The sequence below is a fragment of the Leptosomus discolor genome, chromosome 7 (genome assembly GCF_034619465.1).
Source record: "Leptosomus discolor isolate bLepDis1 chromosome 7, bLepDis1.hap2, whole genome shotgun sequence".
NCBI classification, from domain to species: Eukaryota; Metazoa; Chordata; class Aves; order Leptosomiformes; family Leptosomidae; genus Leptosomus; species Leptosomus discolor.
In genome coordinates, this window is record NC_141397.1 from 25,569,306 (window position 1) to 25,630,253 (window position 60,948).

The window sequence follows — 60,948 nt, forward strand, 5'->3', positions numbered from 1 at the left end:
CGCCTGGGTTTTATCATCTCTGGCTCTGCTACTCTCTTTACTGAGGACTTTGGGCTCTGCTTACCTCTGTCTTGGTGAAAGAAGGGGTTCGTACTGCTCTCATCCACCTGCAAAACTGTCCTGATGAGGGGAAAAATTGGTCAAAGTAGCTAAACCTCATCAGATATAGCAATAGACTAACCCCTTGTCTGACTCTTCCTACTCACAGAGTGCATGCTTTGAACAGGAACAACAGCCAGCAAATGATCTACTCCAGCCTGCTCTGTCCCACTTTTTGCCTTAGAGCACAGATAAAATGAGAGCATTTTCTTTCTAGGCAGGTCAGCTTAAAATCCTCTAAGAGCCCCAGAAGGATATACTGAGTCAGGGCCGACTGCACATCCTGACTTCAGCTGCAGGGAAAGCTTGTTAACACCACTCTGCAAAATGCCCCAGCCTGCATTAAAGGGGCAAAGGCAAATGTGTTTATATCCTGAAACCAGAAAGATGAGCAGAGACAGCTTTTTGTGGTCAGAGAAGATACCAGGCACCTCAGAGATAAGGTCTCCATTCTGCAGCAGCCCATGCAAACGCACACCATGTTTTGTCTGGGCTACTGATGAGTTAAAAAGTAGATAGTGTCTCGTGGAAGGATCTCTCTCAGTCACAGGAAGTTTTCATTGCTTTCCATCAGCTTTCAGATTAGGTCCTTAATTACTATTAACTTAGGTTGGGGGTTGCAAAGCAACTAAGCAGCAAAAAGGCTGGCAAATATCTGAACTGCTCGTTCACTCTGCCAAACACCGTGTTTAGGCTCAGTTCAGGTTTGGGGTGCACATGCAGGTTCTCACCTACTTAATCTAGAGAAAGCAGGTTGTCTGCTTTTTGGCTTTGTTCTGTATCTCATAGAATCACACGTATCAGTAATTCCTTCTCCAGGTCCATGTACACTTTTTATGGGGTTTTATTAGAAAAGAGAGTTAGTCAGCAAGTTATTTGTGTTCCCCAAGAAGCGTTGTTAACAGAATGTTAACTGTCTGCAGCAGTGTGATTCTATGATTAAAGTGCACCCCAGAAGGCTGCACAAGCAGATCACACATTGTGAACCCCACAGTGGAAGGAGAGCAAGACCTTGGGGAGAGGAGGAAATGGAGGAGGACTCTGCACAGCTGTGCTTCTAGAGCTGGAGGAAAACATCCGCTTTGCCATTGATTAGGATCTCAGATGTCATTTTACCTAAGAAAGAAGAGGACCTGTGCATTTCCCTCTGCAATGGAAAAAAAAACTGTAGAGAACAAAGCACAAAGAGGTCCCGTCACGGGAGAGGCCACAGGTCCAAGGCAGAACGATGAAATGTCAAGACTAAGGAGGTTCCTTATCCCCTGCACCTTCCTTCACAGCTCTGAACAGACACTATGAGAAACCATCATTAGGAAGGGCCATATCACATCTCCGAAACACCTCAGTGCCATAAGTTTTCTGCAGGATAAAGATAGCCTTGGTGTACAGTTATCTGGACCACAATAGCTGGATGATTTTTGTTAGGTTTCTTTGTAAAGTTACTAAGGAAGATTATCATCATTTCAGGCATTGAATTCAATGAAAGATTCACTCAAGCACAGACACAAATCTAAGCAGCTCCAAGTAAAATAGATAACTTAGAAGGCCTGACCTGTACCACAGTAATTAAAGAGTTTGAGGCATATTAGTAGATGTGGTGCTTAGTGACATGGTTTAGTGGTGGACTTGGCAGTGCTAGGTTAACGGTTGGATCCAATGATCTTAAAGGTTTTCAACCTGAATAATTTTATGATTCTATGACAGATATTCATGGAACATACAATCCCTTAAGGACAGCCTGATGTTTATTGAACTAGTGTCTTAATAGCTTTATCAATACTGGGTCTGTTTAATGGGTATATTTCATGATTTCTCCAGAGCAGAAACATTAAACTTCAGTGCAAGGACCCATGGATACTCTCAGAAAACAATTTTGTGTGGCAAGCTGACACAGATCAGATGTACTCATTCTATGCCATCTGAATTTGAAAGGAAATTTGGGGTCTATGCTCCTCATTTTGTTTTCTTCCATATTCCCAAGAAGTTGAAAGCTTGGTGCGTTTTCCGGCAGGGCTTCCTCAACCCAGAGCAGGAAGAGTGTCCTGCACTCTGTTTAAAAATTAAAATGCACACAAGCATACCTGCACAGACAATGTGTAAACACTAATTTCTCTCTTAAAAATACACCAGGAGAGAGAAATTGTAAGAACAGCATTGGTGCCTAGGGACCTGATTGTTCCTTCAGGGTTCAGTAACACCAGTGTGCCTGAGCACAGGGTTTTGTAAGCAAGCCATCTAACTCACAGGTCCTTGCTGCACCAAGTATCGATGCAAGGACAGTTAACCCACTAACTGGGCAACATCACAAGGAATCAGTGCCTGCTGGGATGTGGGCCAAGCCTCCCTGTGTCCATGAGCCATTGTTTTGCCACCGAAACATGAGCAGTTTCTGCGAGCTGTTGCTTGCAGCGAGGCCGCTCCTTCCTCAGCTCCAGGCATAGGACAATGTGCACGGACACTACATCGCTATGCTAACCCCAAACCAGCAACAGCACTTTGGCCAGGCTGAGATGTTTGTCTTCTGAGGGGAACATAGAAACATAGAATGTATTGGATTGGAAGGGACCTCTAAAGGTCACTTGTCCAACCCCCCCCACACACACACACAGAAAAAAAGCAGGGACATCTCTAACTAGGTCGGGTTGTTCAGAGCCCCATCAAGCCTGACCTTGAATGTCTCCAGGGATGGGGCTTCCACCACCTCTCTGGGCAGCCTGTTCCAGTGATCCACCACCCTCGTACTAAAGAACTTTTTCCTAGTGTCCAACCTAAATCTACCCTTTTCTAGCTTAAAACTATTACCCCTCGTCCTATCACTACAAACCCTTCTAAACAGTTCTTCCCCTGCCTTCTTACAGGCCCCTTTCAGGTACTGGAAGGTCGCTGTAAGGTCCCCCTGGAGCCTTCTCTTCTCCAGCAACAACCTCAAATCTCTCAGCCTGTCCTCAAGGAGAGGTGCTCCAGCCCACTGGTCTTCTTTGTGGCCCTTCTCTGCTGTAGGATCCCACGTGTAGGATGGACGGATGGTCCTCCAGCTGAGACCAGAAAATCTGAAACTGCACACTCTGTTCATACACTGAAGAGCTCACAGCACTTTCCACTCAAGGTGCCTTTTGCTGCAAGGGTCCTTAGAAAAAACACAGTGTGCTGCTTTTTCAGTAGCACCTCGGGAACCTGAGTCCCAGTTTCACAAAGTAATGAAATTTGGCATGTCTAAGCCACTCAGGTGCTTTAAAATACTCCATCAACAGATTTTTTTTTCACTTCAAATTCCAGGAAGAAGCAGAAATTACAGCAACATGGGGTTACCTGCAACTGAGTAACAAGGGATGATGTGAGAGGGATGCAGGAGTCACCAGTGCTTACAAGTAAAGACCTGAGACATTCATGCTGAGAGGGTGCTCGTCCCCAAATTCATCTTGGCAGAAGGAAATTAACAATGACAAAGTTTGCCTAAGACAAAAATCAGATCGATTAAACACGAAAATTTGCAGCAGTGGGGAGAAAAGTGGTAACAGCAGCAGGCAAACTCCAGTCTGCTGCCAGGTTAGAAGGGTCAGTTATAAGAGGGATTTAGTCATCTATAGGTATTAATCTTGGCAGAAGGAAATTAACAATGACAAAGTTTGCCTAAGACAAAAATCAGATCGATTAAACAGAAATGGGTGGGAAATTCCCAAGAGACCCGAGGAAAGGCATCAGCTTGGAAACAAATGTGGCACATGAAAATTTGCAGCAGTGGGGAGAAAGGTGGTAACAGCAGCAGGCAAACTCCCGTCTGCTGCCAGGTTAGAAGGGTCAGTTATAAGAGAGATTTAGTCATTTATAGGCATTAATTAACATCTTGTGAGTATCTAAACAGTGGTTTATCTGTTATATGGCTAATACTGATGCTGAATATATGGTTCACCAATTTCTGGTTTATTAGATGCCCATAACAAATAAACAAAGTGCTTTGATCCTTTGATTTAAACCATGCAAGTTGAGAAATTTTTCCCTGCGACACACAAGAAATCTTACTGACTGCAGGGGAGAGTATAAGGGGAGGATCAGGCTTATGTGTCCAAATCGCAAATCCTTCACTCATCTCTGAAAACACGACTCACCCAGCAGTAATGGTCTCCATCATCTGGAATTTTAGAGCACCATTTCAGTGTTTCATGGAGTGCTTTGAGATAAAAGATGCCATACAAAAATATTTTGTGTTTAACACTTCGGCAGGTGTGACATTCCACCTCATAAAGGATAATCAGAGATATATATGGGATTACACATTACAATTTTGTCTTATGAATCAACCCCAACAGAGCTTAAGTGCTTATCCAGCAATCAGATAGAGCAAAACCAGAAACTACCCAGAGAATTTTTTTTGTTGTTGTATTTGATTCCCTTTCAAACCCATTTTGTTTTATTATTTTAAGAGCTGAAAGAAGTCAGATTAGCTATTTAAACTCAGGTGCCTTTTCAAATGGGAACAGATAAACTCAGAGCTCAACATTTAAAGCCTACATAAACCTTAGGGGTTTCTGTAGCTTCAAGCAGAACCGTATTGCCATTTATGCTCCAGTCAAAGCAAGACAGATGCAGTCCCAAACCCAAATATGTCTGGTTAAGAAAGGCTGTTATAAGCCAGGCATTTTCTGAACTTGTGCAATCAGCTGATTCTCTAACAGAGACTACTTGGCAGCCTTTTCTTTTTCCCCACAACAGCTATATATATACAGATTAAAGGACCCAATCCCGAAGATTTTTTTTTTTGTGAACTTGTGAGTATGGCTGATCTCAACCCTCATAATTATGTGTTGAGATTTTTTTCCTTCAGTAAATTTCTGACACCCAGTTTGTTTGTTTGTTTGTTTTCCCAGCGGATTTATAAAACTAATATTAAAAAAAAGGCCAGGAAGAAAGACATTTGTACACATAGGCCAGTGTATCAACTGAGTGTCAACCAAGATTTGAAATATGATGGGAATCAGTAAGATTTGGGGTTTTTTTCTATGTAGGAAATAAACTGCAGGAGAAACCTAGCTCAAAGCAGTGCCTGTAACACAGAGAGAGGGAGAGACATTGAGGAAGCAGAGTCATCTCCGGTTTGTCTTCTGAAGCTTCTCTGTACTCTTCAAGGATGTAACTGGGCTCCAGGTAACGGACCACAGAAAAATTTGTTTATTCCCAAGTTCTTTTATTAGGCCAAGGAAAATTTTATAATCCCTAAAGCTCCTCAGTCTTGGATGCAGTTGCTTATAAAAAGCGTTTCTCCAAAAGGCTTCCCTCCAAAATATATTCCTTGTATGCAACTCAGGGCTGCATATGGTCTATAAAGCAGGCTATCAAATCCACCTTTCAGTGGTGAACAAAAGGAGCAGACTACCTACCCGGTTACAGATGCTGTATGCACACAGATGCTCAACGAACTTCCTTTTTTTATACAAAATCAAAAACCTGTCCCTTGTCACTGCAACCTTAGCCCTGTCCACGGGACATGCCTGACACCCGGCAGCTACTAACAAAATTTCAGGTGCTGCAGTGACCTACTTCTAAATAAAATCTGCACAGCAGGCCTAGGAAATTCACCTTCTTAATTTTCTTGTCCTGAACATCCAGACCGGGTAGCAACTGCCTGTAACACATACACAGATATTTTCTCCATGGTTTCATAGAGCTCTGGCCACTTTCACCTCAAGGTGTGCAAAGCAAATTACGTTTTATATACATCTTTTTTTTTTTTTCACTAAGATTTGCGCGTGAACATCTTTCAAAAGCGTCAGCAGAACATCATTTCTCATTAAAGCTATGTTCTAGACAGGAAATTTCTTTTAAAGCAAACTACTTACCAACAACTCAAATCAGCCCATTTAGTTTCCAGGCCACCAAATCAGAGATGCACGGAAAGAGCAAGCAGTATATGCGGAACTGTTTACAACCCAAACAACTTTCATCTGCCGTGGGGCCAGCAGCACTCTCATTTTAGTACTTCAAGTTCCTGGGAATAAGACAAATATTTAAAATTAAATATTTCAGATGCAATTGAACAGCACATTAAATCTCAAGAACTGAAAAATCTTGATCTACTAGAAGAGGGTCTACTAGATTCCATAACCTATTTTGTTCCAAGCATGATCACTTGAATTCCATGTGATTTTAAAATCTAAAAATGCTAAAGATATATGTTGCTAAAAGAGATTTGAAAAAAAAAAAAAAGAGCAGAGAGAAGTACAGAACATATCTTGTCTCGCTCTGGTACCATTTTAAGTATTCAAAACATTAAAAAAAAAAATCTGCAGAGGGTCTCCATCATATCTGGACTTTTTATCAGCAAATTCAGTTTGCCTGAGCTTTGGAAGATGACAGAGACACCTCTGGTGAAAGAACAATGTACTGCAAGCAGACATACCACACCTCCTTCTTGGTATCTTCCTTCTTTTCCGTCTTTTCCTTCTTTGCATACTAATAGGCTCTTTAGTGAACATCATACTCTTTTCTTCTTCCCCATCAATTTTATCTCAGCATCACGGTTGGGAAAAACACATCCAGGTCCTGCAGCTGACAGGAGGTAGAGGCCCTCTGCATCTTTGGGACACTGAGAAGGCTGTGGACCCTGACCAATGTTTTGTGCTTAAATAACAGAGGGAAACACCCTCAGAGGACCTGCTCCTCTCTGTCCTGCCTGTTTAGTAGTACAGCCCTAGAGGAGGGTCAGTCTAAGAAAAGGAATGAATTTTCACCTGTCACAAAAATTTCCATTCATTTCAACACACTCGAAATCAGATCCATACACATTTTCAAAGTGCTTTACACTTTATCTTCTATATTTTTTGAGTCTTAAAGAAAGAACAATGTAAGAGGAAGTCAGACCCGGTGGAGGAAAACAAAACTATTGTGACAAGCAATAGACACCACAGAAGCCAAAGATGGTGTATGGAAGCTTTTTTTTTTTTTTTTCTAAAATGAGAAGCCTTTCTGCATCTTACTGAGCTTCGGCTCAGTTTGGTTGCTTGCAGAGGTGGGTGCATTATACACTAACAGTAAAAATGGTTGACACAGAGTGCAAGTTATCTGTAAATCTGTTCTCCATGAGGGATCCCTACACATGCACCCTTAGTAAATAGGATGCTATGGTAGTATCAGGTGAGTTGACTGTATATTGGTGCTCAAAGAGCTCATGTACCCTGACTCAACTCTAAGAACAGATTCCTTGTCATAACAGCCTTCCTTACCAGAATGCTTTTTATACAATGGAAGGCTAATTCAAAAAGCCTAGCAAAACAAATGCACTCCACTGAGCTCAGTGATGGCCCTTTCTTCCATAGGCTCAAACCCCAGATTCAAGTGTGCACCCCCCACAGTCGGTGCGGGACAGGAACCTGCAGTCAGTGGCTCAGCGCTGCCTCGCTGCAGCCAAGTGTCGCAGCAGCAGCGGGATGGCTTAAATCCATGACTTGAGAGATCGAGTCTCAAAACTTGGGCTAAAAAAAAAACAGCAGAATACCTGGCATTGCCCAAAGAATCAGGAACTAGAAGTGGCTGCAATTGTTTTACTGGCCATTGCACGGGAAATATAAATAGCTGATGCTGCCCGAGTACAGCCTGAAAATAAAGGAAGAAGTAAATTTTGCTGTCAGATACTGGTTGTTCATCAGTTAAGAGTGATGATGAGCCGTTAAAGGATGACTGCACATAGACACTCCAGTATTTCATTCTAGTGTCCATTCATTTTTAACATAACCCACTACAACTGTAGCACCAGTGGTCAATGTTTTCTATATCGGGGCAGCTGCTTCCAGGCAGTAATTTGGAAAGGCCAGTGCTGTTACAGCACCTGCGCTGTGCCCAAATTGGAAGCTAGTGACCACGTACTGGGCTTCTGTCTCCTGCGGCGGGAAAGAATTGCTCAGCAGCACCTCAAAGGCCTTTCCTCTGCCAGGTGCCTCATCTTCTCATGGCAATGCTGGAGGCTGTGGGGTGAAGCTGAGTGGAGGAACTTGAAAAAGCAGAGTGCAATAAAAATTGGGTATTTGCTTCTAGCAGAAGGAAGGTACCAGAAAAAAAAAAAAAAAAACTGGGGGAAAGGGAGGTTGCTGAGATTCCATGTCCTCCACTGAGACTCTGCCTGGCCATAAACCCTCCCTTTCAGCTGTCTCCTCCCTAACCCAGCAGTTTCAGCTGCTTGGAAATGGCTGGTTCAGGACCACAATCTCCAAACTCTGGCAGCAGGAGTCAGCCTTAGCACAGCACAGGGACAAAGCTCCTTGGCTCTGATTCAGAGGAAAGAAAGCAGCCCACAGAGCTTAGTAAGATACAGAAGAAAATAACATGTTTTATCTCCAGCATCTCCATCCACCCTCAATCTATTTATCAGTCAGGGACACGACTTACAAGACTGTCCCCTGTTAGCATCTGTCTGGATCCCTGTTGGTATCTGATGGTGTCAGATGGCACATTGCTGACAACTCTCCTGCTCATCTTGGCAACAGGCACAAATCTTAGTGTTTATCTGCAAAACAGAGAAGCTGAACAGGAGGTGAGGGCAAAACAGTGACCAAAAGAGCCAACCCTTCAAATCATAAGAAACACGAGGTGTTGTTCACTGCTGAAAGGAGTTTGCTACAGGCATGGTTTGCACTAGTGAAAAAAAAGAGGTGTTAAGTTTCCCAACAGGCAAACCTCGAGGAATGTTGGTGGGAGAAGGCAAGAAGACTGCCTTTGCAAACACATTCAAGGTGCCAGCCCTTCTCTCACAGAGGTAGCCAAGGGGTCTAACTGGGCGCTGGCACACGCTACTGGGATGGCTGGGACATCCCTGATGGGACGTCCCCACTGGGATGGGTGCTGGGTAAACTCCCCTGGGGAAGCCCCTTGGGGCCAGCAACACAAGACAGGCTTGTCAGGGAAGCAGGGAGAGGGAAGACATCTCCTCAACATTTTTCCTTGGGGAGATTCAGAACAGAAATATCAAATTTCCACACACGCTGCACACAGCAGCTGTGGTGAGTGTCCCAAAAGCTATGCCGAAGCACCCAGTCACCCAGTCCCCTCTTGTGCTGAGGTAGGGACATCACCAAAACTGACCATACTCCCAGCCAAGGGGGTGTCAAGAAGTTTCCCATTTTAAAACTGTTTTTTTTTTCCCTTCTGGAGACGCTGTAAGAAAATTTTTATATTTAAAATGCTTTTTCTGAACTCATTTCAAAGTCAGGGGACTTTTGTGCATCCTAGAGAGAAGCAGCTGTCGTGTCAAAGTTCATTTGTGAATTATTGCTGCAGCCAAACCAAAACCTTTACGCGGAGCCGATTCCCGTGCAGGGACCAGCACCCTGCAGTGCCCGAGTGCCCCATTTCCGTGCCAAGAGCACCACCCGGTGGCCTCCTCGGCGAAGGCTCTCTCCCTCAGAAACCCTAATCAAACCAAAATATTTGAAGGGGAAGAAAAAATCAGAAGCCTAGGGTTGTGCAAAGAGCCGTTATGGATAACCTGGGTAAACCCCCTGTGTATTTACTGTATGAAACCCAGCCACTGAGCAACGAACAAAATCTCGTATTATAGACATCTTGTGGAAGGAGGGAAGGGTCACAGGGTGGGTTCTGCTGGGACCAGTTGAACGTGCAGGGCTGCAGAGGCTTTTACTCATGGCAGACACTTGCCTCCTCCTCCGGCACCTCACCTCCCAGGAGAGCAGCCCTGCTCCTTGCGGGGGCCAAGTACCGTCATCCCGAAGGTGCCGCACTGCACAGCGGCATGCCCCTTCTCCATGCACATCTCCCCGGGCCATCAGCAAGCCAAGGCTGGCCTGGGCAGAGATGGGCAGCCACCTGTCCATTTCTACCCTCCCCTGACTATCAGTTCACAGGCTTTCACAGGGTTACTGCATGATTCTCTGAAGTTTTGAAGATCTTGGGGCCTAAAACTGAGCATTTAACACATGTTCGTCAGTAGTTTTCCACATACGGCTCCCACACTTTGGCTGGAGTTGTGCACCAACTGGGTTCCCTGGGGCATGCTCACCAGTGGAGACCTTCTTGAGTGTGGTGGGGGTTCTGCATGTATCCTCCAGCTGCCTGAAGCAGGAATACATTAAATAATTCAGCCCTGGCAAGGGAGACAGCCCTGTGGGAAATAATTTATACAAGTGCTATTGGCTGTTAATGGAAATCTTCAGGAAGAAAATGAAAATGCACACTTCTATTAATATGAAAAAGGACTGTGTCCAGCTAACAAATAATTCTCAGTGGCTATGCCACGAGACCCACGTGCAACAGACAAGAAAGCTCCAGTGGTTTTAGTATATTGCTCTGAGGAGTTTTTATTAGAGCTGAATGAGTCCAAGGGAAAATTGAAATGGGTGCAAGAAAGCCACGCCCTGCCTGGCACGTGAGACCTTATCAAGCAGACGAGTGATCTCATCAGTTATTTGAAGTACTGATAAATAAAAAGACCTCACAACATTATGAGCATGGAGGAGGAAAGTGTTGGGCAGGGCTAATTTGGGAGCGAGCAGCCTACAGCAAAAACCGACAAGCTCATCCTGGCAGCATAGCACCCACTGACATGCAAGTTCAGGTCACCCAAAGTGCCTTTAGCTCACTGGGTCACAGGAACCATGGCAAAAGCATTCAGTCAGCTTATATAGTCCTTCAGCTCTCTTTCTCCTCTTATTTTCCTTTTCTTTCCTGTCCTTTTCACCTTCATTTTCCTTACAAGTTTAGAAAGAAGGATTTCTATCATCTGTAAATAGACCAGCTGACAGGTCATGCAGCCCTAGGTGTGACATATACTATGAATGTGTGATAAATACATCCATCATGTACTTGTCCTGTTTATCTTCTGGATGTCATTTTGCCTAAATACAGCCACATTGTGAGAGGTGTTTTTTGCTAAAATATCAAAAGTGCTTTAATAAAAATAGAATTACCTAAAAGGCTCTTCACTTCAAGAGACACTTCAAGACACTGCAGCGCTGTAAACCTTTATCATTTTAGTTAATAGAAAAATCTTCTCAAGAATTTTGTACTGTGAGCAGTATATTTTCTGGGACAAGCCAGAATAACTGGAAAAAATGATAAACACAAACACGTACAATCATTAAGAGTCAACGTGCAATGCACATGCACGTCTATGTTGTAGTACACAAAATGTAGCACCAAGCTTTAGTTTCCTGAAATTGCAAGGCCCCAGTTTTATAGTGAGACACTGAAAAGATAAGCTCACACTAATTCGAGACTTAGGATAGCATTACCTGAGTACATGCTTTTTCCAGGTGTTAGCAGTCATTTGATGAACATCAAAGATATTTCATCAGAATTAAAAAAAAAAAAAAAAAAATAGGAAGAACCACAAATTATCTGTGATTAAAGCTCTTTGGGAATTTATTCAGATGTTTTTGTTTTAAACCGCCATTCCTTTGTTCATAAGAAATGGATGATCACAAAAGCAGTATTTGCTTTTAAAATACAGTAACATTACTGGATTTTACTTTGACATAAAAGTTTTTGATGTCACAATACGTAAACACATTCAACAGGCTAATAGTTTCCTAAGCCATATCCTTTCCTAAACACACTTTTTTATATTGCCATTTTTCCCCTCTGAAATACATTCCATACCGTAACACTTGTCAGCTTGAATATACAGCCACATCTGTTTTTTGAAGCCAAGTTCACAGATTCTAGCAAAGGATGCAGGCAAGAAAAAGGTTTCTCTGTAGCAACTGCAAAAATATTACTTGCTGCTCACTTTCACTGTGAATTTCCACAAGGATTGCTTTCAGTTGTGAAATTTTGAAGAAAGGCATCAGATTTTTTTTGTTTCTAAGCTGCTGTTTATAACCTGCTTGTACCTCCCCTAGCACAACAAGAGTCCACTCTGCAGGGTCTCTGGATGCTGCCCCACAGAAAGAGTTTTACATAGTCTTTGTAGACCTCTTTTTTCTTAAAGCTCATAGTACTGATCTAAGTAAAGTACTTAAAATCTTCATATAAAGTGCCACTAAATCTCAGTGCTCAAAAGTATTTCTCCAGCAGCAATGTCCCAAACTGTAAACATTTGTATGTGCTGCAGCCACACATAAAGAATCAAGACTGGTGCAAATGGGGAGGCAAGACCCAACCTGGGAAGTGCTTGTAGCTTACACACAGCACTGAAAGGAGTGTAGACAGTGAAGTAAGACAAAACACCCACTTAAGCATAGATACCAATCCCACTGTAGGCTTGATAAGCTCAAGCCATTGTTGATGCCTGAGAAATGACAGTGAGCTTACTGGAGAATAGACCTGAGGATGTCAAAACTTTTACCCATCTCCCAAGTATTTTCTAGCTGAAGGCATGAGCCAGCCCTGTCACATCTCTAGAGAGGTGACTGGAGGGAACAACCTTCAGGTTCAGAAGGAGAAAGGGAATAACCTGTTCTCCAAACCCATCCTGGCCATGAGCAGAACCAACGAGCTAAAGTTTTGGCAAGAGAGACTCACTTGGCAAGAGAGAAATTAGGAAACAGTTTCTGACAGTAAGAGCAGCAAAATGTTATTGCAGATTGCCTGAAAAGCAGATGACATCTTTTTCCTCGAGCTTTTAAATAACATACTAGCCAGCGTCCATCAGAAATGTCACAGGCATCTTACCTTGGAAGAAGATGGAGTGGTGACCTCCTGAAATGCCTTCTAGTCCCCTAGAGAGTTGCAGAAAATGCGTAGGGGAGACCATGGCAGACAAGCAAGCTCTTAGCTACCCCTTTGAGCCTAGGCTTTTCTGTTGGCAACATTTGCCAGCTCAGGTCTCCTACTTGTGACTTTCCCCTCCTCTGCACCGCCATTGTAGACTGCCTGGACCTGCGGCATATGGGCTCACAGCACTGCATTGTGCGAGTCTGTAGCGTACACCCCAGGCTGTGGGAAGTGCAAAGGAGGGAGCTGAGTACACAAGTCCCACATCTGTTGCACCGAGTCTGGTGGATCTATGCAGTAAAGAAGTCTTCTGACCTCAGCTCACCACTGCACCTGGCTGGCTAGGAAAAGTGAGTAATGATTGTATCTGTTCACTGTATCCATCATACACATGATGATTATAATATGCATTACTATATGCATATGGTATATGGTTATAGCTAAAAATTGCCACTTATCTTTCAATCTCCAACTGCCCTTAAACTCCTGTGTCCCAGACAGAAGATATTTCATCTTTTGAGTACCATCTACAGGCACTTCAGATACTATCTACCTTTCAACACCACAGTAAGAAATGTTTGTGTTGGCGCATGACAGCCTTAAGCAGGTTACATGCTGGCTTCCTGCAAGATGCGAAAGGAAGCTGTCATTCTCTAGCATAACAAAAGTCCAAATGAGAGTCTGAACCTGTGCTCATACACAGAGCAGCCTCCCTCAGTCCTTTGCTGCTCTCCTTGCTACTACTAGGGAATTTCTCTTTGCATCTCTCCTGTTGAAACAAACCCAGTTATAAAGACTGACTTTTTTAACTCCAGGTTTGTTCAAGCCTCTTTGAAGATACTTGGCAGCAATGACAAAATAGCTCCCGTCTCCCTGGCTGCTTTTAAAACCACCACCAACAGCTGCCCTTGCCTTTCCCTGACTGAGGATTTCCTCTTGCACTCTGTTCTTCTCCAATGTATAATCCCCCTCCCCAGGCTAAACTTTTTTAAACTGAACTTACTTGGGGGAATCTACCCAATTAGACATATAAGTCAATTAGGCTGATTGACAGCAGGATTATGTCTAGCATATTCTTAATTGTGAACACAAACACTCAGCTGGAATAAATGCCTACCTCATAAGGACTTGCTGAGCCTTAATTAGTTCATGCTTGTGAAGAGCTTTGAACACATGAAGCGTTGTACAGGCGCTAAGTGCTGTTCTCACCGATCCAAGTAGCAGAGGCTTCAAAGTTGGACGTGGCAAAGAAGAGGTAGAAGGATTTCAAGGACAGAAGGTTGCCCTGACCCAAGGCCGCTGGGGACCACAGCTGCAGGAGTGAGAGAACAGACTGACATCAGGCAGGGCTTTGCTCTAATTAACATTGCTGCTGTTCTGTGCTCATGAAGCCTCTTCTCATTCCTCAGCAGGATGGCAGCAGCCCCTGTCCTCCACACCTCTGCAGCAGCCCTTTTCCCCACACTGGAGCCAGCCTGGGATCAGCTGGCAGGAATGAACCCTGGATCCCAGCTGCCCTGCATCCCATGCTTTAGCATCCTTCCCAGGAAGGAATTCAGGTTGCTGTGCTTTTATAGAAAGCCTATTGCAAAGCCATTCCCTGAGGCACTGATGCCTAACAAAAAAAACCAAAAGCTAAAGTTCATTAGGGCCTCTGAGGATCACCAGAAGCACCACCGTTGTTATTCCTAGTTAACAGATGTAGGAAAGCTTCATGTTTATGAAAACATCGACATACCTCAGCCATGCAAAGGATTTCTTTCCAAAGAAGCATATATAAACTAAGTGTCGCCTTGAAAACCTATCTGTGGTTATATGGGACTAAATATAGATCCTGTTTTGCAAGTTGTATTTTCCACCAAAAAAGACAACACCCAAAACCCAGTAAAATAACCGAGTACAATAGCTAATATACCAATGAAAATAAAGAATGCTTTTTTCAGCCCAAACAGAAGTGTCCTATTCAAAATTGCAAATGTGTATGCATATGTGAACTGGAAAGCTTCTAGTTGGGGACTCAAAAAACACAGTTTGGACTTACATAAAAAGAAATATTCCACAGATTCCAGATCATTGTAGCCTGCCAATAAGGAGGTTTCCCCTTAAAAAACAAAGCTGTCCCATCCTTACCCTTCCTCTATCAGTCCGTTTCATATTGAAAACAAATTGAAGAACAAATCCAGATTCCTGGCAATTTACCTTGCCAGAATGAAGCTGCTGAATTCTTTGTCTATTCTCTTGGACAGATCCTGTACAAGGGATTCTGAGAAGAGTTCATCAAAAGTATCCTCCTGGTAAAGGCTGTTTAGTTGTACAATTCATAGCAGTCCCCATCACTGATTAAGGGTCTTACCTGAGTATCTTTGTTCAAGGCTTCCTCATATTTCCTGTAACCTTTCCCCAGGTGAACTGTGTACCTAAGCACAGGTTTTGGAATATTGTGATTTTGCAACCTTACTAGTCATTTGCTGTCAATTTATGTGAGGCATCATCTGTCAGGAGATGTTTATTACTGTCACATTCTAACATGAGCTCTGACTATTTGTCCTTAAACATTAATTGCATAAGTTACAAAAGCATTTAAAAAAAAAATTCCATAAATTTTTTGTGTGGCTGAATAACTGCTCGAAGTTATTTACATGGTGGAGCAGTTTTGCTTTTATTCCTTTTAGGAGATTCTCCTCCTGTCCCATTGTTGGGCAATTATGATCCAGGTGGGATAATGCTAGCAGTTGCTATAGTATCTGCTGGGAATCAGTTATACCCAGATACACAGAAATAGCTAGGGAACCATCATATGAGTGTAACACACCAGCAAGAGAAAAGACGTTTCTTTATTTCACTCATAAAGCTTTGTTAGATTTGTCCACAGCATTGATTTTCTTGAGAAAATAAAACATTTTGGGAAAAGTTAACTTTTTCTTCAGCTTCTCCTCCCCTTGTTCCCTTCCCCCGCCCCTCCCCCCCCCCCCCTCCCCCCCTTTTCTTTTTCTTTCATAATCTTTTTTCTTTCAAATGGTAAGGGGCTACTTGACACGGTGTCTGTCTCTCTTTCTTTGTTTAAAGTACATAGAAATAATATCCTATCTGGACACGTACTGGCCTTTAGCCCAACAGCCAACATGCTCATATTTTCAAGGACACCACACTACACTTCCATTTGAAATACTGGTCAATAACATATCTTTCACCCATCCAATGTTGGCCCATGTGAACATTATTTTGGCCAGTATGTTTCCAGCCAAGCTGAAACGAATAAAATGTATTTGACCCATTTAGTTCCATCCTTACACCCAGCCACATAGGTTTTTTCTGAGCCTGTTCAATACTAAGTTTGTAAGCTGAAGCATTACAATGTCATTAAAACTGTCAACATTGCAAGCTGGGTAGTTGCAAACACATAGGATCACAAAATTGCACTGTTTTTGAAAACCCAGCAATAAGGTTTTCTTGACAACTTACCATAGCAGTTAACAATCATACACTTCCATTTTCTAGAAAAATTGGCCTAATTGATGAAATCCTTGACATTAGGCATTATCTAAAATGTTTTATGCTGAAATTCTTCATGAGAAATGCCTTCTTACAATACAGTTGTTGTCGTTGGAATCCAGAAAGCTGGATGCAGGAATAACTTTTTGTTTATTATGCATCACATTTTTCCAGTGATTAGAAGGAGCACCCCTTATCCAGTCCTGCACCCCTTATCCAATATAGCAATCTCAAACACTTTTGGAAGTTGGCTGTTGTAGCACCTACTTATTCCTAGCAATGTACTGCATGGCTCGGTGTTCTCACAAGGTCGAATATCCTTACTGCTTGAATTGCTGAAACACTTACTACAGAAATAATCCTGCATTTCTCTAAATTTTTAGATGGTTCCAGCTCTTCGTTTCAGTTTCTGAATTCAGAAAACAAAATATATTTCTAGTGACAGTTTAAGGTTATTATCTTTGCTTTTTCTGTTTTTCCAATTCAAAACAGCTCTAATTTCAAAAGCTAAAATTCTGCAGGAATACAGTATCTATTTATAACTCAAGGCAACAGAATGCATCAGCAAATTGGATGATACAAGGCGTCATCTCTTTTTCCAAAGAAATATCTGTAGCAGTGACAACTTTAGTGGCCCATTTTTTAAAAAAATATTGCTGGACTCTGCCTTCAACTACTAGTGACATGGGAAACACAGCTGAATCCCACTCCTAACAGCAAAGGATTAAATCAGGTTTAATTAGCTGCCCATACATGCCATTAAAATGCAGTGCAGTAAATTTGTATGATTATCATAAAAGTCAGTCATTCCTAACATTCTACAGTTATTCTAAGAATAGCGAGGAGGCTGTGGTCTCTAAGTTCGGTATGTAATAAATGAGATCCTGTACTGATTCTCAGTGGCAGCCACTTTATCACATGTGCTCACATCCAGAGAAGGTACCTGCTTCAAAACCACCATTGATATATTAGATGCATTTTTATGTTGATTACTTCAGCTGATACCGCAGGCCTGCAGGGAAATACCATTCTTAATAACAGAACTGAAATATACACAATCTACTGAGAAACTGTGACCTTTGAAAAAGCCTCTTTTGCCATCAACTCCATTTCAGCTAGAATGCCTGTTTCCACAAACAAAGCAAACCTTTTTCTAAACCAACTTGAATTTTACAGAATAAGAATTAATGATGGGAGAATTCAGTTCTACGTGCATTAAACTTAAATTAAGTTGGCTCTGCTTGTCACGATTGCTCTAACATCATAGCAGACATGATTAATGCAGTACAGGGACAAAAATGGTGTTAGAATTAATCTCAGCTCCAGTTTTGCAAAGAATTGTGTTGGTTTTAATAGAATTACATACAGTAGCAAAGAAAAACACATCTGTAAGTATTCAAAGGACTGCAGCATTAGAATGGGTCCTTCTAAGTGTAAATGAAGGTACACACAATACTTAATGAAATTGCAAAACTTTTAAAACAAGCATTTCCCAAACATATACATTGTCAGAAGAAAAAAATAAAATCTCAAAATACTTGGCACGTAATTTTTTCCCAATTTATTGGAAAGAATATTGAAACATAACATCCACTATATAGTTTGCCTTTATTGGGGGTGGGGAGTGGACACACAACACCAACCACTTCTCTGCTGAAGTCTATATTGTATTTTAATTTAGAAAAAGATGCCTTCAGCCTAGTTGCAAATAAACCTTATTGTACAACAAACAGTGCCAATATACACTGTCAGCCCAGTTGAAGTGCCCATATTCCTTTCAGAAGCAAGAATGTCAACAGTAAAGAATTATACTGGTGGACTCTGAGAGAACAGAAAAATGCATGCTCTGCAACATAAAAAGGATTTTCCATACGTCACTTAAATTAAGAGAAACCTAGATGACAGAAGAAATGTTAGGAGAAAGATTTCAGGCTGATGCTTACACGTCTTTGGGAAGATCAGCTTACGAGCACAGCAAACGTACTGTATTCTCAAGCAAACTCAATACTGTCCCAAATCTGGATACTTGCAGAAAAGCAAGCAGTCAGCTCCAGAAATTTCGCTTTCACAGTAGGACCATAAGCCAAAAGGCCCAAGCTCAGAGGATAACATCCCACTATTCCTCTTTCACCCTACAGCCAAAAATTGCAGAAACAAAGATACGGGAAATCCACCTATAATGCCAGTCAGAACAGAGACTGCAGATTTAATGGGGTTTGGGTTCAGCTATTCCACAAAGTAGCTAGACCTTAGATGAAGATTGTCCTCCTGTCCCTGAACAAAAGAAAGAAATTAAAGTGTCTGTGCCTCAGAGGAAAGAGTCTCTGCTGTACTGCCAAGTTTCAATCACAAGTCTCTTGGGCACACATTTTTAAATATTAGGTGACTAAAGATACAAGGAAGGACCAAATTCCCATTGTCCGTTTTAAGGCAGTTATGCACTATGCAACGTGAAATGCTAGTAGCTTTTGCACACTTTCAGATGCCTAAATGGTTTCAAAAATTTTTGCTCATTTCCTGTGCTGGCCTTATTCCTATTTCCCATCTCTAAGACCAGAATTTCCTGAAGAAAAACATATTAACATGTGAAGATTTCACCATCGTTCAGTACTGGGAGTCATCCGAGGGGAGAAGAGAGCTAGATGACAGTAGGTAAGTGAGGTCTAGGATCAATAAAATATAATAGCACATGTGAAAGTGAAGAAGTTGACCTTGATGGACAAATGGAGGGAGATATCCAGGGACCACTTTATCTTTAGACAGTGGAAAGTGTACCACTGGAGAGAATTGCTACTTAGTTTGTCAGTCACAGCCAGTCACTAAAAGCCTGGACTTAATGTTGAGAAACTCCAAGCACAGTCAAGAAAAGTCTATGATGCACAAAGCTAGTAACACTGGCTTTCAAGGATGCTCAAAATGCCTCACAGGACTTTTTGGCTGATCTCTGGGAGTAGCACATCCTTACATAGACCCCATCTATACTGCAGTGACTGTAGTTGAAAGCATTGACTGTGATTTCAAGTTCTGACCCAGTAATAATAACCAAAAAGCAACGCTGACTATGAGTCATGTGTGTCACTAGGAAACGAAATATCAATGACTCAATTTTATATGTTTGGATCTTGGTGCCTCAAAACTCTGACAAGTCGTACAGTTAGGGCATACAAATATGAGTGTGCTTAAAAGCTGCAACAAACTAGAGAATAGCCAAGCCTGTGTTAAAGATGACAGAGAGTCAGGGTCTCCGGTTTCTAAAAAGAGAAAAATTTTGGAATAGTCAATACCAGATAGCAATGAAATAACCCTGGTATAACTAGAACTCGGTCAGGATCTCTGGTTGTGAGACAGGAATCAACCAACACCTTTAAGAAGCATGGAAGGACTCCTACTCAGCTGATTTGCAAAAGCTTGCAGGAAACAAACAAGTTCTCCCCTTCTGTCGCCTTAGATCTAGCAAATCCTCTGTAAGTGGATCTTTTCTATTGAGGTCTGCAATATGAATTCATACTTTGCACTTAGCTTTTTGGGGGGGTTTGTTTGTTTTTCTTGGTGGTATATTTTGACTTTCTACATTGTTAGTATCTAAAGTGCTAAGGACACTATAACTTGTTTTACTTTCAGTGGAATATAAGACCATATGAGGGTCTAAATCACAAAGATTTAATGAAGGGCAAGGAGGGATATTTCTTCTTCCTAACAAATAAGCAAGGACTTACTCTCTGTGAGACTTTAATCTTCCCCAGTGTTGAGCTTCCTCAGACTTCTGTAGACAAAGGAACCAACCAAGCACAAGGGGAAGATGACTCCAGAACCCATGTGGACAGTAATCATTAGAAAAATCTCAGGAAAGGAAGTAAGAGCAGCAAAAATACTCACCCCTAGAGTGTGAAATTGGTTCATATATTAGAAACTGTCCTAGAGAGCGTAAAGATCAGGTCTGTGTTGGAATGTCATGCAGTGGGAAGACAAAGGCTTGAGAAAAAGCAGTAAGAGATGAGGGGACACAGGAGATCTTAGAGATCAATAAGGGATTTTCACTGGGTTTTTTTTTTTTTTCATCTGAGTCCTCTCTAATCTTACTAACTTTCAACATCAGCAAGCAATGCTTGAGGCTGAGCTCTCCAAAGTCATATCTGTTCTCACTGCTTCAAGCAGCTTAAACCATAATGACTGGGGACCTGGACTCCTTAGAGCAGCACAGAGGCAGAACAAGAACACTAAAAGCAATGGGAGAAAAGAAGGAATATATAAGTAGGGGAGAGAAAGAGGCAAAAACCCTGAGAAGCACCTGGAAGCTTTTTCAGCCTCCAACCTGAAGAAGGAGGGCCTAATGCCACGTGTTTATTAGCAACACCAACAAACCAGTCCCTCAGCACTGCCACAGCAGTGTATGTGCTTACAGATGAAATGAGGTGACAGTACACAGCACAGCCCGTGTTTAGTCTGTCTGGGATGCAGAGAACTTGAGAGAAAACCAAAATCTTTGAAAAAATAATTGCTTTTATATTCATTACAAGCAAACGCTCTACCTTCTGCACTATGAATAAGACTGTAGACAAGTTCTTAAAGGTGAAAAAGGCAATTCACAAGACAATCTCCAAACTGTCAGATTCATTGCTGATAAAATATTCTTTTAGTCACTTCAAATTTTATTCCTAGGCAACTATATTAAAAATAAGATCATTACAAAATATAATATTGCAAGTCAGAAGCTATTTTTCCACAGTTTCCTATCCAAAACAGACTTAAATTAACAGAGGAGAAGTTATCACTAATACTCAAAGACTATATAATGCTTTTAGAATATTAGGTTGCACCTAGCCTTAACTCAGGAAAGCACTTAAATCCATTCTTGTTTTCAGGAAAAGGGGAAGTATTCCTGACTCAAGGCCTCTAAAGCAGAGGTATAACATATCACATAGATACTACCTGGGCGTAGAGTAAAGATTTGTCTGGTTTGTTTCACAAATTCTTGAACTCCACAGCAAGTCTTATTCCAATACGTATCAAAAATAAGACAGTTCAATTGAAAGTGCAATTCTCCTTTAAGAGCCAAGTTGTCTCTACTTTCATCCATCATTCTTGCAGCAAAACAGTCGCAAGTTGAAACAGAAACACGACGACAGTACCCCACACTTTTTGGTAATTCAGAAAGTTCACACAAAATAATAGCACTCACCAAAAATAATGTTCTGGTTCATATAGTTATGAAAATGTTCTATAGATTCTGAAATGCTTCCGATAGTTCTCATGAAATACTTTCAAAATTGCAGCTCTGCAATTGTAAAATACCTTCATTCATTTCTACAAGCTGTGAATTCAATGCTAATACCACTCTTATTTTAATGTCAATATTATTTGCTAGCACATGGAACTCATAGACAAAACATTACAAAATGGACAACACAAGTGCTTTTTGGATTTGATTAGTTAACCAAAATTCTGAGATTCAAAAGCTATTCTAGGTCACGGCCCTTCTCAAGACTGTATTTACACACACCCCCACCTCAGGATTCCTTTAAAACTGCATCTAATCGAATTTTAAAAAACACATGCAATGAAGCATCTGACACTTCCCCTGGGAGACACTTCCATAGCCAGCAAGTTGTTGCTTTTCCCCAAGTTGAATTTTAATGTAATTTCATCCCATTGCCCATTCTCATGGGAGCAAGGAGAAAGAGTCCCCAGGGAAGGCAATAGGGAAGAAAAAAAAAAAAAAAACAAACAATTGCTAAACTGTACCAAAAAAGCGTATGAAAGCAATTCGGCCGTGAAGTGTGTTGATGAAAGGGGAACCATGAAGGTAAGGGTTAACTTAAGTCACAAGAACAGCTTCCTGGCTTTCTCTTCTCCATCAGCATGGAGTCCCAGGTGCATGTGAATGGCTCCTAAGAAAAAAAAAATCAGTATGAAAAAAAGCCTGAGTTTATCATTCCATAAATACACCTTTGGGAAAAGAATCAAAGTTCTCTTAGAATTGCTTAACTTCCTACTTCCCAGAGCAGGAAGAAAAGCTGTTTAAAAGTTATTATTACAGTCTTGAAAAGGTATCAGCTATGATATCTTCCCACTTCTCACAAACAAATTAAACTACCATACTACACGGCACCCCCATCGTTTAACAGAAACATTGTACTGTCTATTACCCTGTCCCTAACATCCAATGAAAGATGGGAGATATCATAAAACATCTGATTTAGTCTATAAGGATTTTTCTTCCCTCACAACTTAATAAATTGAATCTTGCTGCTTATTTCATATATCGTACAGCTAAAGAATATATTTACTTTTTTTTATGCCTTCACCTTCTCCATTGCTAGCAGGAACTGGTGAAAAGACAGTTTAGAGAATTAGTGCAGGATGTGCATCCAGATAGCTATTTTGAAAACTTTATAAACACATTATAAACACAAAACTCCTGGAAGTTACCATACAAAAAGAGACAAGAGAAGAGTCATAACTAGCATCATCCACAGAAGCAAACATTTGTCATCTGAAACAGATACACAGTTTGTAATGTAAAAGCCCAAATCAGTGTTTAAAGAAAAATAATAGATACCCTCCAGGAAATATACAGTCCCCACTGCTGTCAACAGAGAGACTCCCAAGTAACATCGGAGAGAGGGGGGTGCAGTTTTGATCTCTGACCTTCAGAATCTCAGAATCAAAAGAAAAGGCATGTCGATAGCCCACAACAGCTATACACTAAAGGCCCAATTCATTTTGAAAAGAGAACACAAATAATTTGTTAATCAATAAAAAGAAGACTAAACAAGCTTGAAGAGATTTCATGTGTTGTCATCAGCAACTTCCTTCCGGCGCTGGGCCCGGAAATGACGTTCAATATTTATTGTCACTTCCCTCTGCAAATTTCTGCTGTTAGTTTTTCCAGCTGTTCTGATCCAAGGGTGCTGAAGGACTTGTCGTGCTTTGTAGCGCTTCTGGGGATCCACTATCAACAGCCTGGTTATGAGGTCTTTTGCTGCTATTATGAAAGAAAGAAAAGGAGAGAGGGAAAAAGAACAGTGACATGATGATGCTGACAGTTATACCTCCACAAAACACCTTTCTTGTTTTTCTTACTAGTTTTACCATAATGACTTTTGTGACTATTCCCAGGAGATATTCTAACAATTGGATTTAGAAATAGTGACAGGACATGGTAAACCTCCAGGATATCTTTTACCTATATCATTCTCCCCTTCAGAAACACAGGAGAAAGTGAAGGGAATTTAATCTTGAAAGTACGCTGAAGGCATCAGGCTAGGTGTTCAGATTCACAGGAATTAGTATTAGGTATATCTCATCCCTCAAGGAGCATAGAAGTAGTAGAATGTTGTTGAGCATGTTCTTTAAAAGACTGTATAGGGACAGAGGGGTTTTAGGGTTTCTGATTTTGAAGGGTGCACAAAAGACACTGTACTAGCCTACGCGAAGGAAAAAACTACTATTGATCTCGATAGAAAATCCACACCGCGTTCTGCAGAGCAAGGATTTCATTCTCTGCTTTTCAGATTTTTGCATACACCTTTACAACCTAACATAACCCTATTTTTTTTTTTTCCTACAGAGGCAGTTCATATAAAGAAGGTGAGGAAAATCCTTCCTTTTGCATCAGAAATGGAGCAATGCATTAAATCAATCAGATCTAATATTCAGATTCGCAGCCATCAATACTACCAGAGGACTAATTTCACATTTAAAGCAAACACAGAATTACATAAAAGAGCCAGATAAGACACCCCCAAGTTCATTGAGCTCCCTGTCCTGAACAAAAGGGAGTTCTTCCTATTCCAGGGAAGAAGTCTGTCACTTCTTAGATTTGCTATATGTGCTGAATCTTACCTGCAGAAATATTGTCCCAGTATGGGGAAAGGAACTCATAGTGACCCAGCTGTATGATCTGAAACAGCTCTTCTTGATCACGTTCCTGACTGCGAAAAGGTGGAAAACCGCAGAGCAGAATGTAAAGGATCACACCAGCTGCCCACATATCTACTTCGAGCCCATAGCCTAAGAAAGAAAAGAGAAACCAAAAGTCCTGGTTTTAGAAAGAAAACTCACAACTGGTAGGGAACTGTTTCTTTTTAATTCTACTTTCCAAGAACCACAGAAGCTCTGCTCAGTTGCTCAAAAAGATTAAGTCACCAGAAGAATAAGCGGCCTGTACAACACGCTTACAAGCTGAGCTGCTCTGCCTGTTAATAACTGCAGCTCTCACAAAGTGCCTCTCTCCTTCAACATGTTTCACAAACACCGTCTCACAAGGCCAGTGTCAACTGGAGACTAATTGAGAAAACACAGCATATATTTCTAAAATAGTCCTCCTCAGATTCCCTTTGAAAAAGCACTAAGACAGTGCCAAGTTTTCATTGAAACTGAATATAACTGGAGATGTGCAACCCAGCTCCACAGAACAAAACCCAGAAATAGCTTTGCTTGAGTCATCAACAAAACTGACTACTTTCCAGGTCTGAACCTTTCTGGATATGAAGTCTCCAACATTTCTTCCGATGCAAAACATGTTTTGGCTTGTTGCATAAGTTTAATGTACATGTTCACAATGTTTTTGCATCATTAGATGCCTTGGAAATTTGTTTGGGCTACAGTCATGAAATGGGGCTGACCACCCTCAAGTTGCAACATGAACTTTTGCTCATTTCCCCACTTCAACAATTACAATCTATGATATTTTATGGCTTGTTTGTTCTGAAAATCAGTGTTATTATTATCATAGAAATTAATAACGCAATCATGACTGATGTCATGCTTATGTTTGTCAAAAGCTAAAAGGTTTCCTTCCCTTTTACAGACGAAATTGCTAGCCAACCTCCTACCCTGTAAAGATGTAGTAGTAGGTTGAAATATTCTGGAATTATTGAAATTATTAGAAAGTTCAGAGTAATTGTATAATTTATAACAAACTATAAATATACACACTCACCCTTCTCAGCAAGTATTTCAGGGGCAACATACGTTGGTGTTCCACACACAGTAAATATGGGTTTTGTAACCTGCTTTGCAAGGCCAAAATCTGCTAGTTTCAGTGTAGTAGATTTATCTGCATTATGCTGAACCTATACTCAATGAAAAAAAAGCGTGTATTTAGTCCAGATGCATTTTAAGACAGCAAAAATAAAGTAGTTAATAATAAACAGGAAGAAGTTCTAATAATAGAGCCTTCAAGTAAAGCAACATGAAATGGAAACAGTATTTGATAAACCGTATTCAGAAAGTGGTTTTTCTTCCCATATACTAAGAGGCGCATACGTTTCAGAGGACAAGCGGTAACGAAAAAAGAAAACTTTGCTCTACGAGCTCTGGCACACTGTAATTTCCAAGATATGAAAAGGAGGAAGACAAAAAATAACCGAGAGTTAATTAAATATTATTATTTCCTTTTGGGAAAGTAAACTCTTCTTTTCCCCTGGGAAAGCAAAGAAGAATGCTGTGGGCATGTTGATGTTAAATGCAATATTCCCAGGTAAGTGACTGACTTTGCAGTGTCACTTGAAAAGCATAAAAGCATATCTCCATCATACCAGTCTAACAAAAAAAAAAAAAAAACACAACCAAAACCCAAACAAACAAAAGCTTCACTTTCTTTGCAAATTACTCTGCTACTCTGCCTGCTGCCTTGAAAATAAATGAGTCACAGTCATCACACAGTAAGACCTGGAGAAATGGATCCACACAGAATGTACTTCTAAATGGGTCTTTTCAACACTTCCCATCTCCTACATCCACCTGGAAAAGTAATCGAAACATTTCTTCCCGTTCTGACTTTGTATGCATGGGTCTTTAGCATTAATTTGTAATGCAGTTAATGAAACATTATCTTAAACAAAATACGTCAATGATATAGACAGTGGGATTGAGTACAACCCCAGTAATTTTGCAGATGATGCCAAACTGAGTGATGGGGTTGACACTTCTGAGGGACAGAAGGCCATCCAGAGGGCCCTGGCCAAGCTGGAGAAGTGGGCCCGTGTGAACCTCATGAGGTTCAACAAGGCCAAGTGCAAGGTCCTGCACCTGGATCAGGGCATCACCCCCGGTATCAATACAGGCTGGGGAATGAAGGGGTTGAGAGCAGCCCTGCCAAGAAGGACTTGGGGGTGCTAGTGGATGAAAAACTGGACATCAGCCAGCAATGTGCACTCGCAGCCCAGAAAGCCAACTGTGCCCTGGGCTGCATCAAAACAAGCATGGGCAGCAGATCAACGGAGGTGATTCTGCCCCTCTGCTCTGGTGAGACCACCTGCAGTGCTGCATCCAGCTCTGGAGCCCCCAGCACAAGAAAGACATGGACCTGCTTGAGTGAGTCCAGAGGAGAGCCACAAAAAAAGACAGATGGAGCACCCCTCCTATGAGGACAGGCTGACAGAGCTGGGGTTGTTCAGTCTGGAGGAGAGAAGGCTCCAGGGAGACCTTATTGCAGTCTTCCAGTACTTAAAGGGAGCCTATAAGAAAGATGGGGACAGATTTTTAGGAGGGTCTGTAGTGATAGGACAAGGGGTAATGGTTTTAAACTAAAGGAGGGTAGATGCAGACCAGATATGAGGAAGAAACTTTTTACAAGGAGGGTGGTGAAACACTGGCACAGACTGCCCAGGAGAGGTGGTAGAAGCCCCATCCCTGGAAACGTTCAAGGTGAGGTTGGACAGGGCTCTGAGCAACCTGATGTAGCTAAAGATGTCCCTGCTCCCTGCAGGGGGGTTGGACTAGATGGCCTTTAAAGGTCCCTTCCAGCCCAAACTATTCTATGATTCTATATTCGAAGGCCAAGTCATGAAGAATGTAGCAGTATAATTAAATACATCAGTATCCTTAATACTGGTGACTGATATTCAAATATTCTTTAAGAGGTAAAACCATCATGAATTTGCTTTAAATGAAAAATGGTCTGTGTCTGGAACTATGGGGAACAGATCAGCAGCTAAAATGCCTACAAGAAAGCAAAGGATATCTGGACTCAGGTTTTGAATGAACAAACGAGAGTATAATGTGACAGGTATACTCCATGCTTTAGCACCTCATACTTGCTATCAGACAGTGCTTGAGAAAGCCAAAAATTCAAGATGGTCTCTATTAAAAGACAACTAAGGGCACAGAGGGGACAAAAGTTGCTCTCCTATGTTACAGCTGACTAATCCCCATTTATCATCTTTCTGGAAACTGTAAGCCCTCATCCAATTTTGATTAAGCAAAAAGATTTTGGAATATTTTTTTTTTAAGAAAAAAGATTACGTTACAAAATAATACATAGTAGCCTTTTTTATCTTCTTTACAGAAAATATAAGCACTCTTCTAGTTTTGATTAAGCAAAACATTTTAGTGTTTCTTCTGTTATTCTAAGAAAAAATATTTTTCAGCATGAAACTGAAAATAAACTTTACTACAACCATGCAGTCAAAACTTCTTCAAGAGAAAGCTAAAATGCCACAGCCGTTTTCTGTATTACATTAGTCAACTTCATGATGATTTTTTGCCATGATGCAATGTGGACACAACAGCTGATGAAAATGAAAAACAAGCTACAAAGGTGACAGTTACATTCTAGTATAGCATCTGTCCACAGGGTTTATATTCTAACACAGGGGTAACAGTGGTAGAATGCTACAAAAAGTCACAACTGCAATGCTCAGTTTTATATGTACTATGAAAGTATGAGCATAAATAAATTTTCCTATTGTATAAAGTTTTTTATATTATATAAGAAAATTATATGGAATTTCAACTAAGACCCTGCATGCTACCGCACTAAGACAAACAATATTAAAATGTTTATATACATTTCCAGAAATCTGCAGGGAGGTGAGAAGCGTGGAGAACACCTGGTGTTAATCCAAATCCCCAAATCAGCAGGAAACGTCTTGCTTTGTAAAACACATTGTTGTACTCTCTTTTATCAGGATGCCAGACTCGTAATCTCTCATCACAGCACAAGGTGGCAACACTGTACCATCTGCTCTTTCAGGACAAAACCACCGAGCTTTCCTTTTACTTAACCGAACAGGTAGGAACAGCATGCACCGTGGGTATAATTTCAGTTTTGTGACAATCATTTCAAAACCAGCATGTAACCTGTCAGCATGCTTGAAAACCTCAGCACCTTCACTAACACTGTGCTCAGAATAACTCAAAGTCACCTCGGGCACAGTGAGCATTCCCTTCATCCTCAACTTTGACTCTCCAGTCTACCTTTCCATCACCTGGGATCACCTTGAGCATGCAAATATACTTCACTGTAGAAACTAAAGCTTCTCGGGTTGCTTTTATTCCTTCCTGAGGCCAGACTACTCTCTCATAGAATTATTACAGAAATGTACAACCTGCTCAGGAGAAATCTAGCTTCTCACATCTACAGTACGTGCTCTGTGAGATAGTGAGAATAAAGCAACAATGGTAACATTAAATGAACATATCAGCCTTACTGCGACACCCAAGAGCAAACTGTTACTGTTTCTGCATTGAAGACTACAAAGAATGGCTCCCAAAGTCCATTTAAAAGTGTTGCCCTGTCTAACCTGCCTATAGAGTTAATCGAGACAAGGAAGACTAGTATTCAGTACACTTTCTATAGACAGCCAATTTAGGCATAAAAACACTTGCATGCTTCAACTGCAGGGGAAGCCAGTAGCTGGTAGCCTTGGACTAAAGGCGGCCCAAATTGCTCACTACTCTCAAATACAGATGCCATAGCAGGATATTAGAATATTGTCTGATGATTTCTGGCTATCCCAGCTATCCATCCAGAAGATTATAATACAGTAATACAAAACCAAGTTCATCTTCAAAGAAGAGATAAATTGATCTTTTCCTTTTCTTTTGTCTGCGGATGACTCCCAGTACTTCATGCTCTTGTTTGGTTTTTTCCTATCTACCTTGTGAAATCCATCAGGGTGTTTAAGATGGTGATGTATAGCATTAATATTTCTCTGTGTGCACATATATTGGGGTAGCAGTTTGAAACTGAAAGAGGGGAGATTTAGATTAGATATTAGGAAGAAATTCTTCACTGTGAGTGTGGTGAGACACTGGCACAGGCTGCCCAGAGAAGCTGTGGCTGCCCCCTCCCTGGCAGTGTTCAAGGCCAGGCTGGATGGGGCTGGGAGTAACCTGGTCTGGTGGAAGGTGTCCTTGCCCATGGCAGGGGGATGGGAACTAGGTGATCTTTAAGGTCCCTTCCAGCCCAAACCATCTATGATTCCATTTTATATATATATATATATATATATATGATAGCACAGATTCTTCTTATGGACATCATGAAAACAAGCTAGCCCATGGGACATTTTGTATATTAGAAATAGATAGAGCTAAGGAAAAAGTACTGCTTACACATTTGAGTTTCAGATATCCCTTCCTGCTAGCTAGAAGAATCTCTATGAAAAATCTTACAGAAAATTCCCTATGTATGCTTACTGTATTGAAAGCTCTTGATAGGTAATCAGTTAAATAGGATTTTCACTCAAATGCACTCTGAAACCTCTGACAGCGCTTTGTGCATATGTAAATAGTGTCACAAAAGTAAAGTTAAAGGACAGAAAGGCTATACTTGAAATTCTCATACATATATGAAAACTTGAGAGAGAGAAAAAGAGTGGGAAAAAAAGGGAAAAAGCTGAAACACATAAAAAGCTATGACATATTATTTATGAAACTGAGTGGTAAAAAATTACTACATTAGTAAGTATTGGAAATGTACAAGGAGATGAGTATACATTAACAAATACAACCCTCCGCCTTCCCCCTAAACAGGGGCAAGGAGGTGACTTCGTGTCTTTTACATCTATAACCTGGAAAAACACCACTACACTTTGAAATTAATTTCTCACAAGTCAGAAATGCCAGCATCTGTAGAATTAAACAGTCCCTTAGTAAAAAACTTGCCAGCAAATTCTGCTCTTCCAGGTAGCATTAAAGAAGTGACTAGCTTCTTTTATGGGACCAAACACATCACATTGCTCATCCTTGGTAGCAAAGGTTTTCTTGCTGAACACCTAGTCCTAAATGAGGTGATTCTGTTAGCAGATGGAAGGGAGTCAGAGCAGCTGTCTTCACACCAGCTGTCAAACAGATTTTGTTTTTGCAGCGCAAGTTGCCACCCTTCTGCCTCACAGCTATGCTGCAAGGAGTGTGATCATTGTGGGGAGACACAGTAGCGAAAGAGGGAGACGGAAAACAAAAAAGGATGGTAGTGGACTGATACAGAAGTTTGAAAGTGGAGGACAGCTCCACAAGAGGAACAGCACTGCAATGCACTAATAATTAAACCAGGTTTCCAACTCTCTCCTGTGTCAGTAGTTTTACAGTTGACTAGACACCAAAGTTTATTTCCACTTTTTCCTCTGTAGGGACAGAAATGGTTTTCCTTCTTTCTCCAGCTGCTTATTTTCATGAAACTTAAGGAAAAATTTTTTTCTCCCAGTTCTCTGCTTCTCTGTCAACTCTGACAGAAATTAGCCAGTACATTCAAAAGTCATAAGGAACAGGGTTAGATTCTCACACAAAGCAGGTTTAGAGTGGACAAACGCATTTGCTTAGTAAAACAGACCAAGGATCTCTCCTCTTCCATTTCCCATTTGCTGGAAAGGGTTAGGGAAAAACTGTTGACAAGAAAGGGGAAGGTCAAGATTCACCTGAGCAGAAGAAGACCCAAAGTAGGAGAAACAAATCAACAGCCTAGAAGTACGTATCTGTTTCTGTCCTCTGTGAGCAAAGGAAGTCTAGGGAGACTAATTCAGACTTAAACACCTGCAGTGTAGGAATTGCAAGTGAAGCAAGAGGTATCCCACAACCAAGGACACCCCTGCAGGCTGCCAGCACTTCCAGCACTGTGCTTACTCTCCAGAAGGCTGCCTCCAGCCCCTGACCCACTAACAGCAGATGAACCCGTGAAATTTGCTTCAATACTCTTTGTATTGTTGAGGACTGGCTGACATTAAGATCAGCAGCAGCTCTCCTTCCGACTCCACTGCTATTGCTCCAGTCACTCTGAGGAGTCAGAGGCAGCACATTAAAAAGTCACAAAAGCCAGAATCCTGCTCAAATGGCCTACATTTATATGGATGCTTATTACATAGCATGTGAGCTATGCAACGCTATCAAGAGCTTGTAAACTCACTTGGCTTGTTGAACAGACTAACCTTTCAAAAGGATGCTTTATGTAAATGATATCTAATACAAGCGTTCATAGACAATTAGCAGCAAGGTGAAACTGCAACAGGTATAATTTTCTTTCCCATAGTGTTTGCGTAACACTGTTCTTACATGACAAGATACCTACAGGCTGGGGGCCAGTCTGTCCTTGAAAAATATTTTCTGACCGTCAGAATGGGCAACATGATTGTTTCAGTGGTACGCAACTTTGCCACTGCCCAGCAATCTCTGTATCACCGTGCTGTGAACTAAACGTGAAAACAACCAGAACCTGTATCTTGCCTCTCTCTGCTTTACCTGCATCATTGCAATGATTACATATTATACGGGGAAATGAAGCATCTAGTCTCAGGTGTTTCGCACGCACTAGCTTATTTTCAGCAAATAGGTAGGAGCAGAGCCTCGTACATAATGGAAGAATCAGCTTCTGGAAAAAGCCCTGCAGTTCTAGGTGAAGTTTTTCAGCAAAACGAGGCATGAAGGCAGGGCCTGCAGGCCTACTTCTTCCTGCAAACCAGCCACTTGCACTCACCATCTTTTATTTACCCACAGACCCCATACCAAGGATTTTCATCAGGCTAAGCAGGACACATAGCAAGACCTAGTAAAGGTACTATTGGTTAGTCAAAAGGTTTGGGAGCAAACAGTTCAGGCCCAGCCTTGTCAAACCTCTGCATGCCCTACAAGCTACACTGCTGCTTTTCTCCAGAAATTCACACTTGTTTCTTCCCAAAATTAATTCCCTTACAGAACTGAATGGCACCTTTTTTTCTGGCTACCTATGGTCTTCCACCAGCAGACCAAATTTGATTTGTTAGAGACTGGCAAATATTTGGTATCTATCTATCAGGAAATTTGGAACCCTAGTACAAGAGTGTAATACATGGTTAGCAAGGGAGAGTTGCTTACTGTTACCATTCTACAATCGGTGTCTTGTCAAGTGTCAGTACTGCAAACATTTCTGTGCATATTCACACATGTGAGTAACTGTATTGACTTCAGCGCTGGATGTAAAGAATGTAGCTTCAGAAATGTGATGGAAAAAAGAACTTTTTCTCTTTGGCATGAAGTTAGTATTTGAGCTGACTTTAGTGCTGCATTTCACCAAAACACTCACATTTTACTGTCAGATTATTTCAATCAACTGCATCATACTTCTGCTCCTAAGAAAATAAATTGTCACAAGATAGAAATCACCACAGTAGAGGACTAGCACAGTCTGCAGGATGCGTGTCTGCAGTGGACAAAAAGCGTAACAAATAAGCAAACTAAATTAACAATTTTAATAAATTTTGGTCTGCAAGGAAGACTCCTTATGATTCAGTGCATGCTTCATGCAAAAAAAAAAAATCATCCTTGCATACCTAAAAGTCAGATGCTAAGTAACAGGCCTGATTTCCAGAAAAATATAAATGCTCACTACCCCTGAAAGCCAGGTCATTTTTATTTGAATTTCCATCTGCAAGCACAGCAGATCTACATGAACTAAAGCATAATGGTAATTTGACTTCAAAATTGTACCCGTCTTTCCAAACAGTCCTGCCACAGCACATTATCTCTGCAAAGTGTTCACTTAAAAATATTCAAAGATCCATAACTAAAAGGAAAATGAATTCAACTCCTGCACATATGCAACGTGTTTGCCAATACTTACCAAAAGATTCTCTGGTTTGAGGTCCCTGTGGACAATGTTCTTGCTGTGAATATAAACCAGTGCTTCACACAGGTCAGTGATCATGACAGCAGCATCATGCTCTGTGAACTTCACACTTTCTATGATTGCATCAAATAAGTCCCCTCCTGGAACATACTCTAGGATTAGGTAGATCTCAGCTTCTGTCTCATACACTTCAATTAAGCTTACTATATTGGGATGAGAAAGACTCCTAATGATCAGAATTTCACTTTCCATCATGTCCTCTTTCCCCTTCAGCTTGGATTTATCAACAATTTTCATGGCATAGATCTGATTGGAGTCACAGTGACGACATTCCTTCACCACTGCAAAGTTCCCATCCCCAATAGTTCTGCCAATCTCATAGTGTTTTTCCACATCAGTTCTGCTTTTGATGGCATACCTCCGGCTTGTGTTTTCCAATCCCTGAGCCTTGTTTTCTTCTTTATTCACTCTGCGCTCCCCTGTTTTCTCTCGTCGCGTCATGTCACTCTCTCTACATGTGACGTTCCCCTCTCTTCTGGCACCCTCCTCTTTAGCCCTTTGTCCCTCCCTGCCCTCCCTATGTGTTTTAGATGGTTTCTCAGCATCCCTCAGAGTGTCCTTTAGCCAACCACTTTGGTTCATAATGCAGCCACTTCCATTCTCTTCCTTCACTTCATGAGTTAGCGGCAGCCCTTCTACAGCATTCTTCTTGATTTTTACTACTTCCTTCCCATGGTTTTCATGTTTCTCCACATCCCTTTCCTTCTCAATGCTCCTTTTTTGCTTCTCTAGCCCTTCATTAACATTCCTATGCAGAGGCTTCCACGTCCTCCTACAGCCATTATCTTTCCAACCAACTTCCTCACCTTCCAGACAAGTTTCTGAAGATCTTCGGCTATTCCTGATCTTTGCATTTCTTTCTACATGGTACCTCTGACATGCACCTGTGTTCAGGTCTCTGTTCTCAAATGAGGCCTCAGCCCGCCTTTCCCTTTGTAACTTCTGTCTGGCCTGCCTTTCCTGTTCACACTTCTCACACCTCACGACCTCTTCTAAATTCTCTTCTAATCCCTCCTCAGGACTCCTCTCATGGTTAATGTACCTCTCACTTTCTCGGGTTTTTCTAGAAGGCTTCACACCTTGCTCACCACCCCAGCACTCTCTAGTCCATTTTTTTTTGATTCTCATTTTTTCCTCTTGCTTTGTCTTGGCTTGACTTTTTCCTTCATGTCCAGCTACCAGTTTGGGAGACATAGCATTGCAGCAGTTCTTGTTAATTTCTGTCTCATCAAAGCCACTGTCCACTTTCGAAGCCTTATCATACAGCCTGCTCTTCAGTTTTAGGGACTGCTCCTCATTCTGCTGAATGGTAGCACCGTCAGCATAAGGATTTTCAGGATAAAGTTCTTGTAATACCACTTCCAGGTCCTTCAAAGTGAGGGGCTCCCTCCCCATAGCTATGAATGCATCACCTTCCCTGAAGAAGTCAGAAACACTTCGGATTTCTCTGCCTCTTAGGTTGTAAAGCTTTCTCACACGGTCATTCTTCCAGCGTGGAAATCCCAGAGCTTCTGAAATGTCAGCCATCAGTTGTTCAAACGTCTGGACCGATCTCCTGTTGAGAAGCAAGGTTATCCTTCTGAGTGTGTGTCCGCCAGGTTTCACCACTGTAATAATCCTTGGCTTCACAGGACTGTGCTCTGAATGTATCGTGTGAAAACCATTACGGGGATTAAAAAATGGGGACCTATGGCTGCTTTCACTCAAACATGGTTTTCCGTAGTTTCCACGACCAACAGGAGGACAAGTCCCTTGTAGTTTCCTCTCTTTTACTTTTGAGCTTGCATTGTGTGATGAATGGTCAAACAAATCTTGGCGTCCTAAAGCAAACAAAGAGCAGGCTTATTACTCATTTTGCATCATCAGATATTTCTGAGTAATAATTTTCTACATATCGTGTATATGACCTCAGAGAGGAAGGGTAGGTGCATTCAACGCTTATAAAGAACTTTAACTGCCACTAAGAAGTAACGCCACATATATGCAACTACAAATATTTTCAAGTTTGTGAGAAAATGTAAATGCCGTTTGTGACAGAGAAATGCCATTAAAAATAATAATACTGGAAACAAATTTCTCCTAAATCCTACCATCTTCCAGAAACTCTCAAAAAAATGGGGTTACTTGTGCCAGGATTGCATCCAGATTACTTGGCAGTCTCTTATGAATCTACCTACCATGAACTCACTCATTTCCTTTCTGAGCCCAATTACAATTTTGGCCTCTGCAAACCCTGTGGCAACAAGTTCCACAATTGCATTGCATGAAGTAAAAGAAACTAATTAATTCTGTTTTAAAATTGCTACCAGATGGCTATGGTGTGCAACCTTATATTCTTATAAATAATTATCTCCACTTTCCCTGGACCACTCATTCAGTTTCTAGACTTTGATAAGAAATTAAGTAAATTGAGATTCTTTTTAAAAAGCATTACTTTTGCTACAATTTTACCAGTTTTAGAGTAACTTTAATAGTAATGTAATTCATTTCTTTCCCGTAAAGAAAGGCCATCTTAGTTTTCTTTGCTAATTGGAGTCCTGTTTTTCCAATATTTTGGTTTGACCTTTTTATTCTAAAAATTATGTAAAATCACATAAAGTCCTGAATATCCTCTAGGGACAGTAACAACTTTCCCGCCAATATTTCATCTTAGAACACCAACCAAAGAAAACAGCACTATTCATTATGTATGATTCTGAAAAGGAAGAATTGAAAACATAACACATGGTTATGGACAAACCAAGCTATAATATAATTCATTGTCTATAAACACAACAAGAATCTAAGAATAAAAATGTTCCCTTAAAGTACTCTGATTTCTTGTACTTATTAAGATTAAAACTTGATTACAATGCAATTCTTTTCAGCCTCAAAAATAAACTTTCAGAATGAGATCACAGAGGGCTTCCAACACCATTTAACAGTCTTGCAGTTCAATTTGGAACAAACCTTCAATATGTATGCACTAACAGGACCAAGCCAAAAGAAAGCAGACAGAATGATTACCAACCATTACAAGGAAAATCCCATACACAAATGGCTTACCTCCCAGAGAATCCTACCCATTTTCATACATTACTATGATTACATAGTCACAGTGCAGTGGGAAAACCCACAAAGGAAAAACCTGTGTGTACGACTGCTCCTTTTATTGCTAGGGTTAACATAGATGTGTTCAAGAGTTCCGGCAAGCTTAAGCCTACTACATTTTGATTTTCAACTGCTAAAAAGCCATTTTCAGTATTTCAAGTTACGTATTTATATTTGTTCTTTTCATCAAGGCATAATAGACTGAAGAGGAAATACGCCTCCTCACCTAGAACAACAAACAAAAGGGAAAACTACAACAAGCGCTGCAGCATTCAGTAGCTCTGCCTCAAAAGTAGTGTATCCAAAGGCCAGGGGTTGAGTGGGGAAAGCACATGAGGAGACACTGCTACAGACCTCCACTCTGCTGTTGGCTTTGTTTGACGGATGATGTTGGACACTTCTTGCTTATAACACTCCCATCAGCTAAGCGCTCTGTGCCCCCCAGCATGTCCCTTAACCCTTGGCTTCATTTTCTTCCTCTGCCAAATGAGACAGACACTTCTTCTCCAAATAAATATTACAAAGAAGCCCAGCTGCCAGCATGCTGATTGAAGACGTAAGCATTATATAAGAGCTACGTGTGACTAATGCTTGGTGGTTACACAAGTTATTTCTGTCTTCATTCTGCTTTTTAAGGATGATCTCCTGTTATCAAAAGATGACTACATATGCGCTAGTGATTTTTCAGCAATCAGATATTTACATTCCACTCAGAATAAAGCTTACTGTGAATGGGGAGAAAAAAAAAAATAAAAAATAATCAGATGTAATAATAGTTCTCTGAAATTCAATTCAACTCCAGAACATGTTGGTTACCAGGAACTGCCAAAGCTCTGAATTTCATCAGCATTTCCAGATTCTTGCATACCCACTGTCATCAAAGCATTATCTTGCTTGTGTGGGAACAGCACATTATGTTTTTACTGCTTACAATCTTGGTACAACATAAAAACAATGCTGCACTAATAATGACTTTTCCCACAGATTACATTTCTCCTAGCTATGCTGCTATTATCACACCTTTCTATAAACCATTCATTTCAAGTGCCTGGCTGCACTGTTGATTGTTTCGATTACCCAAACATCAATTATGCTTCATTTCTTCACTACATCAGCTAAGCTTTAAACAGAAGCCAAGTTTATTTTTTAATTCTATAACTAATGGAATAAGAGCAGTTTTATGTAATTATTAAGAATAATCCAGGAACGTGGCTTTGTGCTTTTTAAATTGGCTTAATTCCTGGCTAAAAACAGTTTGACACAAGCCACATGTTAACATATAATAATCTTAGGAATAAGAATAACACTGCATATTTTTCTAAGATGAAAAAAGAAGTTCCATGAATGCTTAAATCAATGCACAAAGGAACCTTCTAATGTTTTCAGAGAAAACGGGATGTGTCAAATTTTGACAAAGTGGTGGTCACAATGACTATATATTACATAAAACAAAATTATTTTCCATTGCCTGTTACAACGATTTCAGTCATAATTTCTGTTATTTTCCAGTTATGCTATATTTATTTTAACTGACACACATGAAGCAAGCCTCAATCTGTCAGGAAAGTGCACACACTTAAAGCAGTAATAAGCATTTCTAGAAAGCCTTCAAAGGTCACACACATACATAAATCCTATATCTACAATTTATATTGCCTCAAAATCTTGTTTCCATATTTATATACAAGTGGGAGAGGAAGGAAGAGGGAGGTGGGGTCAGAAACACACTTCAATGAGTCTGAGTACTGGCAAATTATACATCAGAGAATAAACTGTGGTTTTTCTTCTACTGTCTTTCTGAGAACTAATGGTTATTAAATATACGTATTTCTTATAAATGTTAATATGGATGGATGCATGCATCCTGCCTATTTTTTATCCATATACACATCTATCTATATATGCTTGTTTATCACCAAGTATCTCTATATAGGATGATGCAAAAGATTAAGAAGGCAGAAAACTGCAGGGGAGCAACACAGCCAAGGAGGCTGCTGAGGACTGTTGCTATGGATGGGCAGGGATAAGGCAGCATGGCTAGTCAAGGGCACCATGTCTGCCACCTAAGCTGCACATGTGGACAGTGAAAAAAGAAAACTGTGACTCCCAGAGCAATAGAGTGCTCCAGATGATGAAGACATATGGTCTTGTAGGGTAAACAATCACACCAAGTCCCTAGAGAAGCAGAGAGGACGAAACAAACAGGGATTTGGGGGCTCGAACAGGTAGCAGGAAGAAGTTTAGTACCTACTGATCAGAACACAAGTGCTCCCTGGAGAGAAAATGCTTGCTGCAGGGAGCACAGCATCTGTGGCTCCATTTTAAAAGCCATTTGTCACAGTCAATCCTATAGGGGGAGGGCGAAAAGGCACAGGGGGGCAAACAACAAATATTCCTCTAGGATCTCCTTGTAGGATTTTGGCTCATACTCTGAACCTGGAGTAAAATTAAGTGAATTCAGAAGTCTTAAGCCCTGAATAAGGTATGAACGCAGATCTTCTACCGATCTATACCTTAAGGAATTGCCTGGCTACACACCCTACAACAGCAGAGTGTCATGTAAAAGGGTAATGAGGTTGATATACGGCTGAGGGAGGCCCTCCCTCTGAACTGACGGTGGTTTATGTCTAAGGAAAAGGAAGAGGGTTAGGGAAAACCCTCCCATTGAACCAGCCCACAGTTTATGTCTAAGAATACAGAGAATGAGGAAAAGGGTGTTGTGTTAAGGATAGGAGCTGGTTGTGTGATCAGGGAGACCCTCCTGTCTGGTCACAAGGTTCAGAGTGGACCCCCTTGCTCTCTAAACTTCTTCTCAGTGAGGAGCCTGGGTGTGGCTAGATCCACCCTTAGTCCCAGGATTTTCACTGGGACAGTTTCACAAGCCCTGTATTAGAGTCAATATTTGCCTGTCAGAGTCCCCTCAGGGACTTTCACAGAAACAGTTTCACAAAGTTGCAAATATGGGTAACTTAGTAAGGCGGCAGATGTAATAAGTTCAGAATTGCCGTTGATAAATGCACTGTCTCACACAAATATAACTGTCATCCAAAAATATTAATGTGTATCTTATTGACTACCATTAACCATATATACACTATAACAAGTAAGCTCTATGATAAGCAAGATAATTAATTATCGCGATTCTCACCAAGAAGGCGTCCCTGGAGAAGTCCAGGCCCATCAACGCATCTGGTAGCTGGAGTTCTCGCCTTCAAACTAGAGGATTCTAAAGACTAATTTTATACCTATTGATAAGGTAGGACCAAGTCCTATCTCGTGTGCTGTTTGGCTCCTAGCAGGCTGATAGTACTATCAATTGGTGGGGAAGGAAGCACTCACTATAGATGTGGACTCCTTCTCTTGTACTGTTGCTACAATCTTTTGACAATTAGGCCCTGTCTCCGGCCTTGCTGATACAACCTTTGCCTATAAGGTCTTCGCCTCATCCCAGCAGTCGCAGTAATTGGGCTGGGTCATAAAACTTCCAAATTGCCAGGTCATAAAACTTCCAACATCTGTGCAGCATCTAGGCCAGACAAGCAAGGCGCTCATCCTTCCTCCCCTGCTCAAACAAGGAGCCCACCAGTGAGCCTGAGTTCTGTCCCAGGCTGGTATAAGGAAAGCACACTAACTGGCCAGCATTTTTGTTACATGGCAAGCTGGGCAGTTTTCCCACACAGAGTGACAGGGTTTGCCAGAGGTCACCTGTTCTTGCAATTAAAAAATGCATTGCTGCCACTTGTCCTTCAAAACTTGTCCTTTCCCTTGATATGTCTATAAGGTTTTGTTCATTAATTAAAATATTGCCACTCATCTTCTTGGCTCTCCTGCTTGAGATCACAGTTTCAGTAATTAACTGAATGGTTTACCCAGCAGCTAATGCTTCTATCAAGTCACAGGTTGCAGTGGAATTAAATTTTCACAAGAGGTATTACAACACAATTCAAAACAGAAAGCAACATTGAAATAGGATCTAGTTATGGCATTACTTTCTGTGAATAAGATGGTGTTATTTAAGCCCTGCAATTTCTTTAGAGGGCCTCAGATCAATATGAAAGACTCCACTTAGAAAAATAACCATAAAAACTCCCCAAAACATTAGCAGCAATTCTCATGCAAGTAAAGTTAGTTGCACATGACAGAAACTGTGTATCTGGGAGTTGTTTTGATATAATGGTCCCAATACAGCATAAACAAAATACTGTTTCAAATGGGAAGGGAAAGAACAGCACTAAAAGTATCTGTTTTTTCTTTAAGACCCAGCAACTCCTGCTAAGGGCATGTAAAACGAAGAGCATAGGGAAAAAAAAAAAATTAATCTTAATTGGAACCCCAAACATCTAATTCATGTCAAAGTATCAACAAGTATCTTAAAGTACTTGAGGGTGAAGAATGCCTCTGGCCTTTAACTCAGAGCAGCCAAGTATGCAGTTCACACAGGTTAACAGTGTGCATCAGCAGTCAGCTCTGGGATGCAATCTGAGCCCCCTAGAAGTGAGCCATCTTGATCTCTTCATGCCGTAAATTATTAAATGTTGCAACTTTCAGGGCTAGTGCACACTGTTAGTGTCCGAGACTGAAGCCATAGTATGACAAGTCTCAATGTACTAAATTAGTTATACGGAAACAAAATATGATCACAGGCATCCTTTTACAGCAAGTAAATTTTACATGGGCGTTATTTACAGTCCTACTGTTGGAAACATTACCGGTGAATTTTCCCTTAAAGAGCAATAGCTGTAGCACCCTGTCTTTCCTTCCCTCCCGCCCATCCTTGCCTCCCTGCCACACTTTACAGCATTTTAGGGCAAAGATTTTGGCTGAGTCAGGACTAGTGGTTATTTCAGCATCAACGAAAGGCAGTCACACTGTGTCAGTTTTGTCCAGATAAAATCCTGAGTAGAAAAAGAAACTCAAGTTTCACAAGGACTGGATCGAGACAGTGTCAAACATAGCAGGACAGTCCCTGCTAGTTCCAGCCGGAGCAAGTTCCAAAGGCTCACACCACTCAGAGGTATGGTGGACCTTGAGGACCCCAGCATGCTTCAAGCCAAGCTTCAAAAATGTATTTTCCCCTGTAATAACTACTTCAGTAACTGCTAGAGGAGGGTCAAGCACCAGAACTGAAGGCAATTTGTCTCTCCATCCTCTTGGCAATCCCATGGTGATCATCTGTGTAGAAGCAGTTTATTTCAGACAAAAGCAGACAGAGCAGATCACGAAGGAAAGGAACATCTGAAAATGGGACATTCAGAGGTATTACGTAAGCCATTTTGGTAGGAGGTCAGTGTCTGGCTGCTTTTAAAAACCCCACCAGCTATCAGGCCAAGACAGTAACACTAATAAAAAAAAGTGGAAGTTGAACAGTTGAATCAAAAGTTTGGGATTGAGTAAAGGTGCCCAGGCTTCTCACACGGAGACTGAGAGTCAATAAGGAAAACTGAAGAGACTGCACATGGCTTGTCAGAAGGGAGAAAACAAGGAGCACAGAGATTTTGCTACCAAAGAAAACTAAGACTATAGACAAACATATATGGAGACAGACAAACAGAACTAGGAAGAAGGGGATCACTCTGTCTTCCTGTTGTGTTATGGAAGACAAACTGGCCCAGCAAAGAAACAGGATGAGAAATTTCTTATAAAACAGGGTATGGGAAAGGGATCAAAAATGGAAGTTGACGGGGGAAATGTCAAGGAGAGACAGTAGGAGCTGAGGGAGGTAGGTGGAATTTGCAGGGAGACAAGAGGAGGGCTGGGAATAGGAGAGGGAAATGGAAGGGGCAAAATGTGAGGGTAAGAATAAGAGCGGATCGGGAAGTCAGGTTGGATGCTGAAATTAGGCAAAGGGGTGGAATTGGGACCCAGCAACAGAACTGTCTTCACATGGTCTGCTCCTTTGCAGTGCTTCATAAAGGACATCTACCTGTCTTTCCTGTCACTTACCCTATTAGTTCACCTTGACTTTTTTTTTTTTAAGTAACAGGAAACACTACATGCGTGCAAACAGGTGATTACGTTAAGAGAACATACCGAGGTCATCATTAAGACAGGACAAAATTAAAGTTGTCAGCATGACTTAAACTCACTTCCTCCCTGCATACAAGACAGTTCAGAAGCGCATAGTTTTTCCTGTGTCTACTCCAGGGTATGGTGGATCCCCTTTTACAGATAAACTGGAATCAGGACTGTGCCATAAAAAAAAAAAAAAATCTGTAAATAGAGCAACTGAAAAAGTATGTAGTGAAAGAATACAGGAAGAATAGTTTCTCTGTGTAGTCAGTGCAGCCCTGAAGATCTGGCTTTTCTCTTAATCCATTCCATAGCTTCAAAGAAATCAACATAGTCTAGATTTCTCATATAGGATTACATTCTCATGGCCAAAACAATATCCTGGGACCTGATCCACAAACCTGCTCAGTGCTCACAGCTACAAGACAACATGCTGGAAGAGGTACTTCAGACGTAAGGTAATATAACACAACACAGATAATGCTAAGTCATCCCAAAATTCGGGACCTGAGTATCTCAAGTTCCATTCTTCCCCAAATCAAAGTACTTTTGACTTTATTTTTTGCATCTTGATTCCCACTGCCCTCTCTTTACAGGTATCACAGAGATGCTAATCCATGTTTGTTGCTGTAGCAATAACCATGACAGAAAATCCCACAAGTTAATAAACCAGTATTAACAGCAGGGTTCAGAAAGCATACAGTGAAAGACACAAACAGCCAGGGTAAACAGTAAGTAGATGCTCATTAGGTAAGCTTTCTCCATCATAGGCACTGATGGAGCCAGAGACCCTGAGGGGGGAAAAGCAGCATCTGATAGTGTAATTAATGTTCCTATCTTAATGCACAGGAACATGGGTTTGAGGGGACGGCACTGCTAATCAATAGTCATAAATGCCTGACTTTGTAACCTGGATAATATTAGCATATAAGTACCTGGCCTCATAGAAATGATTTTTTTTTAATACATTGAAGAAATCATATGTTCAGAATACACTTGATGGTAAGGTAGTTATAAAATATACTATGCAATAAAATATTACTGTAAATCATACGATATTATAATCATGGTCTACTAAACCAAATAAAATAAGCACAATCTAAGTATTTTTAGAAGACCAAAGTTTATTTTATCCTATTACGCAAAAAAAGCACTTCATCATGGTATTCGCAAGAATTCTTATCTGCATTAGCTACTGGTACAGAAGGAAAACAAAACCATGTTCAATATTACAAACACAAATATCAGCTGGAATCTTTCAAGAACAGTTTTGATAGTGTCACAATGGCGGTGGGGATAGGAATCAGTTTAATTTCTATAACACGACTTCTGCTACCCTAATGGGCATCTCCACTCATAAAGTCATACTCATGCCAGCACATCTATGTCCAATTTGCACTAGTGTAAGGGAAATCAATCGCTGGCCCAGTCTAACCCAATTTGTAGAAAAATAAAATCACTCAGCAGCTCGGGCAGTATTCTAAGTTCACTGAAGAAAAACTAATTTGGGCTCATCTACAAAAAGGAAAAAAAAAAAAAAAACAACAACGCAGAATAATATCTCTATCTCATACATACCATTTCAGTTATAAAAGATCCGACAAAATTAGTATGATGGGATGCCAAATTCATTATCTTTCACAATTTCACGTCGAGCATGCTTAAATTCACATGCAATATTATTTTTCCTTTAACTGTCAGCCCTGCAAACTCAGCTGTGTGTCAAGTTGGGTTCCTTCTGTCCTACACATCACCAACAGAACTGAAGTTTCTTCCAGCCAAACATGTCTGGTCCCATTAAGTGAGTGTCAAAGTGTCAGCTGTGAGGGAAGAAAACATCCTTAGTGGCTACTCCCAGAGTGCAAGAGTATGGGAGCTGCACACCCCCTGCCCTCATAAGGGCAGGCAAGAAGACTTCAAAACTTTGCATCATGCACCGTATCCTCAACATACCTGCTTTTCATTTTAACAATAAAATAAACATCCATTATGTCATGCAAACTGGAAACTAGAGGTCTCCAAATCTTTCAGTCCCATAAACTCCCATTCTCGTACTTCCCCAGCCTTTCACTCTAGAAAGAAAGAAGAAGGGACTGTACTCCCTTCTCCCTGCCCATTTCTCTCACTCCCTTTTCACTGCCAGTTTTGGGACATAGACCTCTGAGTTTATGGGAGATCCTAGAGGGCAAAGAGTACCAGAGCAGCTAAAAAGCAGGAAGATGTGGTAGCAAAGGAGTTCCTAAGATGGGAAGGACTGTCTGGTGGGACAGCCTGGGTGGAAAACCTTGCAGCTGGCTGGACTTCAGCAGACGGAGGGAGCCTGAGGGATGCCCACATTGGATCCCTCGCTATGGCTAAATAAGCTCTGGATTTTTCCATTCTGATGGATGGTGCCTCTGTGTCACCTCCAGCCCCACTGTGGGTGCCATCCTGCAGCAAAATGCATGTAGGAGGCTCAGCATGCAGCAACATGTGACAGTGTTTACTGTATGAGAACCACGAGGGAAAAATGACATTTAGCAGCCACCTTTCCCTCTTTCTCCTCAAAAAAGATAAACTCAGAGTTTCCCTCAGCTCTTTTTTTTTTTTCTTTTTTCTTTTTCCTCCTTTGCTAAATGTTCAGACCCCTTTGCAGCCTGTCCTGGCCCTCTCCTGTCCACCTCCCCCCCGGATGGAGCAAGGTCCAGACTGCTGCAGGGCAGCCTGGTTTGCTCTCTCAGTGTTATGCTCCCTTTTCCCACCTGACAATGGTGGCTGTGCAAAAATTACCTTCTCAGGTGCTCAACGCCTTCCCCTGCAGGTCCACAGCCACCCCACTGTACAGCTTAAGATTTTCTAAATCAAGCCATTTGTAATTAAAAAATAAAATATTTACAGCAAACACAGATGGCTATTGCCATGTGTTAATGTTAAACTGAGCTGAATCACCCCCAGAGCAACAGATGAAGGTAAAGATTTCATCTAGTCTGGTAATGAGTCACAAGTGCCATCACTTTTTTTTTTTTTAGAGCAGAACCCCATTTTCATTATCTTCTTTCTGACATTTTAAGGGTATCAAATTAAAAAGCAAGCATAAAGAAAGCCCTTTAAAGAAGTATACAGATGCATAATCTGTAAAGACTAAGTGAAATGTAAGACTGCACGTGAAATGAATCAGTGCCTTTGGAGGTGTGAGGCTCAGTTTAAGTTGTTACCCTGCACAAAACCAAAAAAAAAGGATATTATGAAACTGCTCATTTATTTAGTTTCTTTCAAAGATGACAGGCTGTGTATTCTATTGGGAACAGCCATGTCTGCTTTCTGCAGTTTGACAGCTTTAGGGTCTGCCCCGGTAACAAGGGAAGTGAGCTCTACAGTCCAGGACCTTCAGTCCAGGACCTTCCATCGAGAATCTTTCAGGAGAGGGACAGAACTGACAGAGGAAAACAAAAGCATCCTACACAACTGCGATATTTGCCAGGATCCATCTGGCAAAGCCCTCCATGCGTTTCTCAAGGCTCAGTGTACAGGAAGTTTCACTTTCATGTTGATGCTCTTAACTCCTGAACTACCATATTTTTCAAATTAATTATTCATGTTTCATCACAAAGTAAGCTTTCACTGCTTTTTAATCCTGTTAGTAAACGTTGCCTCAGTCAAAGGAGCAGGATTCTGTTCCTTCTTGTGGGAGATTTTATTTGCATTACTTCCTAAATCTCAACTTGATGACTAATCAGTTGCAACTGAGCAAACCCAGTGAAAATAAGAGAGCTTGCAGAGGTGTCACTAAGGGTTTAATTAGGCTTCCAGATCTTTTATTACCAATAACCTTGTTGCATAGCTAAACGAAAGACCCAGCCAGAGTCTGATTCTCCATCTGGTTTGCAAAAGGGGCAATTACCCAAAAGTTTTCTTCGGAAATTCGGCACATTTAAGAGAGGTTAACTTACATATAACTGTAGAATTCCCAACCCTATTATTACAGAACCATTTTTTTCAGAAGAGACTCACATATTAAAGTCTACATTGCAAAATAAATGGTTTTGCAGAACTTTAGGTTTCTCAAGGAAAACTCCAAGCCAGTGCTAATTAGATATAAAAGTATGATGACAAGCAGCAAGATCAGGATTTTCACACCACCAGACATTTCCCAGCATTTCCATTAACTACATTATTTGGGGTGATAAGAAAACTAAAAAATTGGAGTATATACACAGGCTAGCAATACTGATTGAGTGGGAGATGGTGTTTTCAGAACGATTACTGAGAGCTTCTTCTATGAATATATGACATAAATAATTGTTTTGCATTCTTACAATAATTAGACTGAGTAAACTGTACTAGCAACAGAGGGAAGATGGTAAACATGGCCGACTTTCATTTGCAGTGAAGACAGACTACTGCTAGGTAGGATGAACAATCGACAACCATTACCAAAACTCCAAATTTACATTAGAACCAATTGAAGCAATAGCTCCACCCCCCCCTTTATTTTTTTTTATTATTATTATTTCCAGTATCTAGTAAACACTCCAAAAGGAGAAATTCTGAAAATGAGAAAAACCTGGAAAATAGTATACTGTTAAGAAGAGAAGTGTCACATTCACCTCTTTCAACTCTAGCACATTTTCAGCTCTGATTCATGTTGCACTGAAGCTAATTAAAAGATTCACATTACCTTCAGTTAGATCTGGATCAGACCTAACTGAGACTGCTAAAGTCACCATAATGTTCTGATGCTAATTATATTTACAAATATATATATTTACAAAATCTATACAACACTCATCTCAGGTGTTATTAAATGTTTAGGAGTCATCAAGTCAAAAGAAGAGAGGAAAGCAGTGACAGAAACAAACTCGATTCGCCCTAGAGCTATTGGAGAAAGAAGTAAGGACCATCAGCTTCCCTGATTTCTACAAAACTATAGATGTTTCTGCAGAAAACAAACTAAGCTAAGCAATCTTAGAAATGGGGAAATGAATCCCACACAACTTCCCTTAGTCACCACATGCTGAAAAGTCCCACAGATGCCAAAATTGTGAAGCGCTGCAGAACATGACTAGAAAAAGCAGCAGTGCAGACATACAAAGCATATAGTGACACTACCAGATACATTCAAAACTCAGGCTAGCATGCTCAAGGTAATTAACTTGAGTATAAAAGAAGACAACAAAGACAAGATAACTTTAGCACAGCTCAAATTCAGAGGCTTGAACAGCCGCTAATCTCTTGAATTAAAACCAAGTTATCCAATCTTTGCTGATAGTTTAAGTCCAATTAACCAATTCGGGTTAATGAACCACAGATGGAGGTTTACCAGAAGCTAGCTCTCAGCGGAGGTGTCCTAACGTGCTACAAAAAATTTCATGGAAAGAGTCGTGCCATTTCAGGAGATCCACATCCATTACAGTACAAGAAAGAGGCTAACGCTGCAGGATCAGTTTTATCCAGAGAGCCTGAGATATAAAATGCAGCCACCTCTTGAGAACAGCATATAGAGAGTTGCTGTAATAATTGCACTTTAATCCATAAAGTTGCTGTAAGCTTGTTTTCACTTTCTAACTGTTTTGGGACTCTGCTGATTCTCAACATTTCAAAGAGGCAAAACTGCATCTAGACTATATAAAAACCACAAGAAGCATCAAGAGGAAAAAAGGAAGCTAAAGCAAAAGGAGACAAGGAGGTGCGAAGACAAGCTTGCATGCAAACATGCATATACATGCACTTCCATTTCAATATAAAGTTAGTAGCAAAAAGCATGCACGATGAACTGCCAGGTTTGGTGATAAACTCTCAGATTACCCCCTCACACAATACAGGCTATCTCAACGCTCAGAGGAAGAAGCCAGAATTTTGTTACACTGTTGTAAAGGGTTTGTTTTTTTTAAAAAAGGAAACCTTTAGGTACACAGTGTAGCAAAAGTTTCAGTTTATGGGGCTGCTTCCAAACACAGTGTCTCACAACCTGAAAACTGTTTCAGTAGCAAAAACCAGTGGCAGGCCCAGTCCTGCTGGCATCGTATACTGAAAGTATCCTGAAGGAGGCAGAAAATAATGCTGCACACCAAAAAGTTGGGGAATAGTTTTCCTATAAATATCTGTTCTGTTATTAAATAGGAGCAAACACAACCAATATAACTACAGAAGTCAGAGGATACAAGGGCACAACTGGCATTACTCCCCAGAGAGGTTTGGCTACCATGTGTCACAGCATCCCCGTCTGGCACAACAGCCCTCCTTGCCCTTTGAGCCCGTGCCTGTAACCCGTGTAGCTCCAGCTGTAGTAATTTCCCACCTAAGGGAAAATTCACTGCCCTTAAGTGCGTTTTAACACACAGTCATGCAACAGCTTAAAATCTTTACACTGCATGTTTTGTTTGTTTTTTTTTTTTTTTTTTTGCAGAGTATTGGTGCTCTCTGAGCAGCACACAAGCATTCATTCCAAGTCAACCACACTCACACGGACTATTAAGAGTGCAAGTCACTTGTAATTTTCAATTTTTATTGCAGTACAGATGACACAATGCGTGCCTTTCGGAATAGTAAACACTGGCTTCGCGCTCAGACTTCGAAGCTTGCTCTCGTGTCTCGCACAGCTGCCGAGGTGGTCTCTCGGCCTGGGAAAAGGAGCACAGCGAGCCTGACCCCCACCCAGCACCCCTGCGGGAAGCAGCGGGGACTTGCTCTGCGTGTAGCAGCAGCCTCTTGTTCCGCTTCCCAAAGGCTGTGCAACTAATCCACTTCATTACTTCCCACTAAGATACAAAGTGGGGGGAGGGGGGTTGCTTCTCTTCAATCAAAAATACAAGTAATTGAAGGAGAAAATACAAGTAATTGAAGGAGTACGGTGGAATAACCACCCCAACTTCCCACCTTCGGGGACCCCCTTTTTTAAAAGCCCTCCTTCCCTCCCCAAGCCCCAGCCTCAGTCCCACCGCCAAGCGGGAATCGCTCCTTCCTCCGTCCCCCTCAAGCCCCCACTTCAATCCCAAACGCCACCGAAAGCTACCCCCGCTCACCACAACCCCACGGACCCGCAAGGACCCGGGGAGGAAGTTTCGCCGCCACAACCGCCTCACGCCCCCCCCCTCCCCCCCCGGAGCCGGGACGCGGAGCCCCCAGCTCGCCCCCTCCTCCCAAAATTACACCCCCCAACTGGCGACATGCCGGGGGCTGCCCCGCGGGAAGGGGGTGCCGAGGGAATGAGGCACTCACCCGCGCAGTGGCCGTAGGGGCAGCAGGAGCCCGCCGCGGGGTGGAGCGGGGGCGGCGCGGCGGCCGGCATGGCGCCGAGGCTCCGCTCGGCTCGGGCCGGGCCGGGGGCTGCCCGCACCGCGCCGCGCCTCACCGCACCACACGGTCTCCCGGCTGCGAGGGCAGCGAGAGGGAAGGAGGGGACCCGGCGGGAAGGCGGCGCCGCGTAACGGTCACACCAGCGGTCACACCTCCGCACCCCGCCCCGGCGCAGGCGGGCGAGGAGCGGCCCGCCCTCCCGGGGCAGCCCCGCGGGACGGCACCTCCCCGCCGCCATCTCCTCAGGCCGCCAACCGCCCCCGAGCCCCCTCTTCTCCCGGCGCCACAACCGCTTCCCGCCTTTCCCCGGGCCCCTCTTCTGTCGGCTCCCGGCGGAAACGTCGTGCTCGGCCCCAGCCACCGAGAATCCCGTTTCCCGCCTCAGCCCGCCACGGGAGTTTGTTACATGGCGGGGCTTCACGCGTCCCGGGTGGCGGGAGGTGACACACAGCTGCACGCCCGTTCATGAGTGCAGACACTTCTGTTGCAGCCCCTTACGTGCCAAGTAGACTCGGTGAGTGGTTCAGTTTGGCTTGGAAAGAAGAAGGCAAGTGCTAAGAACTGTAGATAAAGCGTACGTTGGACGCATGAACAACTGGTTGCCCAATGTCTTCATAAAGGATGAGAAGGTGTGGAGAAGCAACAAGTTAATTTTGTCTGCTCCTGCTGCAGCATCCAGGCTGCCCGTGGGGTGCTGGCCATACACAGTCACAGGGGCATGTTTGAAAAATATGTGCGACTGAAGTGTCGAGCCACAAAGCTGATTTAAGGTTTGTACAAAAAGAAGTTGGACCACTTACCACACTAAGAAGGAGATGCAGTTGGATAGCAGCACATACATACCTTCATAGGGGAAAACAGGAGGAATTAAAAGGCCCTTTAATCTTCTAGAGGAAAAGAATAATAGAGAGTCAGTGGCTGGAAGCTGAAGTCAGGCAAATTCGAATTAGAAATGCTATCAATGGGAGTGAGTAATCACTGGCACAAATTACAGAGGGAAGCTGTGGTTCCTTCTTTGGAAATCTCCAAATAAAACAAGATGTCTCTGTGGTAAATAGAAGTAGTTGGACGTATAGGTATAATTGCATAAAATTTAGTGGCCAGGGATATCTAATAGGTCAGACTAAAAGGATCAGTGTTCCATCATTCTGGCCTCAAACTCTTTGAACGGGACAAAGCAGAACATGCTAAACATACACCTTATATTCTGATTCCTGTCATTTACTGAAAGGTTTGTCCAGCTGCCCTGTTTAACTAGCTTGTCTTCTATGATTTTGGTTCCAGAGAATTTCACAATTTGAGGCAGCAGTCTGAAACAAACACCTTTGAAAATGTAGATCTTGATCAGTATTTATCCTGAAATGTATTTCTCTGTGCTCTTTTAAGAGTTCAGTATGAAGACATGGGCAGAAAGCTCAAATATCTTTTCTGGCTCTTTGACACAGAGCATTTATATTTTGCTAGACTAACTGGTGAATGAAACCATGTACAATAAAAGCATAGACAAAAACTGTCATATAATCTAGTCAAAACCCAGGTTGTCAAAACCTGCAACACATTATAATACCAAGATATCAAGTTGCTATCTAAAAATTTAGCATGATTTCACTTTCATTTGAAATCTTCCAGTTTGTTTAAAATCTCAAAAACTCTCTAATTGAATATTTATTTTCTTATTTTTGCCTTACCTCACTGTGTAGAGCTTGTTAATCCTACAGTCTTCATTACCTGTTTGCCCTGAGTATCAAAGTTGTTTTCAAATAATAGGTCTTCCAAGATTAGAACTGCCTGGAGGAGTTTCTTTTCAGTCATTTTTTACACTTGCATGTGCAGCTTTTATGGTGTAACAGATGATGTCTTCTATCACACTCAATGCCCATATGACATCTTGGCTTCACTAAAGTCAATGGAGGTGTCTGCTGTAATTCCCCATCTTTCACATGGTTCTTTAAACAATGCTACAACTAATTTGTGCAGTTCTTAGCATCTCAATGACTTAACACTGTCTTAATTCAGGGACTGTGTTCAGTTCCTGACTCTGGGACTCCTCCATCAGGTTATTCCACATTTCTCTGTGTGACCTTTTCCACCTGCAAAATGTGACAATGACACCAGTTAAAGGGATTTGCTGTCTGCAGGTGCAAAATCCTGAGAAGAGCTAAGTATCAGTCCTGATTATCTGGTATTACTCCCTGCAGTTGGTTTCCGAAACAAGAATGTATCATGACTCAAAAGTCAACACCAAATTGGTAGTACTCACATCTCTTATCGTAGAATGAAAAACAGATGAGGAGTGAATACAGACTTCTGAAGACGTCTCATTCCTATTCGCCTCTGGAAATTTGTCACCCCTCTCTTCAACTGTCAGTGAAGCTCATTTCCCTTTAATCCACTTTTTAACCAGCCAGTGATCTCCACCGTCCCATTCCTCTACTAAACCATCTGCACTTCCTTACTATTTCTTAATAAGCACAAATGAGAACCAGAAGATTTGCTTCTCAATAATAGCCTTTTAACCTGTAAGAATACTTGATTTCACAGACTGAAATTGCAGGCTAATGGCTAATCAGCAGAAAGTTGTCAAATAACATGTCTCCTTGTGTTTCACACTCAGGTCACACATAGCATCTACATGTGCCCATGACTGACAACAGGAATGTTGGTACACCCTTGGAAATGGATGTTCAGTTTCTTTTAGGAATAAATCCTGCCTTCTTTTGATCCTGTCCTAAAATCAGTGATTTCCTTCTGCCTTAGAAGTCACCTGTTCTTTCTCTCCCTTTTCTCCTCCCTTGAGACCCAGGATTCTGCTGGCACCTGTTCTGTTTCAAGAGCTGTACTTAAAGGAGATCTGTGAAACAAAAGATCCTGCTGATCTTCTTGAGGAATTCTTCTCTCTAGGTGATCATGCTCAGATACTGCATTTTGTGTCACGTTCTTAAGAAAATATCATTAAAATAGAATGCACATTTTTTCATGGTGGATCTGTTAAGTTGTACTCCAGATACGATCATCACTTCTGGTATCACAACACATTGTTTTGAAAATGATAAATCAGCTCTATGCACTTACCATATCAAGTGAGGAAAGAGTAACAAGAGCAGAGGAACAACTGAACTATGTATATGTATTTGCCTCTGTTTTACGTAAGTTAAAAGACATTACAATTGCCTGCTGACAAGAAAAAAACAGATACTTTAAGCTTAATCAGTTTATTCACAAAGTCTGATGAGAGCTGTCTTCCTAATGTCCAGAAATCTAATCTAGAATATTGAAGAAATCAGCATAAAAGAAGCACTTTCATAATATGGTTTCAATAATAAAAACGTTAGTTTGCCATTTGTACATGGAAATAATTCATACACAGTGGTTTTCCAGCTTGCTAATAGTCCTTGAGGAGGCAAATTATGTTTCAAGTCTCAAACCCCAGCACTGTAACATAATCTGTCCTTAGTCTATAAAGAAAAGTGTGTGCACCCTTTTCAGATGGATCTGAATGCCCCATGGTGCTGCAATATTCCAAACACCCAGGAGCCGATGGTTGCTTTGGGCACATTAAACTTTGTCACATCATGTGGTGCAGAGTAGCTCTTGCCGACACAGAGCTTGAAATACAGACATGTGTGACAGGCATCCTGACACTGCTGCTACTGACAGAACTATCAGGGATGATTTCATAGTTGCAAAAATATCTATATTGTAAATAAGACAGCAGATAACATGGCTTCCTTAAAAAAAAAAAAAAAAAAAAAAAAACCAAAAAAACCAAACAAACCAAACCAACAGTGCATTTAATATATAAATAAAGACAAACCCCCCTGACCTTTAGAGAGGACTAAAAATAAGCCTGAGTTCTCTCCAAACCATGTTTTTATCTCATTTTCTATGGCTTGAGTCTATGATATACAAGGGGCAAAAGATGAAGGAATTAATCTGTATAAAGGTGATAGTAGTCAACAGTCTGCTGCTGTTAGAACTCCTGAAGGAAATTTTTCAGACCTCCTCCATAAGAAATCAAAAGCCATCAGCAAAATAAAATGACAGGATTATTCAAACCACAAAAATCAAATGCCAAACTATATGTGAACAATAGAGGTTTTACCCTCCACCCCCAAAAATAAACTAAGAAAAAAAAACCCACAATCAAAGCATTTACATCCATGATACACCTTAGACATATGCTAAATGAAATGAAGAAAACAGCTCCCAATAGAAACCAAGTCCTGATACCTGAGTGGAACCAAGACAAGGTGTCATTTTGCCACAACAGGAATATTACGGTCATTTACACAACAACAGCACTGAACAAATTCACAATATCAAGAAAAAAAGATCAGGATCCAAAACTTCTTCAGCCTCACTCCCTAGACCAGCAGACCAAAGCAAAAAGCAGACTTTGGCCACTTATTACCTAATGAAGAGTAATGATAATGAACATAACTCTACCTCCTTCCAGAATTAACTTTTTATTTTTAAAGAGCATATTCAGAAAAATAAGCACTGTAGTTTCATCAAAGTAAGTTGTGTTATCTTCCTCTAACATACTGCCTTATTTCAGTTTCCAAGTCACGAATATACTTAATCAGTGTCAAATTCAGATAATTAGAAGCTGCAATGGAAAAGGGCATTGATAATAGATGTATTATAAATGGCAATGTTTTGATGATGTGGGATAATTCTCAATGACTTGTTTTAGAAACTGTTAATGGATTATTTTAAGAGACACTCATCGGTATCAAACGAGTAGAAATTGTGACCACCTAACATCCCCTGACACTCCAGATCTGTGCTTTACCTGTGCTAAACTAATGCATACAGGATTATGACTCTTGCCTTCTAGGGAGACTCACAGAATGGTGTGTTCATCCTTAAGACACTTCTCAAAGGAGACATTCTCTATACTAACAATGCCTTTCATTCAAGTGCCTCAAAGCTCATCAACGTTCAATGATGTAAGGCACATAGGAGCTACATTAATAGGTGACCTGATTAAAATCTAGACCTGGAGAAAAACAATTCAGGTACATAAACTTTATTTTATTTTATTATCTTAAATTAATATCAGAAGTGAGAAGACTGAGGCACAAAGAGACTCAAAGAGGGTGACACAGCAAGTCATAGAAATAGAAGTGGAAATAGAAATAGAAATAAAATCCAAACTGCCTGACTTGTGTGCCTCAGTATTCACCATTATTATTACAATATTTAATGCTGGATGCATTTCTTGAAATCAGCCTAGGTATTTAGACATGTAAGCTCCTTGTGGATTTTTAAGAAGCCAAATTCCCTGCTTGGCAGCATAGCTTTAAAAATACACTCCCTTCCTTGCTTAGAAGTTTTGCACGTTCTCCCTGCTCAGGGAGTTCAGAAGTGAATACCTCTACTTGTTACGTATTGACTTATTTCATGCCTCAAGGAAAGTGAAGAGGAACATTAGCTTATGGGAGACACTGATTTTCATTGCCACTAGTGGCTCAGGCAACAGAGAATTGAGCTGCAAACGGCGTGAGACAGTGTTTGTACAGATACATTTTTAAATTACACAACTCATGGTGTTTGGAAGCAGACAGTTTGTACTTACTAGTCATGTCTATATTCTTACTGTAGAAATGGAATACTACCAGAAAAAAGAGAGATAGATGGCAAAAACAGATCAGTAAACCAGAAATAACAGTGCTGGTCTGACACCTTCTTTACCTCAAGGTTTAAAATTTAACTTAACACAGGTCAGTACTGATGAACATGTCTGATTTCTGAGTGCTGCCAGAGCAAGGCAGCTGCTACTGACAAGGCAAGAGAGGCATCACTGATTTTCTGGGCACCTTTTCAGGTAACTTGATGGGCAATATATATTTCTCTCCCCTTGTTCAGCAGCTGGGTTTGACGAGTAAATTCAGTTCCTCACTTCTGTATTGAATGAAAAGGCTGGAACAAGGAAAGCATTTCTGTTTCCAAAAGTGGGTGAACAGGACTCAAATTGCCCAACCTCTGCTGCATCCTTAGGAAATGTGGCCACAGCCCGTCATGTTCATAACATCCAAAAGGGAGGAACTCACTGCAATACTGCAGTCAGTCTTATGTGTAATATAGCTGTAGATCTTTCTTAAAATAATTCTCACTTAAATCTTACCTTTTGAAATAACGACTTGTCACACAATGCCCTGGCCTATGGCTGGTGGGAAAAGCAAGAATTAGAAAACTGCAGAATTTATCTGAGAAGCCTCCCAAATAATACAAAATATGGGCTTTGGCGTCATCATAAGAGACATCCCATCTTCTGTGCCTTCATTAAGAACACTTGAAAACTGTGTTATGGACAAGGTCCAGTCTAACTAATAATGCTTATGCTTCTTAGGGAAGAGAGATAAGGAATCCATATTTTCCTACTCACTCCTGAATACATTCCACTGCAGTTAAAATTCAGACAGCAAACAGGGCACTATCACTGTTGCTTTCTGCTTGCTTGCAACATCACTTTTTCATTTCTTCCCTGGGACAGAACCTGTTGCTTCCCCATGCTTTTGCAGTGCCAACCACAGCAGAGTTCCTGGTGGCCGCTTCAGCCTCTCCATAAGAAGCACGAATGACATGGAGGGAACTCAGGCACACAGGGACTCAGCATTTTGCCACTTCTCCCCAAGGAGAATTCATGGGGTAAGCCTACATAGGCAGTGATCTCAAGGACACAGACCTCAGAGAGGCTCCTCAGTAACCATGTCAGGTCAAACCATCTGGGAAGACAGGCTGTGGGACCAGCCGGCTCTTACTGTATCCTCACAAGAGCTGAAAAGAGCCAGACCTCTATAAAGAAATATAAAGCCCCTGCAACAGGAGGTAATCTGTTGCTTTGTGTCCAATAAGGAGAAGACTTCAGAGCATGTAACTTACCTTCACTTGTACTACCCTACCCCCCAAAAGATTGCCTTGCAATCCCAGTTATTCAATCCATTATTGTCATAGTAAAGTAATACTGAGAGGTGATGATGTAAAGCGGCGTATCTTTGCACCTGGAGTTACATGAATGCATTGAGACATACAAGTCTAACAGTCTAATGAGCTGGGTCCAAAATTACACTTCAATTAATGCGGTTTGTCAGTTATAATAAGAAAAAAGGACAAGGTTAAACCACATGGAATAGGAATGTTTCTAACAGATTACAACCCACACAAGGAGAAGTTAACATATTTTTGTTTGTATGACTCATAACCCCTTTCATACCCACAGGAATTTGCGTTTAGCTATTTAGTTCAGAAGAATAGGGAAATAAAGACCATTTGTGATCCAAGTCAGTGATAAAGAAAGAAAAGTCCTACAATAGAGAGAAGAATATTAAAGAGAAGAATGCAGTGGGGGAAAAAATTCTATCGGTTTGACAAGGCCAAGAGACAAGACAAACCTGTGCATGGTAAATGCATGGAGTGTTCACTTATTTATGCTAAAGACAATGTAGACACAAATATACTTATTGGGAATATAATTCTCATGAGATGTCACAGCAGCATGACAATTCATGACTGTCTGAAAAGCATGTGATGAAGCAGAATCCTTGAAATCAAATTACTTTTTCTTCCTTTTTTCCCTTGTCTTGATAAAGATTTTAACAACCTTGCATAGAAGTGAATTAATACTACTCAGCTGTATCACAAGACACAGTGTTTTTCAAGTGTTTTGCACAGTTTTCTATATTTATTAAGTATGTATAGTGTTTCCTTAAAACTTCGAGTTTTGTATCCCAATATTTAAAATGCAACATTTTATTTGGGAACTTGCAATGTGTCCGGGGAACTCAGGGAAGAGAATCTGATGGGGAGGCAGGAGACTGAGCTCTGTTCTCAGCACAGACAACACTGATCTGCTCTGGAGCCAGGCACAAGCCACCTCATTTCATGGCGCCTATCTTTCCTCTTCCACTCTGCTAATTAGCTATGATATTTTGGTAGAAAGGAATAGAGGGGCATCAGGGACAGGATTATCTCCTAGAGTGTGCAGATACAAAAAATAGTACCTTCATGCTCCACTTTCAGCTAGGACCTCTTGGTATTACTGAAATATAAATAATATTACTTGGCAAAGCACTCGCTAATATTTAGAGGAAGATGATGTGTAAAAACAGTCACCAGCTGTTCCTTTTCAGCATGCTTAGGATGGCTGGTGCCACTTCATAACTTTTGGAATCCCTGGTTAGAAATAGCTATTTATACTGGATGGACAAGACACCAAATCAGCAAGAGAACTAAAACAGGAGAACTTGTTCTGGCAACTTTTTTAAAAAACTGATCTCACAGTATAACAATGATTTTTGAAGCCTCAGCTACAGTTATATGAGGATTTGTATTACCATTAAAAAATGCTCAGCTGTCCTAATTGAGAAAGAGTATCTTGAAAATATCAACCTTATGGGTTGAAGAAGGAGCAGACAAATATGCAACACTGTCATTTAACTATTTTAAGCCTAAATTCCCAAAGAAGAAACACTTTTAAGGCTGTGATTTTCTCTCCAATTTTTTATTTGCCACTTTCCCTCTCCTTGCCCAATAATTTTGAAACCACTGGCTGATTTCTACTAAAATTGACAGGAGTGTAGACATTGGTAATAGAACTCTCTTGTATACATTTTTTGAAAACTTAAAGCTGGCTAGCACACAACAAGCCAAATTATTTTCCCTCATGAGGGCAAAGCAACTAGGATGTAGCAGCTCTTCACATATGCAGCTGCTGACAACCAACTGGCAGTCAAACATGGGTAATCATCCATGGGTAGCTTCACGTTAGCCCTGGCCCTGTTTTTCAGGGCTAACATCAACAGTTGCTGTATCAACAGCACACGGTGGAGAGCTGACATTATTCAAATTGGAGGAAAGCATAAGGGGGCAGATAAAAGGCACATAGCATCAATTTTGACCCCTCAGAGAAGCACTGTGAGAGTCTTGCCACATTTTTTGATAGCACTTTCCTTTTCTTCCTGTGCCAATATGCAGTATTAGATTATTTACAAGCTTTTGAGCTCTTTATGCATTGATTTCAGCGCTCACATGAATTAGCCTTGCAAAACAAGAGTGCAAAAGGTGCACATAAGAAAAATCTTGAGAAAGTATGTGGTTTTCCACTGGCCCTAATGAACTTTGTTCAATCCCAGAGAACAGATGGGAAGCTGAAGTACTGAAAGTGCTTCTATATAGCTGCCAATCCACCCATACTCAAGTAAAGGAGAAAGATGCAAAAGGCAAGAGCAGGCAGTTAAGTGTTCTATTAGGATTTTGATGGAGATGGTGTTTTAGCACACAGCCACATGGCAGCAAGCTAATTTTTTTTCTGGTTTTGCCTTCTCCTCATGTTGTGGTAAAAGGAAGTGGAGAAAAAGCTAAGGACCCTCCCAAACCATGGCTACTCAGCTGAGAGGACTGTGCTTAATATAGACTTTCCTCTGCCATGTGTCCTTCAGACAAAGTAATAAGCTCCTTTAGAGGGAGAAGGTAACAATCTCCTTTCCCTGCTTCTACCCATAGACATTATGCATCAAATGGTACAGGCACAATCCCTCGCCCCCGACCTCCCAGCTCAGTTAGACCAGAGCTGCCCCTATCTCAGAGACATCTTGCTGGAACAGAACTTAGCATAAGGTGCTCTGGTTGAGAAGTTTTCTGTCTCTCCTTCCCTGGCACACATTTATGGTCCCAACTTACCCTCTAGTGCTCTATCCAATGCTACTTGTAAGTCTTGTTTTCACAGGATGCTCAAACTGAAACAGTTAATAATGTAGGTGCACCGTTGCAGAGATGATCTGTTACAGGGTTAAATTAGCCATTCTACAAGAGATAAGAACACCTTTCCCCCAGACCTCCACTCAAATTGCATTCCTAAACAGCTACACTAAGATTTTAAACTGCTTTGAACAGAGACACCTATGACTAGACCAATTTTCCTCCTGCTGAAAGGGATGGAATTTTTCTGTACGTGCTGAATAATGAGGAGTAGTGCATTGACGTGAATGCTTTTTCAGTCTCTTCAGGCAGAAGACACGGATGAAGTATTAAGTTTACAGGCAATGCTATTTATTGTTATGGCTACAGATGGCTACAACCTTTTATTTATACTTTTCTCATTTTCCAGTGTTCCTCACAGTCTCTGTCTAAACCAAGGAAAAGTAGACTTGACGTTGCAATGGTGAAAAAAGAAAAAATCCAGTCTCTTCAAAGCCATCTTAAATCCATTGCAGATCACTTCACAAAACCCCATGTGGCACCTCAGTTCACACAAAGCTGCTGCATCACTTCATCTAGTCAAGCAGTAGTTTGCCCAGAAAACATGCAGAGTCACCCAAATATTTAAGTTGGCTTCAACAATGTACCCTGCAAACACTTTTCCCTCCCTTAAATGATCCATAAATCTCTCAAGTAAGGAAGCAGGAGCGACACAGTTCAAAGAAGCCAACAGTTTCTAATCCCTCTATACTTGCTAGGAACAGGCCCGCAGTAGAGTATTTGCTCACAGCCTGGGAGCCTGGGGACGATATTTTGCTACCCAGGCAACTTATTCACATCATCAGTAAAGCCCTGTGGATAGTATCTGCAAACTAATCTGAATGAAAAATCCTGCATCTCACCAGCTATGCCTTTTATTTACTTAACAAGATACAAATACAGCATCTGTCTGATGGTTTTTGTAAAGAAAGGAGTTAAGTTTACAATGAAAACTTGATCGGAGTTGCTAGCCAGTTCTTTATCCTCCCTTGGCTGTGTGAAAACACAGTCCAAGGATGTCTTTCCCTTACATTAAGGTGGTGCTGAAATGCGGCATACCTTAGACCTTTGTGTGAAACTGAAGATGTGATTTGAAACACCATCTTTGTATCAGACAGTAATTGGAATTATCTATTGAGTTATACCATCAAAGATGAATAAAAGAGCGAGTCAGACTTAACTAAAGATGTAAAGACTGCTAGTCCATTTGCTGAAACCAAGAAGATGAGATGCTTTTATGGATCACTTTGCCCATTTTAGGGACAAATGTAGAGATTCTTTTAAAGAGAAAACGGGCATTCCCTGTATAAATTTTACCTACTTCAAGTAATTGATTGAGACTATATGGAGTTTCATGTGTTTTTAAATACTGAAATGTATTAAATACATAGGTCATACATGTGCCAATGCACACAGTCGTATGTCAATACTGTCCAGTATCTGACAAATTTCCAAGAATCAGAGCTGAGGAAATTAATTCAGTCTGCTCAGAACTGCCTTTAACATTACATTCTGAAAAGAGAGCAGACTAGCTCTTCCCCTGCTCTTTCCACTTGAAGATTTGAGAGGCTACACTCATTATTTCACTTTACTCAGTGCTTCATGCCCTGTGGTGAGTGTGAACTGCACTTGAAAAATCAAGACTGTAACAAAAAATTCTCTCTCCAGCAAATTGATAAGGGAATGTGAACAAATTCTTG

General features: G+C 41.2%; 1 protein-coding gene across 1 annotated transcript; it reads right to left on the minus strand.

Annotated features, from left to right (window-relative positions):
* Positions 1 to 23,036: 23,036 nt before the first annotated feature.
* Positions 23,037 to 49,499, minus strand: DCLK3 (doublecortin like kinase 3). The gene is made up of 5 exons (XM_086468172.1): positions 49,430 to 49,499; positions 33,068 to 34,953; positions 25,193 to 25,325; positions 24,094 to 24,261; positions 23,037 to 23,233 (listed from the first exon to the last, which is right to left on the minus strand). Exons 1-5 carry the CDS (start codon positions 49,497 to 49,499, stop codon positions 23,037 to 23,039), a joined length of 2,454 nt encoding a protein of 817 aa, XP_086324298.1.
* Between the last annotated feature and the right edge of the window lie 11,449 nt (positions 49,500 to 60,948).

Bases quoted from the DNA above. Each gene is read 5' to 3' on its own strand.
- DCLK3 (XM_086468172.1), bottom strand. From the start codon at position 49,499: ATGCCGGCCGCCGCGCCGCCCCCGCTCCACCCCGCGGCGGGCTCCTGC. The intron at 25,326-33,067 runs GTAAGTATTGGC...CATTGAGTATAG, and splicing joins TCAAACCAGAGAATCTTTTG to GTTCAGCATAATGCAGATAA. The intron at 24,262-25,192 runs GTGAGTGTGTAT...TTTCTTTCTTAG, and splicing joins TGAAATACTTGCTGAGAAGG to GCTATGGGCTCGAAGTAGAT.